This window comes from Vitis vinifera, chromosome 18 (genome assembly GCF_030704535.1).
Source record: "Vitis vinifera cultivar Pinot Noir 40024 chromosome 18, ASM3070453v1".
Taxonomy (NCBI): Eukaryota; Viridiplantae; Streptophyta; class Magnoliopsida; order Vitales; family Vitaceae; genus Vitis; species Vitis vinifera.
The window spans coordinates 4,605,342-4,676,959 of NC_081822.1; the positions used below are offsets into that span (position 1 = coordinate 4,605,342).

At 38.6% G+C, this 71,618-nt stretch overlaps 8 protein-coding genes and 1 pseudogene across 8 annotated transcripts in view; 4 read left to right on the plus strand and 5 right to left on the minus strand.

The window, feature by feature from the left end:
- LOC100265988 (7-deoxyloganetin glucosyltransferase) overlaps positions 1 to 107 on the minus strand; it is a 1,829-nt gene extending 1,722 nt beyond the window's left edge. The window contains exon 1 of the mRNA XM_002285734.5: positions 1 to 107. This exon is cut by the window's left edge and continues 551 nt beyond it. The gene's annotated coding sequence lies outside the window, so the exon portion shown is untranslated.
- A 3,234-nt stretch (positions 108 to 3,341) lies between these two features.
- On the minus strand, positions 3,342 to 5,046 carry LOC100265968 (7-deoxyloganetin glucosyltransferase-like; annotated as a pseudogene).
- A 1,452-nt stretch (positions 5,047 to 6,498) lies between these two features.
- LOC100243675 (7-deoxyloganetin glucosyltransferase) lies at positions 6,499 to 8,347 on the minus strand. Its single transcript, XM_002285735.5, has 2 exons — positions 7,738 to 8,347; positions 6,499 to 7,629 (listed from the first exon to the last, which is right to left on the minus strand). The coding sequence occupies exons 1-2, from the start codon at positions 8,240 to 8,242 to the stop codon at positions 6,704 to 6,706; spliced, it is 1,431 nt and encodes a 476-aa protein (XP_002285771.1). The 5' UTR covers positions 8,243 to 8,347; the 3' UTR covers positions 6,499 to 6,703.
- Positions 8,348 to 21,693: 13,346 nt separating this feature from the next.
- On the minus strand, positions 21,694 to 23,528 carry LOC100248812 (7-deoxyloganetin glucosyltransferase). Its single transcript, XM_002285731.5, has 2 exons — positions 22,934 to 23,528; positions 21,694 to 22,826 (listed from the first exon to the last, which is right to left on the minus strand). Exons 1-2 carry the CDS (start codon positions 23,436 to 23,438, stop codon positions 21,901 to 21,903), a joined length of 1,431 nt encoding a protein of 476 aa, XP_002285767.1. The 5' UTR covers positions 23,439 to 23,528; the 3' UTR covers positions 21,694 to 21,900.
- A 10,874-nt stretch (positions 23,529 to 34,402) lies between these two features.
- On the minus strand, positions 34,403 to 35,547 carry LOC100253906 (uncharacterized). Its single transcript, XM_002285728.5, has one exon. The coding sequence runs from the start codon at positions 35,439 to 35,441 to the stop codon at positions 34,491 to 34,493; it is 951 nt and encodes a 316-aa protein (XP_002285764.1). The 5' UTR covers positions 35,442 to 35,547; the 3' UTR covers positions 34,403 to 34,490.
- Positions 35,548 to 43,005: 7,458 nt separating this feature from the next.
- LOC100259041 (uncharacterized) lies at positions 43,006 to 44,705 on the plus strand. The gene has a single exon (XM_002285726.4). The coding sequence runs from the start codon at positions 43,598 to 43,600 to the stop codon at positions 44,555 to 44,557; it is 960 nt and encodes a 319-aa protein (XP_002285762.1). The 5' UTR covers positions 43,006 to 43,597; the 3' UTR covers positions 44,558 to 44,705.
- A 4,684-nt stretch (positions 44,706 to 49,389) lies between these two features.
- On the plus strand, positions 49,390 to 50,628 carry LOC100264214 (protein PHOSPHATE-INDUCED 1). The gene has a single exon (XM_002285725.5). It carries the CDS (start codon positions 49,424 to 49,426, stop codon positions 50,483 to 50,485), a length of 1,062 nt encoding a protein of 353 aa, XP_002285761.2. The 5' UTR covers positions 49,390 to 49,423; the 3' UTR covers positions 50,486 to 50,628.
- A 2,626-nt stretch (positions 50,629 to 53,254) lies between these two features.
- On the plus strand, positions 53,255 to 54,392 carry LOC100242154 (protein EXORDIUM-like 2). Its single transcript, XM_002285723.4, has one exon. It carries the CDS (start codon positions 53,323 to 53,325, stop codon positions 54,226 to 54,228), a length of 906 nt encoding a protein of 301 aa, XP_002285759.1. The 5' UTR covers positions 53,255 to 53,322; the 3' UTR covers positions 54,229 to 54,392.
- A 10,737-nt stretch (positions 54,393 to 65,129) lies between these two features.
- On the plus strand, positions 65,130 to 69,304 carry LOC100259247 (uncharacterized). The gene is made up of 2 exons (XM_002284050.5): positions 65,130 to 66,740; positions 69,045 to 69,304. The coding sequence occupies exons 1-2, from the start codon at positions 65,590 to 65,592 to the stop codon at positions 69,049 to 69,051; spliced, it is 1,158 nt and encodes a 385-aa protein (XP_002284086.2). The 5' UTR covers positions 65,130 to 65,589; the 3' UTR covers positions 69,052 to 69,304.
- Positions 69,305 to 71,618: the final 2,314 nt, after the last annotated feature.

Here is a 71,618-nt window from a genome sequence, read left to right on the forward strand (position 1 = left end):
AATATGGCATCTAAGCTGTTTTTTTTTTTTTTTTTTCAAAAAAAAAAAATCATTGATAATACTGATTTAATCTATGAAATAAAACCGTCTCTGTCTATATTGGTTTTTATTTGAAGTTGAATAAAGAACCTCCGTCATCGGTTTTGGTTCAAGTGTTTTTTAAAAATCAACTTAAAATCGCATGTGCCAAATCGATTTAACTTTTTTCGAAAAGTCAATTTCCGAGGCCACAGAAAGGCGGAAAGCAAGGGAGGTTGGTGGAACACCCTTTCCCTTTTTAAAACGGTACCGAACTCACTAATTTAATTGCACGATCGAAGCTGGAAATATTTTGTTATAATTAATCAATCCTGTGCTGCAGCAACGTCTTCCACCTACACTTTTTATCTTCAAATCACAGTCGACTGGAAGGATTAAGTCATGCGGGATCCCTTGTTATTCATGTAAAAGAAAAAGCCCGCGTTGGAGCCAGGGACTTCCTGTTTGTTTTTCCTGTCACGATTGAGTGACCGCTATCCATGAAAAGTACGAGAAAGAACGTGACAAACTAGGATCTTGTCATGAGCCTCTATCATCTTCCGTTGAGAATAATGAATTTACCACCTATATATGTTAAAGCTGATGCTCTGTTTAAAAATTTTGGACGGCCGCTGCCCTTCCTAGCATCAATATATTGCACTGCCACGAATCCAAAGCAAATCTTTCTCGTTTGCATCAGACTTTGTTTAAAAAATGGAACTCATAGAACTCCGCAGCTGCCCAACTAATTAAATCAGAGGACTAAGTTATCGTCCATGAATTTATTACTGATATGAACGTTATATAATATAAAGATAAGAGAAGTGAGAGGGTAAGTTGACCATGCACTCTCATCTAGATATTATAATCTTCAACCAGCTCATCCCTAATAGGCCTCCCCTGATATTGGCTTCTGACTTCTGTGACTGTCTTGCATAATGCATGATGTCAAGCGAAGAAAGTGTTGGTAATTTTTTTACTGGAATTCAAAGAATTGGAGATTCGAACAAAAGAAATGAATGATGAATGAAAACCATGTTCACGGTATAGGAACTGCAGCCAAGTATTGACTAGCAGGTGGAATGATACCATCAGCGCCGATTGCCTTGAATAGTTAGTATGCATCCTTACTCCTTACCCATCATTATCCATCAATTATCTAGTATTTATTATGAGTGACCATATATTCGCCCACTTGTGCAGGCCCTGCAGAAGAATAAATTGATGATATGAACTACTTTTTTAAAAATATCTTCCGAGTCTGGCTTGACATCGAAATTGAAACAGAGTAATAAATTGTACAATGCCCAATTCTCTTGGTCTGTGTGACAGAACGGACATCTTGCTGATCACTCCAAAGAAAAGAATACGCATTGCACCATAAAATAATACAGTCAAGTATTATTGCGTCCCTCTTACGTACATTAGATTGATACACTTTTGGATAGGTTTCTGAATTGAGATACTTTGGATAGTTTGGGCGGCTGGCTGACTCTCTCGTGCTTGGCCAAATCCTTAAAACCACCTAATAAAATACAAACTAAATTAATTCATGATAAAAAGAAAAATAATAAGAGAAATAGAAATAGAAGGAAGAGACATATTTTCTTACCTATGTCTTTAGATATGATAATTAATTCACTAATCTTCAAAATCTAAAATTGGCTAAAACTCCAACAACTTTGTATAAAGTCATTTTTATACCCTTTGACTAAAGGACTTATATATTCATAATATCCCGAACTTTACAAAATCAATTCATAATCCTTGTGGGACAAGGAATCGTAAAATATCATATCTTAATTGAGTTCAAAATTAACAAGCCAATGTTATTATATTGATATGTTTTGTAGCATTTTCTAGATGGTTAACGAGGGATATGAATTTATTTTAGGGGTTCAAAAATAAAACAAAATGGGCATGTAACATAATGGGAACTATGGATTTGATGCAAATGCCTTTCGAAATAGATCAAATCATCATTCTTGCTGTATAAGGAAATTTAGAGAAAAAAATATGGGTTAAACTTCTTTTAACTTGTCTTATTTCTCAATTAATTATCACTTATCATTAACTACGGATAAACATGAAAGGAATAAATACCCATGTTGTTAAATGAAGATTTAATCTCTAAATTTAGATAGCATATATTTTTAAATTTTGAAAAAAAAAATGTCCCAAAAAACATGAGGGCCAAGTCTAATTAGACTCAAAGATGTTGACAACTTAGAATAATATTTCGAATAAGAATTTAATGCATCAATTTGCTTTATTATTTATTTGTCAACATGTATGCAGTAAGTTATTATTATGACTTAATTATTTTCAATCAAATGTTCTACTATATGATTGGATTTAATATTTACATTTGAGTGGGTGTAATCCCCAGGATTCGAACTTGGGTCCAAGCCTTAAAGTTTAGGACGTTGCCCTCCTAGTACCATCTGGGCTACTAGCTCAGATGGTACCAAGAGGGCAACGTCCTAAGCCTTAAGGCTTGGACTCAAGTTCGAATCCTAGGGAGACCACTCTGTGATGCCCCTGACTGGCACATAGACTTTTTTTGCTCTGGTGCCCAACCATACCATCGAACTGTGCCAGACGAGGGCATCACAGGAATGGGCCGGACAGCGTAGAGTCTTATAGGGCCATTTGTTTATTTGGCCCTTGGGTGACGTCTCCAGGATTCGAACTCGGGGCCTTAACCCAGACAGTTGCCCTCCTGGTACCATCTAGGCTACTAATGTTGAGGTCTTGCGTCATGATCCACATAACTACCAAATGGACGCACACTTTCAACCAAGATAGAGTTCTGGTTCAGTTTTCCCTGCAAAAGATGTCCGGACAGGGTGTCCAGACACACCCTCCAATGGTTTTTTCAGTCATGGTTAGAGAGATTAAGCAGTTGGCCTTTTACTAGGTATAGCAAGCTTACCTTCCTCCTTATGTGAAGGTCCTTATATATAGTATCAGAAGTTCTGCTTCCCTCTTTAATGGTAGGGAGACTTTTTGACTCGTCATGATGCCTCTAGGTGGTGGCAGGGCTATCATCACCCTACAGGTGGCTGTCAGAGATCGTGGGAAGTGACTTGCCATCATTCATGTCCTTTCGCTCTACAGGTGGCGGAACGTGGGTTGTGGCAGGCTGTCGGAATGATGTAGTAAGACTTACTTACTTTAGTCAACGATCCGGACAACATATCCGGATAGGATATGCTATCGTCCGGATGTGATGTTTGCGAGTGCCGTGTGCTTCTCCCTGAGGAAGTCCGGATGGAGTCACTCCGGACAGCGAGGCGCCCACGTATCATAAGGGGGAGGGGTCCCTACAATGATGAGCAGTGCATAAATACATTTCCACTTTATTCACCTTACTAATACTACATTTAAATATGGTGCACAAAAGTTCATCATAAAACAAGGAAAGGAACGTGCGGATGCTAAGTTTTAACTTGTTGGAATGCTTGGGATTTGGAGAAACACTTGATTTATCATTTTGTCCAAGTTGGAGTAAGATGAGCCATTTGAATCAATGGTGGCCTTTTGTGCCATCTTCTTCCACTCCATGGCCTGCTTTTTCATCTCTTTGCCTTTGTCTCCCTCGATCAATTCTCTCACAAGCCTCTCAACTTCATCTCTCTTAACGTCACTGTCGATCTCCGTGCCTATGCCCCATTCTGTGCAACAGTAGCGGCAGTTGGTTTGCTGCTCTGCGAAAAATGGCCAGCAAATCATGGGCACTCCTGCACTCACACTTTCCATAGTGGAATTCCACCCGTTGTGAGTTAAGAACCCACCAACGGCAGGGTTGCTGAGAACTTCCTCCTGAGGACACCAACTTGCTAGCAGACCCCTGTTTTTGGTCTCTGCCAAGAATTGTGGCAGAAGAATGGCCGACTCACCAGACACAATATCCGGCCTTATTATCCATAAGAATGTTTGATTGCTATTTGCCAGTCCCCAAGCAAACTCATTGAGTTGATCTGTTGTCAGGCTTGTCACGCTTCCAAAATTCACGTAAACAACAGAGTTGTGTTTTTTGGAGTTGAGCCATTCGAAAAAACCCCATTCTTCTTTCCACAGATTTGATCCAATCAACTGCAAATCATTATCTTGGACCTGATTCACGAGTAGACTTAAAGGACCAATGGTGTAAATTGGAGGAAACATTGGTGAAAGTGCATCCAAAACATCCTTCTCGCATCAAACGTATTGAAAATGAGGGCAGAAGCTTTGTGGGCTCTTTCAGCCTCATGCAATGGAAAGTCCAGCATAATTTCATTTGGGTCTGTAGTTCGAATGAAGCTCGGGATGTCCTTCAGACGAATACCTCTCATACCAGGTATCCAATCAATAACGGTGTCCAGATACCCATTTGTTAAGTAACTGGGGTCTTCATGTCACAGAAAAAACAGATTCAAAAAAAAAAAAAAAAAAAAAAAATACAAGAATCGGTACTGCTAACTCGGATTTGAAAATGTATATGCAAATTGGGGTTTAGGTTGATACCTTTAAGGGGTATAAAACCCTTGTCGATGAGATTGCGATACTGCAAGTAGCCCATGAAGCCACAAGTACTAGTTGTCCAGAAAAGAACGTCAGGAATGGCCAGTTCTTGGGCAGCATCAAGAGTGAAGCTCATGGCACCATCAGAGACTATGCAAGTGACAGGAGGCCCGTCGTGGTTAAGTTGGGAAAGAAGGTCTCGAAAAGGATCTAAGCAGTTTTTTCTGGTGGAGGCGCAGAGGTAGCGGATATCTTGGGTGGCGTCTTCATCGGACGGAGGGAGACCATCGGAAATGGTTTTGAATTGGAAGGAAGGCAGATCATCAAGGGAGTTGGGGCCACGGGACTTGACCAGGCGCTTATGGTTAAACTCCGTGTTGACGAAAGTAATATGTAAGCCTTTGAAACAGAGGAGCTTTGCTAATTTTAGCATAGGGTTTATGTGGCCTTGAGCTGGGTATGGTATGCAAACTGCATGAGGCTTCTCCATGGAGACAACTCAGCTCTTTATCTTTGCTCTCTCTTCCAGTCTTGTATATCATCGTGCCGACCCAGCTCCGGTCTTATAGGGCGGGAGAGAGAGGGTCTCTACACAATATGTTTAACTCTCGAAAAATATTATTAAGGAAAAAAAATTATTTAAAAAAATATTTTTTTTATATTTAACTTTACTATAAAAAATTTCAAAAAAAAAAAATCAAATACAATTAAAATTAATTAAACTTCATTTATATTAAATTTATTTAACTTATTAATAAAAATAATTAAAAAATAATTTATTAATCTTAAATTTATTTTTTACTTTTTATTATTTTTTTCTCTTTCAAATTTTCAGAACCAAACACAGCGTTAAAGAACACGCATGCAGTCATTTTTCACATGCGAGGATGTTGATGGGTGTTGTCGACCACCTAACTCTCACAGTTTAAATAATATATATATATATTTTAAAATTTTAACTACTTTTTTTTTTTATGTAAAAGAACCCTACTTTTACTGTACCAGAGGTGATGTCTTTTTGTTGGAATTAGTATCAAATGGATGCTTCATTGTACCTAAGTTAAAGCATGCTTAAATTTTAATTCTTGTATATCTTGTTTTCTGCAGGATATTAGAGTAAAACAGGTTTCACGCATTATTGGACGATCACGCCATTTCTCTTCCAGAGTTGGAAAGTCCAACGGAGAGCAGAACTCGTTTTCAATGACTCAATTATTTTCCGTTGATTCCGTTGATTAGACGGGATAGCATCATGGTAGGCCAGACGGGATTTAGTCGGACTGAAAACTCAATAATTTAGACGTACACAACTTTAGAAAAGGAATTGGGTTATTGAGGACGAGGTTCGGAAAGGAAGTGGAATTAGGACAAAAATAGAAGACGAGTGAAAGACTCGGTTGAGGAACTGAGAACCATGTTGATGAGTAATGCTGCGCGCAAGGCAAAGAACAAAAAGTATGATACAAGCACCCCGAATCCTTGCGGTTTCTCCGTGTACCCGTCTTTTGTTTCCAAGGAAAGTGACGTTGGAGTAGTGATTATCCTGAGGCACATTGCGACTCCCGTAAAGATAACAAACTGCACCCTTTCTTGCTCTTGGTATACCATTTCTGATTTCCATGATTAGCAAAATCAGAAAAATTTCTCCTGTTATAGAATAGATAGCTAAATTAGAAAAGTCAATCTGTACATAGCGTGATGAGGTCCCTCAATTTCTCCCATCTCTTTTTACTCACTCTCAAAGCAGTAGGAAAAAGTAAACTGATCCCCATGCTGTCGTCGGCCTTACCCAGGATAAAAAACTGTTGATGTGGAATCGTGTACTGCAAATAAATGAAGCACATGTTCCATGTGGTTTCAGATGCGTTTTGCATGCGTATGGACACGACAAATTGGCTTTCATGCAAGTAGGATCAATTATAACTCAATCTTTAATGAAATATTCTTAATAGTTTTTTTTACCAAAAAATTATATACTAACTAAAAGTTTGAAGTACTTTTTATATGAAGAACACAGCATTACAAAATATCTTCAATATTCAGGTACAGCATGAGTATTTTTTTATTTCGTAAACAATACGTCAGACTATTGAAAACAACAAATGAAGCATCCAGAGCAAAATAATAGACGAGTCAGAATTCGCTGAGTTGGGACATTCGAGAAAGGAGTGTCTAGGGTCTAGAGAAGAGCTTGAGTGATCATTTTGTCCAAGTTCGAGAAAGACGACCCCTTGGGACCTCTAGTGGCCTCTTCTGCTAGAGTCTTCCACTCCAAGGCCTTCTTCTTCAACTCTTTGCCTTTCTCTCCCTCCATCAACTCCTTCACAAGCCTTTCAATTTCATCTCTCTTAACATCGCTGTCTATCTCCATGCCTATGCCCCACTCAGTGCAACAGTAGCGGCAGTTGGTTTGCTGCTCTGCAAAAAAGGGCCAACAAATCATAGGCACTCCAGCGCTCACACTTTCAATTGTGGAATTCCATCCGTTGTGAGTTAAGAAGCCGCCAACAGCCGGGTGACTGAGAACTTGCTCTTGAGGACACCAACCTGCTAACAGACCCCTCTCTTTCGTCTCTGCCACGAATTCTGGTGGAAGAATGGCCGCGTCACCGGACACAAGATCTGGCCTAATTATCCATAAGAACGTCTGATTGCTATTCACAAGTCCCCAAGCAAACTCATTGAGTTGCTGCGATGTCATCACTGTGATGCTCCCGAAATTCACGTAAACAACAGAGTTGGGCTCTTTGGAGTCCAGCCACTCCAGACATTCCGGCTCTTCTTTCCACAGATTCGATTCCATCAACTTCAAATCGTTATCTTGGATCTGACTCATGAGTTGGTGCAGGGGACCGATGGTGTAGATTGGGGGAAACATCTGAGAAAGTGCATCCAAAACTTCATGCTCTAGAGCATCAAATGTATTGAAAATGAGGGCAGAAGCCTTGCGAGCTCTTTCAGCCTCCCGCAATGGAAATTCCAGCATAATTTCATTTGGGTCCGTAGTTCGAATGAAGCTTGGGATATCCCTCAAACGGATACCTTTCATACCCGGTATCCAATCAATAACGGTATCCAGATACCCATTTGTTAGGTAACTCTCATCTGCATTTCATAGAAAGGAGGGGAAAAAAATATGAGAATCCGTATTGAGCTTAGCTTTGAAGTAATTAAATGCAAAGTTGGTCAGTATTTGATTCATTTGAATGATACCTTTGAGTGGAGCCAAACCCTTATCGATAAGATTGCGATATTGCACGTAGCCCATGAAGCCGCAAGCACTAGTTGTCCAGAAAAGAACTTCAGGAACGCCAAGCTCTTGAGCAGCATCAAGAGTGAAGCTCATGGCGCCATCAGAAACTATGCAAGTGACTGGAGGGCCATCGTGGTTGAGGTTGGAAAGAAGGTCTCTAAAGGGAGGCAGGCAGTGTTTTCTGGTGGAGACACAGAGGGCGGGAATGTCTTGGGTGGCATCAACATTGGAGGGAAGGAGACCATCGGGAATGGTCTTGAATTGGAAGGAGGGGATGCCCTTGAGGGAGTCTGGACCCCGAGATTTGAGCAGGCGGTTATGGTTGTACTCTGTGTTGACAAAGGTAATGTGGAACCCTCTGAAATGAAGGAACTTAGCTAGTTTTAGCATAGGGTTTATGTGGCCTTGTGCTGGGTACGGTATGCAAACTGCATGTGGCTTCTCAGCTGAGGCTAAGGAACCCATTCTCTCTCTCTCTATCTCTCACTTTCACTCTGTCCTCAATTGGTATATGCCCATGACATTGGAAGTAGCTTGGGTTTTATAGCCCCAGGAGAGAGGGTCAAACAAGTTACTTATATTTATATATATATTAAAGACAGAAGTCAGAAGTCAAATAAATGCTGCAATATTAATATATGTACAGCTGTATCAGAGAGTAACTAAAGGTCAAACTTGGCTCTCTCCTTTATCTAGGTTAACCCACCTGTCCTCCATACTTCACGGCAGGTGCCTAATGCTTTTCATAGGAGATGTACAACAGATTCAATATTTACACAATTATCAACTTTTAATTACCTACCCCTTTAATATATTACTCTTAAGCAATATAAACGATATACAAATACCTATTTTTGTAATGCAGTAGGATCTTGACAATCAATTATTTGGTCCTGATCCTGGAACCATGTATCAACAGCCGGTCACCCTTTAAAAATCATGAATTAGACAACCCATGCTTTTTTCGGACAAAAAACAACCGACAAGGGATTTCCACAACTTTTTCTAATGGATGAACATACCTTTTCTGTATCTCTTTATGTACATAAACCAATAATTTGGGCAGTCCAAAAGCTTTGCGGATTCTATGTGGGGCTAAATGGTATCATTCATCTTCTGTGTTGGCCCGCAGTCGACATGGCACAAGAACTTCACAATTTGTACTGGTATGGAGTTTATTTTCTTATTAAGAATGTTTGTCCAAACCGATATGATATATGGTTTGTATTTGTGAAAGAAATATCTTCAAATTCTGAAAAGGCATAAACCTAACCCCGCCGCAAGCTAAAAGTTGACCAAAGAAAGTCGATAAGCTTTTAAAACTCGTTCCAAGTTGTCGGATGTCCACACCTATATATTATTATTTATAGGTGTGCGAATGGATGAGAAATCTATTATATATGATGTTAATGGTTAAGTCGGACCCATACAAACAAAAGATGAAGTCGGTATATATAATGGAAACAAAGAGGTGGAAACAAAGAGGTGCTAATCGCTATGAATTGAAGACAGAATGCATCCACCCCATACAAAAATGTCGACCATAAGATGAAATAAAATATTTAGAGAAGATAAATGTGAGGGCGGTGACAAGATTGAGGAGCTTAAAACAATGATTAAAATATAGGGATATTTCAACGATGTGTCTGTGTCGATATGAGCTATTTACATGCTGTCCGGCGAGTTGAAGCTTCAACCATCCACATTACTGTTGAGGCAAGTTTTCCCCTTGTTAATAATCTTACACTATATATATATATATATTAAAAGTTTTCATATACACTAAATATTTAAACAATTAATTAATTATATTTATTTTATAATTAAATACAAAATTTTCATTTAATTGAGTAATAAAAAGTTTTTAATATCATTAATATATTAATTAAATATTAAAAAATTATACATTTATCATCATTTATTTTATATCATTTAATACAATTAAATTAAATATATTATAATTTTAATATTAAATATATTTTAAAATTAAATATATTATAATCAAATATCATAATATTATTATCGAATAATATTTGATGTAATTTAATAATTAATATACACTTTTATACATATGTATTAATTTATTCAATAAAACAAATTTAAAATATCTATTACATTTCTAATTTAATTTTTAAAAACTTTATTTTATATTTTTAAAAGTTTTGATCAATTTTAAGTCGATCAATTTTTTGTATCAAAATATCCATCAATATATTTTCGATATATCCGTAAAATCGAATTATCGATATATTAGTGATTACCGATAATTTTATCATTGGCTTAAAAGAGAAGTGATGCTATGGGACCAAAAAAAAAAAATCTGATCCTGTGAGAGATTCCTTGGGGGGTCTGAATGTTTTTGCTGGCTTCCTTTGCCATTCTTTCACGTACCTTATGTTCGCATTCCTGGAAAGACAACTCCCATTTTCATTCTTTCCTTTCATTCAATCATTACGAAGACCACAAACTTCAGTATTGTACGGCTTTATCTGGGTCTAAATTTTCTGGTCATTTTCTTGATCCTTCCGTGAACCATTGGAACGCCATGGAGCTTAACTTCTTGTTTATATATATATATATATATATGAACATCAAATGCAGGTAAGTTAGGACATTGTAGGGACCCCTCCCTCCGAGACACGTGGCACGCATCTTACAGTGACACGTGGCACGCATTGTCATCCAGGTCATTTTCATCCGGACCTTCTCATAAAGCACAATGGCACGCTTTTCCGGACTACCTCAAGGAAGATCAAACGACACTTATAAGCATATCATCCGGACGATTTACACAATGCATCCGGATGATCAACATAGGCCGTCCGGATACAATGGTCCGGACCACTAACTAAAGTATAGCGAGTCTTACACGCTATCACGACAACCAGCCATGGCCCACGTCCCATCACCTGCAGAGTGAAAGGACGGGTTGAGGTGACAACAAGTCACTTCCCACGATCATTCTACATGATCACTTCCCACGATCATTCTACATGATCACTTCCCACGATCTCTAAGCAGCAGCATCACCTACCACGGTTTCTGACAGCCGCCAGTAGGGTGGCGATGACCATGCTGCCTCCGAATGTCATCATGACAAACATAAAATATCTCCTCGCCATTAATGAGAGGAACAATACTCCTAGCACTATATATGAACCTTCGCACGAAGAAGAAGGTAATCTCCAGATACCGAGTAAAAGGCCAACTGATTTATATCTCCCTCTCTAGCCATGGCTAACAAAACCATTAGAGAGTGCGTCCGGACACTCTGTCCGGATGCCTTTTTGCAGGTATAACGACTGAATCAAGAACCTTTGTGTGTTGAGATCGCGTCTCCATCCATTTGGCAACTACGTGGAAGCCCAGGAGTGCGAGGTATTAACATTGGCGCCGTCTGTGGGAACATTTTTACTTTGATTCAGTCACCAAAAAAGATGGCTACACCTTCCCGAAGCCGATCATCTGGTAAAGGAGTGGATGGATGATAATTTTGAATGACGTCAAACCATCGAAAGAAGACAGTTGGCAAGCGAACGACAACTAAAAGCTCTCCTCCAAGAGACAGAAAGATTGAGAGAAGAAAACACTGTATTACGTATCCAGGTTTCAACATCAGGGCCTCCTCGACGTCGGCATTCAAGGGGCCAAGTAGCAAACTCGAGGCCTCAGTAAGAGCCGGAATCAATATATCCTGGGACAACAGGGGCTATCCCAGGGGCATGCAACGTAAGGCCTCACGAGCCACGCACGCCTATGCCTCGAGCTCCCCGTGATGAAAGCTCAGACTCTACTCACTTTTCAGCAAAAAGACAACGTGATAAAAAATCACAGTTGTCAAATTCGATGCGCGCAAGACTAGGCCCGCAAGAGCCTAGAAGATCAAGGCCACCAATGGCCACAACCTGGGCACCACGCCCTGACCCCATGGCCACCCCCATGGTGCAAAACGTTCACCCGCATCGTGACCCCGTAGTCACCCTCGTGATGCGGAACGTTCATTCGCACCCAGCGGAACGACCAGCTGGGAGAAACATCCCAAACGAGCCGATCATTGGCTCCATCAGCAAAAGGCTGGATGACATGCTCTCCACGCCTTTTTGCTCTCATATCATTAATTACGAGCCCCCAAGGGGATTCCTCGTACCAAAGTTTTCCACATACGATGGAACCAACGATCCCTTCGATCACATCATGCATTATCGACAGCTTATGACGCTCGATATTGGCAACGATGCACTGCTATGCAAAGTATTTCCCGCCAGCTTACAAGGACAGGCCCTCTCATGGTTTCATCGCCTACCTCCCAACTCTGTTGGCGATTTCAGGGACCTGTCCGAAGCTTTCGTGGGACAATACTTGTGCTCCGCACGACACAAGCAAAATATCAGCACCCTGCAGAACATAAAAATGCAAGATAACGAATCCTTGAGGGAATTCGTGAAGCGATTTGGCCAGGTCGTGCTTCAAGTAGAGGCTTGTAGTATGGATGCTGTCCTACAGATCTTCAAGCGAAGCATCTGTCCAGGCACTCCATTTTTCGAATCACTGGCTAAAAAGCCTCCTACAACGATGGATGACTTATTCAGACGAGCCAACAAATATTCAATGCTCGAAGATGACGTACGTGCAGCCACCCAGCAAGTTTTGGTTGCCGGACGGCCATCTAGAAGTGATGCGGAGAGAAATACTAAGCCTTCGGATCGACCAAAGCCGTCTGACCGAAGGCAGGAAGGGCCAAGTCGCTCGGAAAGGCCGCCTCTCACACCTCTTTCCATATCATATGAAAAACTTCTCCCCATGATCCAAGGCTTGTCTGACTTCAGGTGGCCAAGACCCCAAGGAACAGACCCCTCCACAAGGGATCATAGCAAGAGATGTGTCTTCCACAAAGATCATGGCCATACAACAGAGACATGCCGAGCTTTCCAGTTTCTGGTCGAGAGGCTTATAAAAGCAGGGCATTTGAAGCAATACCTCCGATCAGATAATGGAGAAAGGGACGCATCCCAACATCACAACCCCGGGGCCCCTAGGGCCCCAACTGCCCCCAAGGCCATTATAAACTATATTAACGGAAGTCCATCTGATGAGGAGTACGACTCTAGGCGAAAGAGACAAAAATTGTTGCGGGCCGCATCAATACGCGAACGCATCAATTCCATCCGACCTGGGCTAACTGGAGGGGGCCCTCGCCCCATAGATGGGACAATCATTTTCCCACCAGTAGATCCCACCAGGACACTGCAACCACATCGCGACGCCCTCATCCTGTCCCTGGAAATTGGGGGCTTTGATGTGCGGCGTATCTTAGTTAACCCAGGCAGCTCGGCCGATCTTATACAAGCATCAGTCGCTAGCCACATGGGACACAGTCTCACAGTCCTTGAAAACCCTGGACAAATCTTGTCCGGATTCAACGGATCGTCAACTATATCTTTGGGAGACATTGTACTGCCGGTCCAAGCTGGCCCAGTCACTCTCAACGTGCAATTCTCGGTAGTACAAGAGTTATCACCCTTCAATATCATCTTAGGGCGCACATGGCTACACTACATGAAAGCCATCCCCTCTACATATCATCAAATGGTGAGTTTCATCACCAGCGAGGGGCAGATTGACCTGTATGGCAGCCAGTTAGCCGCTCGCCAATGCTATCAAATAGCACGAGAGGCAGGGGCCAACCAGGAGGATGCATCTCCCCCTGAACCCAACATTGCACATGACCAATAGCAATTATTGGGTCGGGCGGACAAAGATCCCCCGGCAGCAGATCCTTTACAAACAATCCAAATTTCGAAGGAAAGCACTCACCTTACAAACATCAGCTTCCTCATGACAGCCGAAAAAACTCAGTGTATGCAAAACATTCTCAGACAGAATCATGACATCTTCGCATGGGCACATTCTGATATGAAGGGAATTCATCCCTCTATTGCATCTCACAGGCTTAACGTCTTTTCAACTGCCAGACCCGTCCGGCAGAAAATTAGGCGTTTTCACCCGGATAGACAAAAAGTCATCCGAAATGAGATGGACAAATTGCTCGAAGTCGGATTCATCAGAGAAGTTTCTTATCCGGAGTGGTTGGCAAATGTAGTGGTGGTACCCAAAAAAGAAGGAAAGTGGCGAGTTTGTGTAGACTATACCAATCTCAATAATGCATGTCCAAAAGACAGTTTTCCCTTGCCACGAATAGATCAGATTGTGGATTCCACGTCCAGGCAAGGGATGCTCTCTTTCTTGGATGACTTCTCCGGATATCATCAAATCCCCATGTCCCCGGACGATGAAGAAAAGACAGCATTCATAACGCCACACGACCTCTATTGCTACAAAGTCATGTCATTCGGACTCAAAAATGTTGGTGCCACTTATCAAAGATTGATGACTAAAATCTTCGAACCTCTAATAGGCCACACGGTAGAGGTATATATTGATGATATCGTGGTTAAAAGCAAAACCCGAGAGCAGCATGTCCTTCACTTACAAGAAGTTTTTCACCTCTTACGAAAGTATGGCATGAAGCTAAATCCTTCTAAATGCGCATTTGGCGTAAGTGCTTGCAAATTTCTGGGATTTATGGTCAGCCAAAGGGGCATAGAAGTCAGCCCGGATCAAGTCAAAGTAGTCATGGAAACACCCCCTCCCAGGAACAAGAAGGAGCTACAACGACTCATAGGCAAGCTCGTCGCACTAGGGCGTTTTATAGCCCGCTTCACTAATGAATTGCGACCCTTCTTCTTGGCAATACGAAAAGCTGGAGCACATGGATGGACGGACAGTTGCTAGAACGCTTTCGAAAAGATTAAGCATTGTCTTACGCAACCGCCCATCTTGAGCAGCCCCATTCCAAAAGAGAAATTGTATATGTATCTGGCGGTATCAGAATAGGCAATCAGCGTCGTTCTATTCCGCTGCCCCTCGCCCAAGGAGTGAAAACCTATCTACTACGTCAACAGGGCATTGGCTGACGTAGAAACCAGATATTCAAAAATGGAGCTAACAGCCTTAGCCCTTCGAAACGCTGCTCAGAAGCTCCGCCTTTATTTCCAAGCTCATCCAGTGATCGTACTAACTGACCAGCCCCTTCGCAATATTCTGCACAAGCCAGATTTAACCGGGAGAATGCTACAATGGGCCATTGAATTAAGCGAATTTGGAATCGAATTCCAACCTAGGTTGTCCATGAAAGGCCAGGTAATGGCTGACTTCGTGCTAGAATATTCCCGAAGACCCAGCCAACACCACGAATCAAGTAAACAAGAATGGTGGACTCTGCGAGTTGACGGAGCCTCACACTCATTCGGCTCTGGAATTGGGCTCCTACTACAATCCCCAACTGGGGAACATTTGGAGCAAGCCATCCGGCTGGGATTCTCTGCCTCTAACAATGAAGCAGAATATGAGGCTATCTTGTCCGGATTGGACCTCGCCCTTGCTCTATCCGTCTCCAAACTCCGAGTCTACAGCGACTCACAACTCGTGGTAAAGCATGTCCAGGAGGAATATGAGGCTAAGGACACACGCATGGCGCGATACTTAGCTAAAGTAAGAGAGACTTTGCAGCAATTCACCGAATGGACAATCGAAAAAATCAAGCGAGCTAACAATAGGCGCGCTGACGCCTTGGCTGGCGTAGCTGCCTCCCTCCCTATCAAAGAATCCATTCTATTGCCCATACATGTGCAACTCAACCCCTCTGTCGCAGAAAGTTCCACCTGCAATACCATTGAGGCACCCCAAGCGGACGGCCAAGAATGGATGAATGGCATCACATAATATATCCGGACTGGAACTTTACCAGGAGATCTCAAACAGGCACACAAAGTCCGGGTGCAAGCTGCCCGTTTCACCCTGATTGGGGGGCACCTATACAAGCGATCCTTCACAGGACCTTACCTTCGATGCCTAGGGCATTCAGAGGCCCAGTATGTGTTAGCTGAGTTACACGAAGGAATATGCGGGAATCATTCAGGAGGACGATCTCTGGCACATCGAGCCCATTCACAGGGATATTATTGGCCAACAATGAAGAAGGATGCGGCAACATACGTCAAAAATTGTGACAAATGTCAAAAGCATGCTCTCATTCCACATATGTCATCAGCAACATTGAAATCAATATCAAGCCCATGGCCCTTCGCACAATGGGGCATGGACATAGTAGGACCTCTCCCAGTTGCGCCTGCCCAAAAGAAATTTTTGCTCGTTGCCACAGATTATTTCAGTAAGTGGGAGGAAGCTGAAGCATATGCTAGCATCAAAGACAAGGATGTCACCAAGTTCGTATGGAAAAATATTATCTGTCGTTTTGGAATTCCCCAAGCCATCATAGCTGACAATGGTCCACAATTTGATAGCATTGCATTCAGGAACTTCTGTTCGGAGCTAAACATCCAGAATTCATACTCCACACCGCGATATCCTCAAAGTAATAGGCAAGCAGAAGCCACAAACAAGACCCTAATCACTGCCTTAAAGAATAGGCTTGAACAAGCCAAAGGAAAATGGGTCGAGGAGCTACCCGGCGTCCTATGAGCCTACCGAACTATACCCAGACGGCCAACAGGAAATACTCATTTCGCTCTCGCATATGGAATGGATGCAGTCATTCCTACTGAAATAGGTCTTCCTACTATCCGGATTGATGCAGCAAAACAGAGTGATGCAAACATGGAATTAGGAAGAAATTTGGATTGGACGGATGAAGTGAGGGAAAGCGCGGCCATCCGGATGGTAGATTATCAACAAAGGGCATCAGCACATTACAATCGCAAAGTGAGGCCAAGAAGCTTAAAAAATGGTACGCTAGTCCTTAGAAAAGTTTTTGAAAACACTGCTGAAGTCGGTGCAGAGAAATTCCAAGCTAACTGGGAAGGACCCTATATAGTGTCTAAGGCAAGTGAAAGTGGAGCCTATTATTTACAAAAGTTAGACGGGACTCCATTACTTAGACCATGGAATGTGTCCAATTTAAAACGGTACTATCAATGAAAAAGAGAGACAAAAACAAATAGAAGAAAAAGACATATTTTATTGATATGTATCAATGAATGTACAAAGAGGTCTTCGGACCACGAAAATACAAAAAAAAATTACAACAAAAAGTTGCAAAAAGACAAAAGCTATCAGGGAGCAGCCTTAAAGTTTCTTCTCTTCACCCGGAGGAATTGAAGGGACATCCCCCTTTATGCCATTCTTCTTCATACAGCAGCGATAACCGAAGATGAAGGTGTCATCCACTTGTTTTTGGTAGTCCGCTTCAAGTTCCTCCCTCTCTGCAGCAAACTCCCGTTCTAGCTCTTCTTTTTGCGCTGTTAAGCGTAGCTGCAAATCTTCTTTTTGCTTCTTTTCAATAGAAGCCTCTGTCCGGAGTTGCCTCACTTCCCCCCCCCCCCCCCCCCCCATCCGGGCTATCTCATCCTCTGCCTCATGCAGACGGGCAATCGATGATTCCTCCCGGTCCTTAGCCTCAGCCAATTTCGCCCGAAGGGCTTCATTGTCCTCTCGAACGGTGGATAAGCTGGCCTCAGCCTCCGCCAGTCTCAGGCGCAACTGATCTTCAGCATCTTTGCGCCGAGTGGCGAAGGTCTTCATATAATCAGTGGTCCGCAGCAGGTCAGTGAAAAGATCGTATTGATTGGCCATACCACGGAGACCACTCACCAGCTGCAGGCAAACAGACAAACAAGAAAAACAAAGTTATAAATCACACCACAAACACATATCAGAATGAGAAAGATTCAAGGAACACAGAAAAGTATACCGACTCCACCATCTCGAACATCTTGGCTGAAGGCATAATACTGGTCAAGCTGGGTGGAATCTGTTTCAGCTTATCTTCCAACTCCGCATAGCTAAAAGGGCTAGCGGAGGTGCAAGACGCATCATTAACAGGATCCCCGCCTGATGAGGCAACAGAAGGAGACTCTGGTTCCGGATTCGGTGCCTTAACATTTACGACCGAATGGGTCTCCCCGGGTGCAACCTCAGCCGGGACCATTACAAGGACGACTGGAGGCTCAGTTGTCATCTCCACTTCGCCCCCCTCCGGATGAGCGTCGTGAGCGGATGAGCAACTAACTTCGATCTCTTGTTAACGATCTTGAAGCCACCCGAGGAGTCCGGACCTCTGATTGCGCGCCGAGCGCGGCCTCTTCGAAGGTGGCCCCTTCACCAGAACAAGAGTCAGACGGTCCGGATCGTCCGAGGGCTGACTCTGGCTTTCGATCCCCGCTTCCTCCATCGGGTCCGCACAAACGGCTTCAACTGCATCGACATCCGGATTAGGGGAGTCCGGATGGTTGATGGATGCAGCTTCCTCAGCCAGATTAGCCAGACGGGCAACCGCTGCCAATGAGGTACTTGAGTGGTTCAGCCCCACGACGTGTCCGGAACCGCTTGAGATAGAATGAGGAGCAGGGTTCACTAGCTCCTCTATTATTACCTCCGCCTCGTGGATAATTGGCGGAGGAGCAAATTCTTTGGGAGGAGTGGGCTCCTTCACTCCCTTCCCATTCTTCACCAGCTTCTTCTTTTTCGCTGGAGCTTTATTTGGCGGAGAGTCTGCGTCGCATTTCTGTCTGGGAGCCTTCCGAAGGGTCCCTTCGTTTTTCTTCTTCTCCTGATTGTCCAAGAGCGCTCGGCGTTTTTCAGCGTCAGCCTCTTTTAACGCCTGGTAAATCGGGAGATCTTTCACAATGTAATGCTCCCCAGGCACTACCTCCTTTGGCATCTTCTTGGGGAGAATGTTGATGACATACTCTTGGGGCTCTTGGACGACCGCCATCAGGTTCCGTGCAGTCAGCAGCATCTTGCACTGCCTCTCCTTGGCGTCTATTTCAAAACACTTGCTGAGACAGGCAAAAGACGCATTTCCACCCAATCCACGAGGTAGCCCCTTTTTTCCGGACCTACATTAACAGCAGCAAAGGTTGACAATACCATCCGGAGATATCAACAAGAAAACAACAAGGTAAAAATCCGGACAAAAGTCGCAAAGCAAACTTACCCGGAATCGCTAAGGAATAGTTGGGAGAGAAGGGCCTCACCGGATGCCTCGACCCCGCCCACGCACCCCGGACCATCACGTGTCTCTTCGCCCCTCCATTCGTCGAGTCTGGCAGTTCCGTCACCAATTGAAGGGAGGGCAGGTGCGCGGACAGGCTGAAGATGTCAGTTTTCGCCTTCTTCAGCGAATACACGAAAAACACCTCCAGCAGCGTGAGGTCAAGGTTGTACAGCATGTTTATGATGTTGCATCCCATCAGCACCCGGACGATATTGGGGTGAATGAAGACTGGTGGAATCTTGGTGAAATGGAGGAATTCCTTGAACAACGCCGGCAGAGGCAACCGGAGCCCCGCATAGAATTGTTCCTTCGAGAAGATGACGGTATCTTGTTCAGCTTTCTCAGTAGATACGACATCTTTCCAATTCAAAAATTCCACAATCACGCCATTTGCAATGCAGAATCGATCCCGGAACTCCTTTACGCTCAGTTTGTCTGTAGGTTTCTCATGAGCGTCGCTGGAGTGGGCAGATGAAGTAGCTTTCTGCTTTGAAGACATTTTCTAGCCCGAGGTTGAACTGAAACCTACATGCAAGAAATGCAATAGTCAAACACAGCCAACCAACCCCACAAACCCTAAACGATAACAAACACTCGGAAAACCTCGCACCAACAGTATACCTATTCCAAAATCTTTGACTCTACCCCAACAAGAAACCCCCGACCTACAAAAACCACAGGGGGGCAACTGAAACCCTTAAAACACCCAGTCACAAACAACACTCGCCCAAACAAGCCAACAACGCCAAAGCGTACAAAAGGAAAGAACAAAGCATAAAGAATACGTACCGAATGTCAGAGAGAAGCAAAGGTTGCAGATCGCAAGGCAAGCACCGTCAAAGCGCAACAAATCACCGTAAAAAATTCTAGGGTTTTCACTCAAAAGAAGCAACAATACGCACAAGGTTGACGAAGAAAGCTATCTCAGAAAAACGCAGTAGAAAAAAGCAACAGTGAGCACAGTATGCTATTTATAGGGGGACATCCCCTCGGAAAGCCAAACGTCCAACAAACGTCATCATTGAAACGACATACTGCCTGGGAATACCCAGAGTCGGCGGCTCATCATAAATGCCTTTTTGGCTCTCGCACCCCCACTCGCCACGTGGCCCAACCAGACAAAAAGTCGATTTCGGTTTCAAAAAACCAATTATTTTTAACCCGCCCATTTTTGCTCGGGCAAAATAGGCAAGTTAAAAAGGGGGGCATTGTAGGGACCCCTCCCTCCGAGACACGTGGCACGCATTGTCATCCGGGTCATCTTCATCCGGACCTTCTCATAAAGCACACATGGCACGCTTTTCCGAACTACCTCAAGGAAGATCAAACTGCACTTATAAGCATATCATCCGGACGATTTACACAATGCATCTGAATACAATGGTCCGGACCACTAACTAAAGTATAGCGAGTCTTACACGCTATCACGACAACCAGCCATGGCCCACGTCTCAGCACCTGCAGAGTGAAAGGACGGGTTGAGGTGACAACAAGTCACTTCCCACGATCATTCTACATGATCACTTCCCACGATCTCTAAGCAGCAGCATCACCTACCACGGTTTCTGACAGCCGCCAGTAGGGTGGCGATGACCATGCTGCCTCCGAATGTCATCATGACAAACATAAAATATCTCCTCGCCATTAATGAGAGGAACAGTACTCCTAGCACTATATATGAACCTTTGCACGAAGAAGAAGGTAATCTCCAGATACCGAGTAAAATGCCAACTGATTTATATCTCCCTCTCTAGCCATGGCTAACAAAACCATCGGAGGGTGCGTCCGGACACTCTGTCCGGATGCCTTTTTGCAGGTATAACGACTGAATCAAGAACCTTTGTGTGTTGAGATCGCGTCTCCATCCATTTGGCAACTACGTGGAAGCCCAGGAGTGCGAGGTATTAACAGACATAGGACACGAAAGCTACAGGAAAATGACATTAGATGAGATTTTTCTCAATTTGGAAAGCGGATTATACAATCTTTTCCATAGTTTGAGGCTAAAGATATTTTGAGCTTTAACCCTCGCAATTGTTTTGATCATGTTTAAGAAAATTAATTAGATGTGTTGATCTAATTCAAATCTTCAATATTGTACCAACTTATATTGTAATTAAGTATTTTTGCTTTCTTTCTTTAGAATTTTCCCTAAACCAAACACAACCTTAGCTATTTGTAATTCTACAAACCTAAAAGAGTTGAGAATCTAAGCATGAGTTTTTTTTTTTTTCTCTTTATGGAAATAGAAAATCTAGTGGAATAAGTGGCGATTTTGTACCATACCAGGTGTACAAAATCTTTCCAAATATACAAATTTGAAAATAAATTTATTTTTATTAATTTAAAATTTTGAGAATACGACCCTTATTTTATCTTCTAATTTTTTTAATAATTAATATCTAACAATTAATTAAGCTTAGGCTTTGATTTGGGCATATGACACATGTCATGATCCTATTTAAACACACAGATGATATGTCATAATTAGTAACAGAAGGAATTTAAAGAACTTTAATATGTTAATAAATGAACAAAATTTTAAATTTCTTATCTTTTAAAAAAAAATTGCTTTATTTAGTTTCTTTTGAATGGACTCTATATGACAATTTTTTTAGTGGAATATTTATCTTGGATTTTATAGAACAAAATTTAAAATGTTTAATTGATAATATAGGATCATAGTTGAAACAATAAAATTTATTTATCACTTAAAAGAATTAATTAAATAAATTTAATAGAATAATAAAAAATTTGTTAGGAATATTTGAATTTGAAAAACCTTTAAAGATCCAAAGTTTGTTATGAAATATTCTTAATAGTTTTTTTTATCAAAAAAATATATACTAACTAAAAGTTTGAAGTACTTTTTATATGAAGAACACAGCATTACAAAATATCTTCAATATTCAGGTACAGCATGAATATTTTTTTATTTCGTAAACAATACGTCAGACTATAGAAAACAACAAATGAAGCATCCAGAGCAAAATAATAGACGAGTCAGAGTTCGCTGAGTTGGGACATTGAAGAAAGGAGTGTCTAGGGTCTAGAGAAGAGCTTGGGTGATCATTTTGTCCAAGTTCGAGAAAGACGACCCATTGGGACCTCTAGTGGCCTCTTCTGCTAGAGCCTTCCACTCCAAGGCCTTCTTCTTCAACTCTTTGCCTTTCTCTCCCTCCATCAACTCCTTCACAAGCCTTTCAATTTCATCTCTCTTAACGTCGCTGTCTATCTCCATGCCTATGCCCCACTCAGTGCAACAGTAGCGGCAGTTGGTTTGCTGCTCTGCAAAAAAGGGCCAACAAATCATAGGCACTCCAGCGCTCACACTTTCAATTGTGGAATTCCACCCGTTGTGAGTTAAGAAGCCGCCAACAGCCGGGTGACTGAGAACTTGCTCTTGAGGACACCAACCTGCTAACAGACCCCTCTCTTTCGTCTCTGCCACGAATTCTGGCGGAAGAATGGCCGCGTCACCGGACACAAGATCTGGCCTGATTATCCATAAGAACGTCTGATTGCTATTCACCAGTCCCCAAGCAAACTCATTGAGTTGCTGCGATGTCATGACCGTGACGCTCCCGAAATTCACGTAAACAACAGAGTTGGGCTCTTTGGAGTCCAGCCACTCCAGACATTCCGGCTCTTCTTTCCACAGATTCGATTCCATCAACTTCAAATCGTTATCTTGGATCTGACTCATGAGTTTGTGCAGGGGACCGATGGTGTAGATTGGGGGAAACATCTGAGAAAGTGCATCCAAAACTTCATGCTCTAGAGCATCAAATGTATTGAAAATGAGGGCAGATGCCTTGCGAGCTCTTTCAGCCTCCCGCAATGGAAATTCCAGCATAATGTCATTTGGGTCCGTCGTTCGAATGAAGCTTGGGATATCCCTCAAACGGATACCTTTCATACCCGGTATCCAATCAATAACGGTATCCAGATACCCATTTGTTAGGTAACTCTCATCTGCATTTCATAGAAAGGAGGGGAAAAAATATGAGAATCCGTATTGAGCTTAGCTTTGAAGTAATTAAATGCAAAGTTGGTCAGTATTTGATTCATTTGAATGATACCTTTGAGTGGAGCCAAACCCTTATCGATAAGATTGCGATATTGCACGTAGCCCATGAAGCCGCAAGCACTAGTTGTCCAGAAAAGAACTTCAGGAACGCCAAGCTCTTGAGCAGCATCAAGAGTGAAGCTCATGGCGCCATCAGAAACTATGCAAGTGACTGGAGGGCCATCGTGGTTGAGGTTGGAAAGAAGGTCTCTAAAGGGAGGCAGGCAGTGTTTTGTGGTGGAGACACAGAGAGCGGGAGTGTCTTGGGTGGCATCAACATTGGAGGGAGGGAGACCATCGGGAATGGTCTTGAATTGGAAGGAGGGGATGCCTTTGAGGGAGTCTGGACCCCGAGATTTGAGCAGGCGGTTATGGTTGTACTCTGTGTTGACAAAGGTAATGTGGAACCCTCTGAAATGAAGGAACTTTGCTAGTTTTAGCATAGGGTTTATGTGGCCCTGTGCTGGGTACGGTATGCAAACTGCATGTGGCTTCTCAGCTGAGGCTAAGGAACCCATTCTCTCTTTCTCTCTCTCTCACTTTCACTCTGCTCTCAATTGGTATATGCCCATGACATTGGAAGTAGCTTGGGTTTTATAGCCCCAGGAGAGAGGGTCAAACACTTTACTTATATATATATATATTAAAGTCAGAAGTCAAATAAATGCTGCAATATTAATATATGTACAGCTGTATCAGAGAGTAACTGAAGGTCAACTTGGCTCTCTCCTTTATCTAGGTTAACCCACCTGTCCTCCATACTTCACGGCAGGTGCCTAATGCTTTAAACACTTTACTTATATACAATATTAATATATGTACAGCTGTATCAGAGAGTAACTGAAGGTCAAACTTGGCTCTCTCCTTTATCTAGGTTAACCCACCTGTCCTCCATACTTCACGGCAGGTGCCTAATGCTTTTCATAGGAGATGTACAACAAATTCAATATTTACACAATTATCAACTTTTTACTTTTAAGCAATCCAAGATTCCCAACGATATATGAATACCTATTTTTGTAATGCAGTAGGATCTTGACAATCAATTACTCTAAAAACTCGTTTCAAGTTGTCGGATGTCCACACCTATATATTATTATTTATAGGTGTGCGAGTGGATGAGAAATCTATTATACATGATGTTAATGGTTAAGTCGGACCCATTCAAACAAAAGATGAAATCGGTATATATAATGGAAACAAAGAGGTGCTAATCGGGACTTTTCTCAATAGTATAGTAATTTTAAAAAGTTATGCTTAAATTATTATAGTAGAAGAAGTTATTATAAATATATGGTAGTTTTTGCCACATAGGAGAGAGGAGAGAGGGTGAGAGAGAGGAGATAGGAGAGAGGAGAGAGGGTGAACGGATAAATTTTTTAATTCCATGAAAAAAAAAATTATATTTTTTTAAAAAAATATATATTCTTTTTAAAAAATTCCTATTTATTCAAGGGAACTCGTCTCTTCAAGAGACGAGTTCCATGAAAAAAGACAAGGGAAAGACGAGTTACCAGGGAAAAAAATATATATATTTTTTTTAAATATATTTTTTATTTAAAAAAAATCCTAAATTAAATTTAAAAAAATTTCCTAAATGGAACTCGTCTCTTTGGGAAATTTTTTTTTTTTTTAAATATATATATTTTTAAAAAAAAAATATTTTTTTTTACATGGGAACTCGTCTCTTGAAGAGACGAGTTCCCTTTAGGAATTTTGAGGATTTGTTTTTTTTTTTTAATATATATATTTAAAAAATATTTTTTGTTTTTTTACATGGGAAGAGACGAGTTCCCTTTGAAATTGTTTTTTTTTTTTTTTTTTTTTTTTTTTTTTTTTTTTAATTTGGGATTTTTTTAAATAAAAAATATATTTTTACAAAAAAATATTTTTTTTCCCTAAAGGAACTCGTCTCTTTTTAATTTAGGATTTTTTTTAAATAAAAAATATATTTAAAAAATATATATATATTTTCCCATGGGAACTCGTCTCTTCAAGAGACGACTTCCCTTTACGAAATTTTTTTTTTTTAAAAAAAATATTTTTTTTACATGGGAACTCGTCTCTTGAGGAGACGAGTTCCCTTTAGGAATTTTGAGGAATTATTATTATTATTTTTTTTTAATATATATATATATATATTTTTACATGGGAACTCGTCTCTTGAAGAGACGAGTTCCTTTAGGATTTATTTATTTATTTTTTTTTAATTTGGGATTTTTTTAAAATAAAAAATATATTTAAAAAAAAATATTTTTTTCAAGAGACGAGTTCCCTTTAGGAATTTTTTTTTTTAAATATATATATTTTTTTAAAAAAAAAATTTTACATGGGAACTCGTCTCTTGAAGAGACGAGTTCCCTTGAGGAATTGTTGTTGTTTTTTTTTTTTTTTTGGGATTTTTTTAAATAAAAAAAATATTTTTTTTCCCAAAGGGAACTCGTCTCTTGAGTTCCTTTAGGAATTTTTTTTTTTTTTAATTTGGGATTTTTTTTAAATAAAAACTATATTTAAAAAAAAAATATTTTTTTTCCCATGGGAACTCGTCTCTTCAGACGAGTTCCTTTAGGAAATTTTTTTTTTTTTTAGATATATATATTTAAAAAAAAAATATTTTTTTTTACATGGGAACTCGTCTCTTCAAGAGACGAGTTCCCTTTAGGAATTTTGAGGAATTGTTTTTTTTTTTTTTTTTTTTTTTTAATATATATATTTAAAAAAAAAAAAATTTACATGGGAACTCGTCTCTTGAAGAGACGAGTTCCCTTTGGAATTGTTTTTTTTTTTTTTTATTCAGGATTTTTTTAAATAAAAAATATATTTAAAAAAAAAATATTTTTTTTCCTAAAGGGAATTTTTTTTTCTTTTTTTTAATTTGGGATTTTTTTTCCCATGGAACTCGTCTCTTCAGACGAGTTCCTTTAGGGAATTTTTTTTTTTTTTAAATATATATATATTTTTTTTAAATATATATATATTTTTTAAAAAAAATATTTTTTTTACATGGAAACTCGTCTTTTGAAGAGACGAGTTCCCTTTAGGAATTTTTTTTTTTTTTTTAAATTGGGATTGTTTTTAAATAAAAAATATATTTTTTTTTTTTAAAAAAAAAATTTTCCCATGGGAACTCATCTCTTGAAGAGACGAGTTCCCTTTAGGAAATTATTTATTTATTTATTTAATTTGGGATTTTTTTTAAATAAAATATATATTTAAAAAAAAAATATTTTTTTTCCCATGGGAACTCGTCTATTCAAGAGACGAGTTTCCTTTAGTTCCAAATTGTTTTTTTTTTTTAATTTGTGAATTTTTTTTTTAAAATATATATTTTTTGTAATGGGAACTCGTCTCTTGAAGAGACAAGTTTCCTTGAAGAATTGTCTTTTTTTTTTTTTTTTTTAATTTGAGAATTTTTTTAAAAATATATATATATTTTTTTTCATGGAACTCGTCTCTTGAAGAGACGAGTTCCCTAATGGGGAATTTTCTTTAAAAAATATATATTTTTTGTTTCATGGAACTCGTCTCTTGAAGAGACGAGTTCCCTTTTTAAAAAAAATTTATCCGTTCACCCTCTCTCCTCTCTCCTATCTCCTCTCTCCTTTCTCTCACCCTCTCTCCTCTCTCCTCTCTCCTATCTCCTTTCTCCTCTCTCCTATGTGGCAAAAACTACCATATATTTGTAATAACTTCTTCTACTACAATAATTTAAGCATAACTTTTTTAAATTACTGTACTATTGAGAAAAGTCCGTGCTAATCGCTATGAATTGAAGACAAAATGCATCCACCCCATTCAGAAATGTTGACCATAAGATGAAATAAAATATTTAGAGAAGATAGATTAAGGGCGGTGACAAGATTGAGGGGCTTAAAAGACATGTCACTGAGTGATGCTAAGGGCGACCGAAAAAAAGAAATCTTATCCCTGTGAGAGATTCCTTGGGCGGTCTGAATGTTTTTGCTGGCTTCCTTTGCCATTCTTTCACGTACCTTATGTTCGCATTCCTGGAAAGACAACTCCCATCTTCATTCTTTCTTTTCATGCAATCATTATGAAGACCACAAACTTCAGTATTGTACGGCTCTATTTGGGTCTATATTTTCTGGTCATTTTCTTGATCCTTCCGTGAACCATTGGAACGCCATGGAGCTTAACTTCTTGTTTTTTTAATATAATATAATAAGGAAAAGTGTGACAACCTCTAAAACATGAACATCAAATGCAGGTAAGTTAAGACATAGGACACGAAAGCCACAGGAAAATGACATTAGATGAAATATTTCTCAATTTGGAAAGCGGATTATACAATCTTTTCCATAGTTTGAGGCTAAAGATATTTTGAGCTTTAACCCTCGCAATTGTTTTGATCACATTTAAGAAAATTAATTCGATATGCTGATCTAATTCAAATCTTCAATATTGTACCAACTTATACTGTAATTAAGTATTTTTTTCTTTCTTTCTTTAGAATTTTCCCTAAACCAAACACAACCTTAGCTATTTGTAATTCTACAAACCTAAAAGAGTTGAGAATCTAAGCATGAGGTTTTTTTTTTTTTTTTCTCTTTAAGAAATAGAAAATCTAGTGGAATAAGTGGCGATTTTGTACCCTCATATGAAATGGACCTTGTTAGAGTTTGGGATGAAAACACGTCAATCCCATTCCAGGCCCACCTCATCGCATTGGCTAAAGAGGTTACAGGGAACCAAGTGGGGGTGACCTTAGATGGGCCAAGTTCAGCCCAAGGTTGATTTGCCCTAAAATCACAAGACCAGGGCCCGATCAACGCAGTTGTAGATTTCACAACAGCGATTATCTTTAAGTATTTGATATTATATAATGGAAAATTTTCTAATTTACAAAATGATCATGCGTGATTTTACTAAAAAATAGATTGGAATTTGGGCATGATCTTGGTTCAATGTATCAAGGAGATTTTCCCCTTTTTCAATGATCATGTAGATTGCTGTTTTCAGTCAACAAATACGGATTACTAAAAAACTTTAAAACTAAAAAATATAAAAATAAAATATTAGATTTCACTTTGCTAAATCACACTAATTAAAAATATAAATTCAAGAAATAATTGAAAATACGATGAGAGTAAATATTTAATTTTGTTATTTTTAAGTTTTTTGTTTTAATTGTATTTAATTTTTCAACTATTTTAGTTTTAATTGTTATATTTATTTTTAAAATTTCTTATTTTATTGTTTATGTCAACTAACAAATTTTTTATTTAATTTATTTTTTAAAAAATAAGAAGATGAATGGATTTATTTATTACAAGATATAAAATCAAGATATTTTTTTAAAATTAGGATTTATATAATACAAGATAATTTTTAGAATTTCAAACAGATTTGAAAATCTATTCATATTAAAGTTATTTGCCCATAAATACATCTCCATAACTTCAAAAGAGTTGGAGATCTAAATTTATTTAGAGTGAGTTCATTTAAAAGAAAGCTTAAATAGCCACAAGCATTCAGGGGTTATTGCGCCGCTTGCAAACATGGATCATGTTGTCAAAGGTTGTTGCATTGTATTATAGACATGGTATAGGAAGAGTATAAATAATTTTTTTTATATTATATTTTTGGGAAGAATCCTGTAAATTTATTTTATTTTATTTTATTAGTTTTATATTTTTGGGAAGAATCCTATTGAGATTGTGCTAATGGAGTCTCATTCCTTATATAAGTAAAATCCCCTTCCACTTTGAGTCTGTTCTGATTACAAGTAGAGTCTCATTGGGAGTGTACAGGTCACCCCTCACTCTCTAAATATGAATACCAATTTTTCAAGATAATTTTTTAGAGAGTCTTTTCATACATCTATTTGGAGGAATTTTTTTTCAAAACTCGAGCCGTACATCTCGTTTATGCAAGATCTAACTGTTGAATTACACCGAGTTCGTCTTTGAGGATGGTGAATCTATTTCAAGAATAGTATTTGTCACGCCTCAACCTAAGTTTTTCTTTTTATTAATTTTGTTCTTATTTGTGTCTTTTGCACTAATCATTTGTTTCCATACCTTTAAATCTAACACATGGATCAAGTTGTAAATTAATAAACATGCATCACGTTGTAAGAGGTTGTTGCATTGCATTACATATATTCATCAAATTATAGGTATTAAAAGTGTCATGTAGATGTGTATAAATTTAACTTTGATATATATACAAAATTTATTTCCAAAATACTTTCCAAAAAGTTTTTTTAAACACGTCTGATTTGAATATTAATATTCAAAGAATAGACTTTGAAGGAGGTTTGAGTTTCATGAAGGAAAAGAAAAACACTTTCCAAAAATTCTTTTATAAGCACGTGTCATTTGAATATTAATATTCAAAGAATAGACTTTGAAGGAGCTTTGGGTTTCATGAAGGAAAAAAATGATGTTGGAGAGAAGACCGCTTCTAATACCACCAGGTGTGCAAAATCTTTCCAAATATACAAATTTGAAAATAAATTTATTTTTATTAATTTAAAATTTTGAGAATACGATCCTTATTTTATCTTCTAATTTATTTAATAATTAATATCTAACAATTAATTAAGCTTAGGCTTTGATTTGGGCATATGACACATGTCATGATCCTATTTAAACACACAGATGATATGTCATAATTAGTAACAGAAGGAATTTAAAGAATTTCAATATGTTAATAAATGAACAAAATTTTAAATTTCTTATCTTTTAAAAAAAAATTGCTTTATTTAGTTTCTTTTGAATGGACTCTATATGACAATTATTTTTAGTGGAATATTTATCTTGGATTTTATAGAACAAAATTTAAAATGTTTAATTGATAATATAGGATCATAGTTGAAACAATAAAATTTATTTATCACTTAAAAGAATTAATTAAATAGATTTAATAGAATAATAAAAAAATTTGTTAGGAATATTTGAATTTGAAAAACCTTTAAAGATCCAAAATTTTGTATAACAAGAATTTAAAAGATTTAATTGGCAATTAAGAATCCTAATGGCAAAAGGATTTGAGCAAACAAAATTTATTGGCAATTTTTTTTATAAAAAAAAGCTGATATATTTAATTTAATATTTATAAATTCAAGTATTAATAATATTTGAATTAAAAAACATAAAAACAAAAAAAAAACAAAACAAAACAAAACAAAACTAAACTGGAAGACTTATATTTTGAAGGGTTTATGTTGATTGGCTTTCAAACACCACAAAAGTTTTAATTTGAATCTTGCAGATTTTTGTGTAGAGCAAATTAAAATTTTGATTGGTCGTTTAAATTTCAAGTGTCACAAAAAAGTTTTGCTTTAATTTATGTAAGTGGCGCCGAATTTATTTTATTTTATTATTTTTTGCTATTCAAAAATGAGTGATGTTAGAAATATGTTTATAAATAAAGTAAAGAATTAAATAGGAGACTTCAATCAATGAAACTACATCTTTTAAAGTTATTTCATAAATCTATTTCTTTATTTTCTTCTTTTTTTCATTATTTTCTTTTCTATTATCAACCGTATAAAAAGTATATGATAAACCTACACTTTTATCTTTTATTTTATTTATATGTAATAAAATTATACTTTAATTTTATGGTAACTTTGATTTTATATTTTATTTATATATGATAAAATTATACTTTGATTTTATATTTTATTTATTTTATTGAAGCGCATAAACATACGTGGATATCAATTAGAAAATATGTTTTTCTTTCTAGTAAAAAATTATTTAAAAAATATCATAATTAGATATTATGAAAAATAAGTGCAATCCTCATAACTGAAAGTTATGAGATAAATAACAAAATTACAAGTATACAGTATGCATATGACTTTTAATTACTTTTTAATTATATTGTATAATTGGAAGTCAACAATATTGTGTAGGTAGAAGCTATAGAATGAAATAGTTCATAACCTAAAACTATGTATAAATTTACACAATGAATTCATAACATGAAGTTATGTACAAATTTGCTCAATAAATAGTTCATAACCTGAAATTATATATAAATTTATATATTTTTTTTATTCTGACAAAATAATTTGAAGTTATAAAAAATATTAATTTTTAATTTCTATTTTGTATTCATACACTTTTATCATATTTGTAATTAACAACAAAACATAGCAAAATCTTATATCATTATATTTTTAGACATTATTTATTTGATAAAATATTGTTAAATAATTTTATTAATTTGTTTATATTTTATTTCAATAAATTGAAATATTTTCTCATTAAATTATTGCATATATAGTTTTCAAAAAATGTCAAGCTTGACAAAGCTTAGGTTTGTTGTCCTTGATATTTTAAGGCAAAAACTACTTATCATAAGTTCTAGATACTAAAATTCACCTAAATGTAATGAATCTTGGAAATATTACTAAAAAGGAAAATGACACATCCTTGCATAATTGTACCAAAGCTTTAATATTCCTTGTCATCACATTAACGAAGGATTAAAAGATGAATACCTTATGGTAAAAATTCCTTTCATCATTTGGAATAATCTAAGTGAACGATATGACCACCAAAAAATTACAATCCTTCCAAAAGCATGTTATGATGGGATGTACTTGAGATTATAAGATTTCATGTTTTTTAGTGGCTACAACTTAGTTTTATTCAAAATTAGCTCACAATTAAAATTATGTGGAGAGAAAGTCATTGAAGAAGATATGCTTAAAAAGACATTTACGACTTTTCATGTTGTGAATGTACTCCTATAGTAGCAATAATGAGAGCGTCGTTTCATTAAATATTCAAAATTGATTTAATGTTTTCTTATGGTTGAACAAAATAATGAGCTTTTACTGAAAAACCATCAATCTCGTCCTATTGGATCTGTGTCATTACCTAAAGCTAATGTCCCATATGTCCAAACTTCTGAACATGGACAAGAACGTGGATATGGATAAGGTTGAGGTAGAGGATGTGGTCGCGATTGAGGTCCTAGTAAATACAATCCATCACATTGAGTTATAGGTTTTTTTTTTTTTTTAGAATCAATCATTTTAATTGATGTATTAGTGGACCTTTAGGTTATAGTTTGGACAAATGTGTCATTGGCTTCAAGCAATGACACGGTCCCAACATGATGAAATTAATGGTTTTTCGGTAAAAGTTCCCTATTTTGTTCAATCATAAGAAGACATGAAATTAATTCTAAATATTTGGTGAAACAACGCTCTTAATATTGTTGCTGCATGAGCACATTTGAGGCATGAAAAGTCGTAAATGTCTTTTCAAGTATATCTTTTTTAGTGAGTTTTTCTTCACATAATTTTAATTGTGAGCTAATTTTGAATAAAGTCAAGTTGTAATCATTAACAAACTTGAAATCTTATAATTTCAAGTGCATTCGATCATAGCATACTTTTTAAAGGATTACAGTCTTTTGGTGATCATATTGTTCCTCCAAATTATTCCAAATGATGAAAGGATCCTTGATCACAAGGTATTCACCTTTTAATCCTTTATCAATGGGATGACAAAGAAATATTAAAGTTTTTACGCAATCCTACAAGGATGCGTCATTTCCTTTTTTTTAATAGTGTTTCTAAGATTCATTACATCTAGATGAATTTTAGCATTCATAACCTTTTAATCCTTTATCAATGGGATGGTGAAGGAATATTAAAGTTTTGACATGATCGTGTAAGAATGCGTCATTTCCTTTTTTAATAGTATTTCCAAGATTCATTACATCTTGATGAATTTTAGTATTCATAACCCAAGATAAATAGTTTTTGCCAGAAATATTGAGGGTAACAAATTCAAGCTTTGCCAATTTTGACATTTTCTAAAAACTATATATGCAATAATTTAATTAGAAAATATTTCAATTTATCAAAATAAAATGTAAAAAAATTAATAAAATTATTTAACAATATTTCATTAAGTAAATAGTGTCTAAAAATATAATGATCTAAAATCCTGCTATATTTTGTTGTCAATTATAAATATGGTCAAAATACGTGAATACGAAATAGAATTTAAAAACTAATTTTTTTTTATAACTGCAAGCTATGTTTATTTTGTTAGAATAAAAAAATGTACAATTTATAAATAGCTTCAAATTATGAACTATTCATTATGCAAATTTGCACATACCTTAAGGTTATAATCTATTCATTCTATAGCTTTTAACCATATAATGTTGTTTTATATAACTTTCAATTATAAAGTATAATTAAAAAGAAATTAGGAATCATATGTATAACTTCTTACTATATATTTGTAATGATGTAATTTACCCCATAACTTCTACTTATGAGGATTATATATATTTTTTATATATAACTTCAAGTTATGATCTTTTTTCATAATTTTTTACTAAAAAAAAAACATATTTTCAAAATAATATCTGCATATGTTTATGTATTTATATACGATAAGCAAAATAGAAAATCAAAGTATAATTTTATCACATATAAATAAAATAGAAAATAAAAGTATAGGTTCATCACATACCTTTCATGTGAGAAAAAAGTTTTTCTGGCAGCAAATTCATCACTCTTTGTTATCAAAAAGTTTTTCTAAGGGGAATATAAGTTGCTCGAGTTGATCTTCAATAAGTAGTTTAGTATGCATAAAGTACTTTTTCACGTCAATCTCTCCTTAACTAATCAACCATTGTTTAAGATAGATTGTAGAGAGTTTTATTGAAGTCTCAATAAGACCATTAACCAGTGCATTACATATGGAAGAGTTGTATTATTGTTTGAATTCAAAGTTTTCATATAATTTGTGCATCAAATTGTTATAGACATTATTTTCATTATTGGTAAGAATTTAGTGAGGAACACTACATAGATGCTAGTCCAAAGGAAGTTAATAGTTGTTTCATTATTAACTTCCTTTAGAGTCAGTTTTGCCCATTTGAAAAAACAATCTATAGCCACCAATACACAAATGCCTGATCATATGAAGATTTTAGTCTAATTGATCATATGAAATTAATTAAGTCCTCATGCATCAAAGGACCCAATGCCACCCTTGGATGTAATGGCTCTAAGGTAGTATCTCATTCTCTTTATTTATTTAAAAACGGATTATACCATGTCTAGGCCAAGTATAAGAGCTATTATTGGAGTAGTTTCTTGTAAGGTAAAACAATACGGGACGATGTTTCATTTAGGAGTAACAAATCCAACCTTGATACTACTCACTCACAACATAATTATTTTATTTATTTAATTATTAAAATTTATTTATTTATTTTGAATCTCATATAGATGATATGCGAAAATTAGTGATCGAATAACTACAATCAAATAATTTGTCATACTTGTGCAATAAATTACTTTGTAATATTTTATTAATAATTTAATAAAGCTTTTTAACATTTTTTTTAATATAAGATCAGCATAAATGCCAACTGTTGTGACTTTCTGAAACGGGCCGATTATTCGGCCTGTCATAGAGTTACTTTCTCTTTTCAGGTCTTTTGGGTTTGATGATTTGGAGTGGGTATGATATGTAGAACACTTGAGAAAAAAAAAAAAATTACGATTAAGAAGAAATTAGAATATCCACACATGTACAATCCACTAAAAGTCAACCTTGTCAAACAACAGTTGAGCACTGCGAAGTAGAAGGGTCAAGCACTGCAGGTAGGAGGTATTTCCTGCTGTTTACACCCAGCGCATTATAGCTCGCACCGGTGCTGGAATCCACCAACAGCTCTCCGGCGTATCCCGGATAAGCTCCTTTCCCATAAATTCCTGGGCAAGCTGAAGCCACCTCCAGAGGCGCCTCAGCTGAGCCCTGGAAATAGCCGTTTCCAAAAGGGTTGGTTACAGTTCCGGCCAGAAGAGTCGCTATATTTTCGACCATGCCATCCAACCCCACGTCCCCGTTGGGTGCAATCAGTGGTGTTGTCTGTGGTCCGTAGATGGGTTGGTGGAAGGGCCACGCGCATTGGCCAGGGCACTGAGTCTCCGAGTTCCCAACCCAGATGAAGGCTGACCTCTTTCTAGCGTCCGACCCATGAAACCCGCAGTTGCTCATACAGAAGCCTTCAACTGCAACGTCTTTTGCTGTGAGAACCAGAGTTAACCCACTGGATTTGGAGCTTACAGCACGAGCCAACTCGGAAATCTGGGATTTCTTGAGGGTTTTGCCCATGGAACAGGACTCATCTGAGATTTGATTGGACAGTTCAATTTGGATCTCCCTTTTGCCAGCCTTTTTCAAGTAGGTTTGGATAGTTTTCCACCACTGCGAGGTTGAAGGTTTTTTAGAGGAGAGATTCTCTGGTTGATCATGTGGGTCGAGGGAGAGAAGAAAGTCTGCAACAATAGATTTCTGAGCCGGTGAGAATTGTCCGTACCAAAGAATTGATACTGGGAGATGTCCTTCAAGCAAAGCGCCATTATGGTATGTGAGAGCCATGGGTGGTGGCTGGTACAATGAAGTTAGCTTTCTTGCGCAGAAACACGGGCTAATGAAGAACAAGTGAAAAATAACAACGACAACAACAAGAGAGTGTGTTTTGAGGGAGAGAGAGAAAGCCATTTCAGAGATAAACTAAAGAGTGTTGATGTTCGAATAAAGGACAGATAGTTTAAAATTTTAGAGAGAAAGGTTTTGGCTTGAGTGGTGTGAGAGAGAGTCAGGGAGTGGTGAGAGTATATGTAGGCGGGAAGGTGCATGCACCGTGCCGATAAACTGCCCTTGTACCTTTCATCACCAGCTTAGCAGATAAAAAAATTAGAGAGATCACGAGAATTTGGAAAGATGAGGTGAACGGGGAACATCTGGCAAGAATCTCTCTCTGTGCGTAAAGTATTTTTTGTATAGAGATTAGGAGACTCTGCTGACGCTTACATCGATTTCATAGATGGTAATGTGGCATGCAAGGAGGGAAGTACAACCGCGACTCTTAATGGACAAATGGGTGGAGCTATGGGCTGCATGTGTTTGGAGCTGTTTCCTAGGCAGTTTCACATTTCTTCTTCATTAATTATAATCTTTTTTAAAAGAGGATAACTCAGATTAATTCAATTGATTTAAGGGCACCCCAACAATTAAGAGCATGTCTTAGCCAAGAGAGAAATGTCCCATTTGTTCAGACTAAAGTTGTCCACATCAACTTGGCTTTGTCTTCTAACATCTGCCTGAGGGCTCAGGACCTCGTTGTTGTTGCATAATAATAAGTGTTTTGCAGTACTGCTGTTGGGGATTATGATTTTGGTGTTTTCAAAACTCATGTGTCCAAATGGAGGTAGCCCAGGTTCATATGTACTGTAGTAATGATCAGAAGTCTATCCTCATCTAACATGCAATGCACTTGCCCATACATCATGGGCATTCCGAAAGTTTAGGTTCATATTGCAGAAAAAATGATGGCAGGCACTAAGCTTGCCATGCTCTTGTGGGTCCTAATGTTATGTCACATGCCTCTCTTCATTGGGAGTGGGTGGGGTAGCTATAAGTTGGGTATTCTGCAATCAACCTGGGATATATAAACCTATAGCCCATTTCCTATATGCATGTAGTATAGTTGATTACACAGCCTATCCTTTTGGAATAGGCTTTAAACTCACCTAACCAACACGGATTAAATTTCATCAGCAGTACAGTCCCCTTGGCCGGTCCGTCAAAGGGTTCCCCATCAGAGCAGTTGAATTAAAGCATCTCATTAAACATTGTTATGGTCATCATTTGATTTGACCTTTGACCTAAAAGGTTCCTTCCCAAACTTTAGTTGGAGAATAATGATGGAAATCAGATTAAGATTAGGATCAATCGAATTGGGAGTCATAGGAAAAATCTCATGAAAACAAACTGACTTGTTTTAATTATCCACATTTGCATATCACTAATCTGTTCGATCTACTCAAAAGAAAATTCATTTAATTCTAAATGCATCCCAGCGAATTGAGACAATGACCACACAATGATCACATGTATTTTTACTTTTATAGCAGTCACAAACACGCTCACATGACCCTTTTTCTAGTGTGAAAGCCTGGTACTTGGTCGGCAAGCAGACTCTGGCAAGAAAAGTGGAATCATCCATTTCTTAGAGGGCGTCCGAAATCCAAATAGACCGTGAAGCTTACATTTCCCAAGCACCACTCGTGCAGCTTCAATATTAAACTATTCAAACTTTCATTAATTGGTGAAACCATCCTCGCAAGTATAGAAAATATATGTTGAACACATCAACTATCAGCAGACAGGCTGGTTGCTCGGATCGAGTTTATTGGAAGCTGGTGGCTTAGGAGATTAGAGGGTGTCTTCTGATGATGCTACGAATTTGATATTGAAAATGTCACGATGATAGCTTTACTTATTCAATGGACGCCAAATTCATTAAGAAAATGATAGTCAATTTGTCGCCCGTCTTCTACACATGATTTATGATCAAACGGCTTAAATTTCATGATCATGAGTCATCATCATTAATTACCCTTGAACCTAGATTTTGAGCACTTTGAAAATGCAGAAATAATGGGAAGATTGACTGTGTGAGTGTATTATTGATCTTCCAGGAAGGTGGGGCATTGACTGTTTTACAAGCATATCCCACAAGGCTTGCTGCCATCTTCTCATACAGGAATGATTTTTTGGAAATGGCTTTGAAGTGAAGGCATCTATGTTGAATGGGGGACAGGATATACAGACCATCCATATTCCTCCGGTCTCCTGCTTACCTGCATCAATGACTTGTAACTTCAATAATTGTTTTTTAAATTTCTTTCTTCTACAAACAACTTTTTCCCTTTCTTATATTTGAGAATTTGAAGAATGTTCAAAACTATTACCAAAAATTACAAACTATTATGTTATTTATTCAATAATGTTGCATGCAGGGATGCCACCGGGTATGTTTTTTTGGATGCTTGTCCTTAAAATTTAAATAATAAGTTGGGGACGGATTTATGATTATTTTTTAAAATTGGGATGGATTCGGACAGGTTTAGATATTGTTTGTCCCACCTGCCTGATTATTTTTCAAAATTAATTTTAAATTTTAATTTAATTTTGATTTTCCCATTTTAAAAATATAATAATAATAATAATAATAATAATAATAATAAATTACTTTGTGATAAAATAAGGTATAAAAATTATAATATTTTAATTATTTATAAAATATATTTATTTTAATGTAATTTAAAATTTTAAATAAAATAAAATAAAATAATTTTACAAAAAAAAGTTAAATAGACCTAGTGGGGCAGAAGAGAGAAATGCATACCTATTTTGTCCATCCCTTCTATTTAATTTTTTTAATTGGACTGAAATAGGAATAATTTTGAATAAGGGGAATGGAGTCGGGATGGGATGGCCGCCCGTTACCATCCCTGGTTGCATACTTGCATGTAAATGAATATAAGGCAATAGCAGCAATTCCCACACTCACCGAATATTTTTCAAATATTGGTTCATCCTCTGCATGTTGGTCAAGTCAGAATCCTTTTCTTCTGTGTATGCCCTGGCGCAGACACTTTAAAATTTTTTAAATCATTCAAGGTCTGTTTGGTAGTTTCCATTTTGGAAAACAAACAGTATTTTTTTTATATCTAAACATATATGGCCATAGAAATGAAAACAAACACAATTTTTTCTTTAATTATTTTTTCCTTTTGAAAAAACTATATAGTCTATATTTTATAGTTGATACTTTCTTGAATCTCATCTCTCAAGAAAATATTTCTTTTGGAAAAATATGAGGATATCGTTAAAAATTTGAATTGTAAGACATTCAAAAATTTTCATTTGAATTATTAAGAATTTCTTATATGGAGAAGAAGACCACCATTTATAATAATACATGAATTATTGGTTAATTTAGATGCTTATCCAATTAGCACCTCAATTTTTCTTTGAGTTTGCAATAAATTATAACTTTTAGTTGACCAATGTATTAATATGATATTAAATTATCAATTAATTTAAAATTTTAATTTATTAGGTAATTGATTAATAATATATTGTAAAATAATGGAGAATTTATAGAAGCCAACCCATCAATTTTCACCAGACAAGCTGTTTTGCTTAGGATTATGCAATATCTTCCCATAATAAATTAGAAACTATTTGGATGTTCAGCACTTAATTAGGTTACAAAAAATAGCTTAATTTTCATTGGCCGTGGATGAATCGCTTATCAATAATTAGTCTCTGGAGCCTGATTTTCAGTACTTTCAATCAGAGAAATAGCAAGATTGACTCAGTCGAGATATTAGTTGTGTTATTGTCCTTGAATGAAGGGAGGGCATGAACCCTCAACATATCCACAAGGCCTGCTTCCATCTTCTCATACAAAAATTGATCTGTAAATTGCTTTAAAATGAAGCAGTTAGGTTGAATGGGGGACACGATGTGCAGGCCATTCATATTCTTCTGGTCTCCTCTTCGCCCGCATGCATGACTGGTAACTTCAATTATTGATTTCCATTAATTCTTCTTGCGATATATATTTTTTTCCCATCTCTTCTATTTGAGGCTTTTAAGAGTACCCATAGCTTTAGGAATCAAAATAATTCAAAAACAAACAAACAAACAAACCCATCCTTCCATGTGAATGAACAGCTTCCATATTCTTCCAGCTTCAAATTGAATTTTAGATTCAATTAATTGAAAAACTATGGCATACTTTCATGCCCATCAGACATCCAAGCAAGAATGTAATCTTGCTCTGATCCAAAGGGATGAGAAGATGAGTGCAAATGGACAAGTACAGCTACAAGCTCTCCACATTACAGACAAAAAGAATCCCTTATGAGGTGAAAGTCAAGAAAATGAGCAAGCAATCTAGGCTTAGATTCACGAGACACACCACCCGTGCCCCTACAAAGCCATATTAAACTGAGGATAAAGCCTGCACCACCACCAGACACGGCGTCGAATTTAAGAAGAGTAATGCAAATGGATGCATTATCAAAACATTTCAACGTTATTAATATATAGAGTTGAGATAAGGTAGTTTTATAATCACATGGATTAATTAGGAGTGAATGCCTCGTGGCCCGTGGGTGCTAGCTTTTGGATAATGTTTTAAGATATCGTTGCCTGGCTCGTGAATTCTAGGTTTTAGTCTTTTAGATAGGGTGACGACTGGCCTCCGCCCTCCGCCCTCCGCCCTCAGCTCACCTTTCTCTTTACTTTGATTTCCACCTAATTTGTTTTTATCAGGCACAAATCCAAAGTCCAACTAAGAAGCTTCCATTCACTATGTCAAGCTATCCAATATCATCATCATAGATTCATAGCTTCCCTTGTCTATTTCTTGGAAAAATCTTTCAGGATTTCATTTATTTTATAAGAAATTTAATGTTAAAAAGTTGTAAAACAGTTTAATAAACCATACTTAATTGCCACAAAACACCATTCATACGTCATTCATATTCTAATTAAAAAAAAAATAATTTCTTCACTGAGAATTGAGATTGCAAACATTGTTTTGATGAAAGAATGTAAAATTATATCGAAAACGATGGGATAAATTTTTTTATGCTATTCTGAAAATCATTACCATATCAAATTAAAAATATAAATTTAAATAGGATTAAAATTTTAACTATGAGTAACTTTAAATTTTCAAATGTAATTTGAGAAGTAAAATTTAATTTAATATATTCATTTGTATATCAAAATTAGAAAAAAATAATCTTTCACAACATGTTTAAAATTTATGTCTAAATTAAAAAAATTATCAGGTACTTATAAATTATTTTTCAAATCAATACTCCATTTAAATGAATATAATGAATTTGCTATTTATTAAACTTTCATTTGGGTACATTTTTATATTTTTACTTAATTTCTATCTATAAAATGTAGAAACTTTAATAGAAAAAAAATTACAAATTTATTTTTTGTTTTAAAAAATTATTTTTTAAAATTCTAAATTTTTAGATGGTAATTTTTTTTAATACCTCACAATTTCCAATCAATTTTTAGAAACCTTTTAAGATTTTTTTTAATATTTTATATGTAAGTTACTATTGTTTTTTGTTTTTTGTTTTTAAATTACATCTAATACACTAACGCTCATTTAGACGCATTTCCTTCTTTTTTTTTTTTTTTTTTAATGATAATAACTTTTACAACATATTATAATAGCTCCTATGTAAAAGATATACACATTTCTTGTGATTTTTTAAAATTTTGAGATAATAATTTTTTTAGTGGCTCTAATTTCATAAACAAATTTTTAAGTAAATTTCTTGTTACAGAAGTTATTATTTTATGTTTCTAAAATAAAAAATTGACAAATGTATCCAAAGTACTCATTTACAAACTCCATCTATATCAACATTTGGAATAACAAAAAATAAATTAATCTGGGTCTTTTGGTCACATTTTTATTCTTTTAACTTAAAAACAAATTTAAGAAAACATGGTTAAATGACCCATGTTTTCCTTTTGATTTTAAAAATTGATAAAAAAATTTCTACTTATTTTTAAAAATTATTTTTAATTTCATTTTTTTTAAAAAAAAATTGTTTATAAAGAAGAACAACCAAATATTTTTTTTTTTAAATAAAGCTCTTTTTAAATCACCATGAAACATGCTTTTATTTACCACAAAATAAAAAAACTTTTAATTTCTTAAACAGTTTTTCATTTAAAAAATTTATCCGTGTATAAATTTTGAAATTGTTAGGAGCAATGGCTTTTAATCATTTTGATGACATGCCCCAAAATCTAAAATTTTTATTAAGCAATTAAAATATCTCTGAGAGATATTTTTGTTCAATGAATCAATGGAATGGAGTGCATGAGAAGATATTCAAATGGTGTACATGAGAAGACATATCATGTTTGGTTCAATGTTGGGGATTAGAAATGACAATGAAACGAATTGTCTCGTCCCGTCTCCATCATTCAAGCATAGTAGTTTCATTCCCACCCAAAACGCCATCCTTACCCTGGACTACACATCTTACTTACCCTCCACGCCTTTTACAGCTCAGCTCTCTCATAGACAATGATTGGCATCATTATTTGGAAAAGAAAAAGGCAGACAATAATCATCGAGACAAAAATTAATAAAACATATGTTAAAAATCCAACCTGTAAGGCTGTAACCCACCAAAAGTCCCTGAGAAGGTGCAGGGGAAATGCTAGTATGATTTTGTGCACACAGTTGATTGAGGATTGCCATGAAACTTAATGTGTAAGTCAAAATTCTAACCACTACGGAAATAAATCTTAAATGGAAAATGAAAAATGAAAAATATTTGAATAAAAGATATGTTTGGAGAAACAAGTCTATCATAATTCTGCATTGGTAGCATTATTTGGAAAAAAATATAAACCATGGCTTATCTTTTATTAACCTGCATTGCTCAAAGCAGTAGTAACCAATTTTTTTTTCTTTATTTAGATTGGTCAATTTTAAATCTTGAAACACGTAGCCCCACACGTGACCAGCAAAATGGCTTGGTACTAGGAAAAGCAATTTGTGCCCAAAACGTGGGAGTAACAAAATGGGTATGAGACTTTTAGTTTTAGTCACTGGGGAGAGAATTTTGGCAGCAACAAGTTTCTTCTTTCTTAACATTACAGTCTTACAGAGTAAACTTAGGGCCATGCTACCAGGGAGAGGCAAGGGATTTGGCCCCAAAATGTACGATTTTTCTTTGTTAAATCAATGCAAACAACTATCACCCATTAATTTTAATGAGTGAAATCATTTTACTCCAGAAATCAGAAGTTGCAATAGAGTAGTAATAGAAGGCGTTCATAATTTTGGGTTTAAAGTGGGAAGTTAATTAAAATTTGGGCAAAACGTGCTTACTGGGGGTAGTGGGCAATAAAGAAGTGAATAGAGGTGGTAGGGGAGCTGTCATCCAGCTGGACTCTCAAATGCAAAAATGGGTATTCGTTTATCCCAACTCACAAGTCACAAGTCACGAGTAGTATGTGAATTGGCAATGGCAGCTAATGACTCATGAGAAATGGCAGAGCGCGTCATCTCTCCTTCTCGCCTCGGATGCTCACTGTCACACTGTTTCCCCACTCTTTTATCAACCTCAAGGTCCCAATGCTGACTGCCAGTTGGATCGTCCGCGCTTCCCGATATTATTTCTATATTGAGCCCCAAGCCCCTTCCAGCCTGTCACCTTTCCTACCTTCTCCAACGTCTCTCTCTGCCTTTTTTGCTTTTCCCATTCAATGCCCTTCACTCTCTCCACCGCTACGGCTCCACAGTACTCATTCTGAGGCCTACTTTGGTCAAATCAAAAGTCCTCTCAAACTGTATCCAAGCTGTATTTAGGTTTTGTCCTGTAGCTATAAAAATTGAAAAGGAAAGGAGAAACTGACTTTAACAGGGGCACTCCTCTGGAAACTTTTAAAAAAGTGCCGGCTGGCATTGCCCTTTGTGTTCTTAATGCATACAAAAGTGCAAATGGCTTTGTGATTTTTCTGACTGGAGCGTGTTATTTGGGGCCTCAGGTTTTTTATAGAACCGCGTTGGAGAGTACCGTTGCCTCTCTCAAACTTCAACTGCCCCTTGCATCTTTCTGAGCAGGTTCGAACGAGGCCCCACCGCACAGCCCACTCCTTCGATTTAAAATTGTGACACCAGACGGTCTATATATAGAGACTCACACCCCTCTTGTCTCTACACAGACTCAAAACCACATCAGCAGCCTCTCCTCCTGCTTCATTTTCCTTGTCCACAACATTTCTCTATCTGCGTTCTAAATATGGTTTCTTTTATCTCTATACGCCATTTTCTGCCATTCCTCTTTGTGATCTCTCTGTTCCATGTGAGCTATGCTGCGAGGAAGCTCAATGAGCTGGTACAACAGCAGCCTCTGCTCTTGGAATACCATAATGGCCCTCTCCTCTCTGGAAAAATCTCTATAAACCTAATCTGGTACGGCAAATTCAAGCCTTCCCAGCGGGCTATCGTTTCAGATTTCATTACCTCCCTTTCTTCTTCTTCCCTGTCTCAGGACCAGCCTTCCGTTGCCACCTGGTGGAAAACCACAGAGAAGTACTACCACCTCACCTCCAAGAACCCATCTTCACTCAAGCTCTCCTTGGGCGAACAAATACTCGATGAGACCTACTCGCTCGGGAAGTCACTCACAGGGAAGCAAATCGTTCAGTTGGCTTCCAAGGGTGAACAAATGAACGCCATTAACGTGGTTTTGACCTCCTCTGATGTGGCCGTGGAAGGGTTCTGCTCCAGCCGCTGCGGGACTCATGGATCTTCTTCGAGTTCCAAGAATGTTCAAGTCAAGGGCAAGAACTACAAGTTTGCATACGTCTGGGTTGGGAACTCTGAGACTCAGTGCCCTGGCCAATGCGCCTGGCCCTTCCACCAGCCCATCTACGGACCCCAGAGCCCACCGCTAGTCGCACCGAACAACGATGTGGGTCTGGATGGCATAGTCATAAACTTGGCTAGCCTCTTGGCTGGAACTGCGACCAACCCTTTTGGAAATGGCTACTTCCAGGGTCCGGCGGAGGCGCCCCTAGAAGCTGCATCGGCTTGCCCTGGGGTTTACGGGAAGGGGGCATACCCTGGGTATGCTGGGGATTTGTTGGTGGATTCAGTGACTGGTGCTAGCTATAATGCCCATGGTGCCAACGGGAGGAAGTACTTGCTTCCTGCCTTGTATGATCCTTCTACATCCTCGTGTTCTACTCTGGTCTGAAGCAGATTAGTGTCTTGACGACAGAAACTTCGTAGAATTTACAGGCCTTAGAAAAATCCAGAGAGATACTGTTATTCATTCATTTATTTGTTCTTCCCGTGGTAGTTTCAATAATATCAAAGCAAATTGGTTTGGTTTGCTTTTTTCACTTGAATGCATCTTTCCAAATTACAATGCCTCAACATGAATGAATGAGGTGATTTGTTGCAGTGTTGAGGATATTCCCAGTGAAATGGGTTCTACTCATTGAGAATTACTTTAATTACTCTTATGTCCTTCCTTCTCAGTGGTTGTACCTGTGCCAGCGCTTAAAGCCGTGTGCAGTATGTATAAAGGCGTGGCATATGGAATTTTATCTCTTAACAGGGTATTGGATCACAAGCACCCCCAACACAATCACGGGATTGAGGCGAAATAGACATAATAGCATCCTCCCACGTAGAAATTGTTGACTTTGATCCTCAAACAAGAAATTGTTAATACCTAAATATAAGATTCTAACAATTTTAAACGGATTTACATAATTAAGAAAAATTTATACATAATTAAAAAACGTTTAGTCACGTCTAAAATTTCCCGTTGGATAGAATTATTATTTTATCAAGAGCTTTCATACAATACCAATGCCATTTAATGTGCCGATAATAATAACATTATCTTAGCAATGTATAATAACATTTGGCACTTTCATCTTTACGTTTGCCTTAATGAGTAAATTACCAATTAAAAATATTGCTAAGAAGCTCTAAACGGCATTTTGCATTGGAGATGCTCTAAAACATGTGTTAATCACACATTTCTAAGTCTCTTAACTCTGGATCTACTTCATTAAATCAGGAATTGTGAGGTTACCATTAATAGTGAAAAATGAGACACACACTTCCCAATTATCTTACTATTATAACCTCGGATTCTCCGCCGGCTTGGCTGAATCTAAGTACTGGGTGTGAGGGTTTATAAGTGGATATACTCAAGGCAACTAAGCCTTTTTTTTTTTTTTTTTTATGAAGTGAGATCTTATACTTTGAAAAGCATTGGAAGATCAACTAAATCTATTTTTCTACGGAAGAAGTGAGATCTTATATATATATATATATATATATATATATTCTTGTTTTGTATAAGTGGATAATTTATTTTCCTAAGATAATTTATTCCTAAGAAAATCTTACTTCAAGTATTTTATGGAATCTAAAAATTTAAAATTTTTATTTTTATTTATAATCTAAATGTTAAATAAAATTTTAATATTAATTTTATAATTTTATACAAATTTATGATTTCTCATTTTAGTAAGGGAAATTTTTTTTAAAATTATATAAATATGAATTTTTCTTCATTATTTAGAAGCCGTTAATGTTCTTTTGACTCACACGCATATAATATCTATCCGATTAAAATTGCACCATTAATATGTTTGTAATATCTCATGTTAATGTTCTTTTGACTCAAACGCATATAATATCTATCCGATTGAAATAGCACCATGAATATGTTTGTAATATCTCATATTGATCGGGGAAAATAGAAGATATTTTTTTATGCAAACCTCCACAACCCGCTTAAAGAACGAAGAATCGAAACCATTTAATGTACGCGTCCGGACAGATAGTAATGGAGCAGAGCCATTTCCATTTCTCTTTCTTCAGGTATGCACTAACCAGGAAGCACCCAACTTTCTCCCTTCCCATTTTCCTTGTTGGAGTCAGCTGTCTTCAGTGTCCGTATCTAGTTTTTGTTCCGCTATCACACTCCTTTTTGTTCCGCTATCACACTCCATCTAGTTATGTGCCATAATTCCCTTTGTCATATTCTGACGGAAAAACCAATTAAATCCTTAATCATCAAGCTAAAACATTTGTTCTTTGAAACTACAAATTTAGGCTCTATGTGGACCCCGCATTTCGGCTTAATGCGTTTCCCACTCGATGACGAAACTCGATTTTTATTTGAAAAAAATTGATTTTTATTGATTAAGAAAAATGACTTGGAGTCGTCACTTATTTTTGTTTTATTTTTAAAGGGTAAACAAAATAAGAAAGAAAAACCCTAAGTGTAACTCCTTATTTTGGAAAAGGTGGTCTGTGAAAAACCGGATCGGGTTCGGGGGTTAGGTTACTTATCGGGAAGGTACGGTAAAGACCATAGCACCCCTCTAAGTCCCTAAAAACGGGTCTCTACTAATAAAATGAAGCTAACATGGCAACCAATGAGAAAGTCAATGAATACTCAAATCGATCATGCACGTATGAGTATCAGAATATGCAATAGAGGATAACCGAAGTGAAAGTGGATGCGTACCTGATCAGCAAACGGCAACGCGCTGAAAGAACCCTTTTCCAGTAAGGCTCTGTTTAGCTGTCAATGCCTTCAATCCTCCTCCAATGTCGACAAAGCCAACCAGCTTACCCTTCTGAACAGCACCCCCTCCTCCTGCAGCTCCAATGAACCCCTCCGAAGCTCCCTTCTCCTCTCCAGCTCAAGAGATCACTCTCTCAGCCAAAAGATTTCTCCTCTGCCCCAAAAACTGCAAAACCCCCACAACCTTCCAAAAGCAACCTCACTTTCTCAGAATCCTTCCTCCCTTCCTGCCTCAAAATGACTAAACAAAAGCTCTCCCCTCAAAAGATCTCTGCAGCCTCCAACTTCTCTCTCCCCTCGTTTTTCCCCTCAACCCTCCGTGTCAAGATATCTTCACCTCTTTTACTAAAAGCCCATCTCTGAAAAGCATCTCCCTCTCTGAAAAAAAATCCCCAACGGCAGCCCAGACCCCTTCTCCTGCAGCTGGCCTGCTGCTCCTCAACAGAAACGTACCTCCTCTCTAACGGCCAGAATATCTCCATGCCACGTGTCAAACTCTCACTCGCTCCTCAATTCCACCATCTGTTTCTATGACCACCAACCACGAGGCGACACGTGGCTCCTTGAGAGCCCTCCACCTGCAAAGAATTATAACCTGTAGAGATGCAAAGGAATGAGCCCCAAATGGGGGTCTACACTCTAATATTAAAATTTATTTTTAAAATAAAAAAATAGATACTATATCTATTAATGTTTATTACTTATTTTTAAGAGTTTTGGGTCAAAATGGTCATTTTAAAAAAAAAAAATTGTAACATCTAACCACTCTTTGAAACTTATGTTCAAATTAGGCTCTTTGGTACCACGTAGACGCCGTCTTCATTAAAAAATATTTTTTTCATCATTTTAGTTAAAGTCGCAGTTGATAATCGCGATTTCATTTTTGAACTAAAGTCGCAGTTGGCAATTGTGGCTTCATTTTTAAACTAAAGTCGCAGTTGACAATTGCAGTTTTATTTTTGAAAAAACTGTAGTTGTCAACTGAGACTTTAGTTAATTTTTTTTTAAAATTTAAAATTTAATTAAAAATTATTAAATTACAAATTTATGATTGAAAAATTAAAATATACTTAAATAATAAATTATTTATATTTAAATTTAAAAATCTAGTATTACTTCAGCAAACATAAATTGATAAATAGAATATATTATAAATGAATATTTTATTTATTAATAAATTAATAATCTTAAAATAATAAACTTGTATAACATATAAATAATATATAAAATTGTATAATTTATTAATTTAAGATATTTAATTTGTTGTTTTTTAAAATATTAATTTATTTGTATTATGATAAATTTATCTTTATCGAAATAATTGTATACTTTTAAGCTGCAATTGATAACTAAGATTTCAATTATAATTTTTTTTACTTTCAAATTTAATTAAAAACTATTAAATTACAATTTATGATTGAAATTTAAAAAATATACTTAAATAATAAATTATTTATATTTAAACTTAAATTATTTATAAGAACATGTTCATATTTAAATATAAATAATTTATTATTTAAGTATATTTTTTAAATTTCAATTAATTTTTAATTAAATTTGAAAGTAAAAAAAAAAAATTATAATTGAAATCTCAATTATCAATTGCGGGTTAAAAGTATATTATTATTTTGATAAAGATAAATTTATCATAATACAAATAAATTAATATCTTAAAAAACAAAAAATTAAATATCTTAAATTAATAAATTATATAATTTTATATATTATTTATATGTTATATAAGTTTATTATTTTAAGATTATTAATTTATTAATAAATAAAAATATTTATTTGTAATATATTTTATTTATCAATTTATATTTATTAAAGTAATACTAGATTTTTAAATTTAAATATAAATAATTTATTATTTAAGTATATTTTTAAATTTTAATCATAAATTATAATTTAATAATTTTTAATTAAATTTTAAATTTTTTTAAAAAATTAACTAACAGTTAACAATTACGACTTCAATTAAAATGACGAAATTTTTTTTTAATAATATAATATTTAGGTGTTACCAAAAAAAATCAATTTGAACATCATAAGTCTCAAAGTGGCGGATGTTACCATTTTTTTTTTTTAAGGTTCATTTTGACCCAAAACTCTATTTTTAAAATCTGGTTTTCAAAACAATCATGGAGGATGATGAGTTGTTCTCCAAAGACGTTCAAATAAATGTATTTATAATTTAGAAAATGGTAAAAAAAAATAACAAAATGGAAGAAAAATAATAAAGAAAAGAAAAGTTTGACGATGATAAAAAGTCACCCCTAGGCTCTTAATGTCCTTAGCTGTAAACGTAGGGTTTTTGATTTTTCACAGCGAAAGACAGATCCGCACTCAACCAGATTAATTTCGAACGCGCTATTGAGTATTGAGCTGGCATTTGCTTCGCTTTTCGCCTTTTCCCTTCCTTCTCGGCACTTTCATTCATACCCTCCCCCTCGCTCCTCTCACGCTGTTGGTCACACTCTCCCCACTGCCTATTTTACTATATATATGAAACCCCCAATTCATCTTCTCCTCACTCCAAAGTTCCAAACCCCCACCAAAGCCATCTATCTCTACAGCTTAGCTTCACTGCACTCTAAAGTCCTAACTACCATGGCATCTTTCGTTCCTACTCAATGCCTTTTACAACTCCTCTTTGTGGCTTCTCTGTTTCCATTCATCTCAGCAGCCAGGAGACTTGCTCAAGACCAGCAACCTCTGCTTCTTCAATACCACAATGGCCCTCTTCTTTCCGGAAAAATCTCCATTAATCTCATCTGGTACGGAAAGTTCAAGCCTTCCCAACGCGCCATTGTTTCTGATTTCATTACCTCCCTCTCTTCCTCCAAAACCACCCCCCACCAACCCTCTGTTGCGGCGTGGTGGAATACCATCGACAAATACTACCTCCTCATTAAGTCCAAGAAATCCACCTCCCTCGGTCTCTCCCTAGGCACCCAAATCCTCGACGAGAACTACTCTTTGGGTAAATCACTGACCAGTCGAAATCTCAAACAGTTGGCAGCAAAGGGGCAGCAGAGCAACGCCATTAACGTAGTCTTGACATCTTCTGATGTAGCCGTTGAAGGGTTCTGCTCCAGCAGGTGCGGAACACATGGGTCTTCTCCCAGCTCCAAGACTGCTAAGGTTAATGGCAAGATCTCCAAGTTCGCATACATCTGGGTGGGTAACTCCGAGACTCAGTGCCCAGGTCAATGCGCATGGCCATTCCACCAGCCCATTTACGGACCCCAGAGTCCACCCCTGTCCGCACCCAACAACGATGTGGGTATGGAAGGTATAGTTATGAACCTGGCTAGCCTCTTGGCTGGAACTGTTACGAACCCCTTTGGAAATGGATACTACCAAGGTTCCGCAGAGGCTCCCCTGGAGGCTGCATCGGCTTGCCCTGGGATTTATGGGAAGGGCGCGTACCCTGGCTATGCCGGAAAGCTGTTGGAGGATCCCACCACAGGTGCTAGCTATAATGCCAATGGTGTGAATGGGAGGAAGTACCTGCTTCCTGCATTGCTTGATCCTTCAACTTCCACCTGTTCTACTCTGGTCTGATAGACTGATACTACTATGCTTCTCTAAATTCATTTAGTTGTATAGCACGGAGAGGATAAGCGATTCTTTGTTTGTATTTGATTAATTACCATTATGTATTCTTTTTCCCGTCTGAATAAATGAAATTCCAATGTTTTCTTTCATATCCAAACCAGCTCAGCCTTCCTCTGATATTTTTTCTTCACATCCCAATCCCAATCCCAACAAAAGCCGCACTGCGCCCTCCTCTGCTATTCAAACTCGTCTGTGGTCAAAATCATTAATGAGATCCACCATTGGAGAAAGCTTTATAATAAGGAAAGTTTTAAGCAAAACCTTTAGGACATGGAATGATCTGCTGCTTTTCTCGTCCTATATTTTTAATTTTTAATTTAAGACTTGATTTTCCAACCTCCTCTACATGCCATCATTATTTATTCTGAAGTTGCAATTGAAAGAAACGTTTATAGCACGTTTTGCAGGAATATTATTAATAATTTAACTATGTAACATTCTCAAAAGGCAGTCTAAGAAGATGTATACTTCCAACCTTGGATTTTGTCACAATTATTCATGGCCCGGCCTCCACATGAAATTCTAATAGATGTTCAATAATTCAAACGGAAATGTGCAATAGAATATGTCAACCCTTCAATGTGAGGATGGTTTGGCTAAAATTTTAGCTTAAATTAAGATTTTAGAGAATATAACATCATAATTTTTTTTCATGTTTGTCGTAAGGAAGATATAAAAAGGGCCTTATCACGTTTGTGATATAAATTTTCTAATTTAATTTGATAATTTCTTTTTTCTCATGAAAAAAAATTTCCTCAGAATGAATGCAAGTTGGTTTTTGAGATAACAATACGTTGGCTAGATGTGTAATATATGAAAAATTAGAAAATAAAATATTTAACAAATTTTCTCCTGTTAATTCAACATTTCTCAATATTTTTATAAAATTAAAATTATTATTTTTAAAATATTATTTATAAATCAATTTAAAATATTTAATATTATTATTCTATAACAAAATAACCTATTAATTTTTCTTTTTAACTTTTTAATACCTAATAAAAATAAAATATTAAATCAACAAACTACTTAATACTATTTAATTATAAAGTCTATTTAAAATTAAATTCGAAAAAAAAAAAGAAAATACCATCTTAATCATTTCGAATCAATTCTCCAAATTAGATTTTGAGGGCTTAATTTTTTAACATAGCATCATTTGAAATTTTGAATCGATACAACTTTTATAATAAATAAGTTTTTGGCTAAAAAGAGTATATATAAAAATAATTTAATTTCACACCGTCTATGTATCTTTGTAAAAAGTTACTTTATAAAAGTATTTGATTCTTAACTTAATTTTTAGAAAAAGCTCCTTAATCACGAATCTCTCATTTTTTATATATTTAATAAATTTGTTTTATAAAATTTCTTGAATTGTTTGAAACATATGCTATATGATTTCAATGATATTTAAAGTAAAACCTTGATCAACTAACTTTCTAGAAGACATAAATTTTTTAGAAATCTAGAACTTTAGGTGTAGCAATAACAAAGATATTTAAGTGGCATACAAGTCAGATTGTTTTTGAGGAGTTTCAAACTTCAAATCATAACCGGTCCAAATGTTATACATTTGAGCAGGAAACAGAAAGACTGTCACTAATTTGGGGTGTTAGTTTAGCCAAATTAAGCTAGGGCCATAAGATGTTTGGGACCACCTCGATTTTAAGTCATTTTGCCAACAACTATGGAGGCATTAACAACTAACTAGGCAGGCCGGACCCTTATCCATTTCTATAAAAGACATCATCTGTATGGCTACCGACCTAAATTTATTGCATGCCAAATGAACAAATTTCATACCCAATAATCACATGTAACTTCTAATTAGCTGGGTGTAATTGTTTTGTCATTAAAATTGCTGTCCCGGTCCCATCACATGGTGCGAATACATCGTGATTTGTTAACTTAATTGGAAATATTACAATCCAAACAACTAAGATTGTGGGTATTAATGGAAAATCCAATATTGCAATGTTGATGGTTGCAACTTGCAGCTTGGATCTTATACTTATAGTCTCACACTTGTTTCACACGTAGTCGATATGATCATGAATAACGGGGTCCATCCCCTAGGGCCCCGTGATAACAACAGAGCACCTAAAAATTAAAATGGTGTGCATGTAGCCGCCGCCAGGAAAACCATGCCAGTGTTCGGAATAATTTTGGCTTTTGTGTCTTTCAAGCTAGCCGCTTCTCCAGAGAGATGGAAGCACGGTATCGATCGAATCAAGTGGATCAGGGCCCGGAGTTTTAAATGGCGCACACCGATGTTTTGAGCCATCTAAAACCATGAGCATTATTGATTCCTTGAGTTATTTAGAAAATGGGGATGTGCTTTCAGCATATACAAACTCACCTGTGACTATCTTACTCTTAAAGCAAATAATCACGGACGAGTGCTAACCCTAGGATCGTTATCTTCACATGCAAGGATTACCTACTTGTTATTCCCCCTGTCCCTTGACTTTGGGTTTTATATTTTTGGACGATCAGAAAGAAGGAGACACCTACCCTTGATAACCACGTCATCAGACACAACCTGGCGAAAACTGCCACGCGTTTGACACTAAAAGTGGTCAATTAATCAACGCGGCACGATTTCAATGTTTCTTCCATCACCCCCTTTTGGCCAGCGCCACACGCGCACGCCATGACGACACTACCTTTCTATGACTATAAGTATCGCAACAATCGAACTCTTCCTTCACACTCATTCCTCACCAATCCAGCTTTTCACACTCTCTGCATCACCTTCACCCCACTACTTTACCTTCTCAATGACTTCTACTTACCATTTCTCCATCTTTGTTTCACTTCTCCTACTCTCCTTCCTTCTCAACCCCACCTCCGCCACACCTCGAAAACTCTTCTCTCTTGTTCAAGAGCAACCTCTCATTCTCAAGTACCACAACGGGCCACTCCTTAAGGGCAACATCACCCTCAATCTCGTTTGGTACGGAAACTTCTCCCCCATCCAACGCTCCATACTCGTCGACTTCCTCCAGTCTCTCAATTCCCACACCACCACGCCCCACTCCGTCTCATCGTGGTGGCAGACCATCCAGAAGTACAAAGGAGTCTCCTGCACCCTCGCCGTTGGGAATCAGATCCTCGATGAAGACTACTCTCTAGGGAAGTCATTGCGAAGTTCAGACATCATTTCCTTGGCTTCTAGATCAAACCAAAGGAGCGAAATAACCGTGGTGTTCACGTCGGCAGACGTGGCGGTAGAAGGGTTCTGCATGAGCCGGTGCGGGACTCACGGGTCAACTCAGAGTAAGTGGGCCTACGCGTGGGTGGGTAACTCGGAGACTCAGTGTCCGGGTCAGTGCGCATGGCCATTTCACCAGCCCATGTATGGACCACAGACTCCGCCGCTGGTGTCTCCAAACGGGGACGTGGGAATTGACGGAATGCTGATCAATTTAGCGACTGTTTTGGCGGGAACGGTGACTAATCCGTTTGATAACGGCTACTTTCAAGGGTCGGCTAGCGCGCCGTTAGAGGCGGTGACGGCTTGTACAGGTATATTCGGGACAGGAGCTTATCCAGGATATCCCGGCGAAGTTCTGGCGGATGGAACGACTGGGGCTAGCTATAATGCTGTTGGGGTGGATGGGCGTAAATACTTATTGCCGGCGATGTGGGACCCTCAAACCTCCACCTGCAAGACATTAGTCTGAAGCCTGAACCTAATGGATGATTTGTGTTCTGTGTGGTACCAGCAATTGTTTGTTTGGAGGAGCTTTGTACTCCCAGCTTTGAAGTTTGTTCTTTTTTTTCATCAACCTTATCATATGTAAATGTTTATGTATCATTAATTAAATTTGTTTCATTAGTCAACCAATCCTCTGTCTCCTTTGCCTTCTAAAAAGTTTCAAATTTTTTCTAACAATTTTGGGTCATTAGGTTTAGGTGGAAGTTTCAAGTTGACTAACCAGTTAGCTTCTGGATTTAACTTAACCCCATATTAAGCTGAGGAACCAATCTGGTTTTAGCACATGTGCATTGATTGGTATTCTTTATAATGGAATGTAACTGCTTTCTTTTTTACCCCATGAGAAGATTTCACCATATTGTCCTCCATTCTTGCACACAACCGTATCATCTGACTGAATTTTCTATGAAATAATAATTATTTTGGTTTTTTTTTTTCATTTTTCTTTTTTCTAACACATATAAAGTAAAAAAAGAAAAAATTATTATTAAAATAAATTACAAAATTTATTTATAAATTATATTTATTTTCAATAGAATTAAATTAAAAAAATTAAAGAGATAGGACGAAACCGGAAATTCTCATATTTGTTTCATTCGAATCTTTTTAGGGATAGAGTAACAATTCTGTTGTCGCCTCGCGTATCCGGTGGTCCACGTTGCTGCTATATGGATGGACACGTGATTCTCAACACACAAGGGGTTCTTGATTTAGTGGTTGCACCTGCAAAAGGCATCCGGACAGGGTGTCCGGACGCACCCTCCGATGGTATTGTTAGCCATGGTTATTTTAATTGACCATCCAGACGATTTATATCCGGATGGCTCATGCTGATCATCCAGATGTGTTGTGGAGACCATCCGGATGTCTACGCTCTGCCTGCGTCGTTTGCTCTTCCTTGGATAGGGCTTGGCTTTCCTTGAGGTGGTCCGGATAGGATAACTGCACCATGCATACCTTTAGGGGAATCCGGATGATGATGGTCCGGATGATAATATGTGCCACGCGTCACCATGAACTACGTGCCACGTGTTTCTCAAGGGGAGGGGTCCCTACATTGCCCCCCTTTTTAACTTGCCTATTTTGCCCGAAAAAATGGGCGGGTTAAAAATAACTGGCTTTTGAAATTTGAAGAGGTCCCTTCGTTTGACTAGGCCACGTGGCGAGTGGCGGTGCGGAAGCCAAAAAAGGCATTTATGACGAGCCGCCGACCCTGTGTATCCCCAGACAATATGTCGTTTCAATGATATCATGGCTGTTGGTTTGCCTTTCCGAGGGGCTGTCCTGCTATAAATAGGGCACTGTACCTCTTTTTGCAATTTTTCCTACTGCATTCTCTTGAGAGCCTTTCTTCTTACTGCTTTTTCTGCGCCCTTTGCTTCTCTGAGACAAACTTCGAAAGCTCTTTTGCACCGGTGTTTTTGTATCGCGACTTTGTCTGTTTGCTGCTGGTGATTTTGTATCGAGGTAGTAACCGTTCTTCTTCTTCGGAGCTTTATTTGGTACGTACGTCTTTGCTACTGTCACTCCTTTGGTTGCGTTTGCTGGTTCTTTAATCTTGGTTTTTGGCTTGCTTGGGCATTGTTTTGGACAGGTCGCTTGCAATTGTTGTTGAATGTTGGTATTTTGCTGATGTTCGGGGGTGTTTTGAGGGGTTTTTCTGACTGCTTTGGGTTAGGGTTTGTGTATTTTCTAACTGCTTGGTTTGAACCGTTGCATTGCTTTTGTATGTAGGTTGTGGTTTAGCTTTGTGGTACGAAATGGCTCCAAAAAAGACTGTTTCATCTGTCCGGGTTAGCGAAGCTAGCGAAAAGGCGATAGACAAATTAAATGCGAAGGAGTTCCGGGAGCGATTCCGCATCCCCCATGACGTATTGATAGACTTGGTGAACGAGGAGGCGGCTATGCCTACTGAGAAAGGTGGAAAAAACGTTATCCTCTTCACAAAGGAACAATTCAACGCGGGGCTCCGGTTCCCTCTGCCGGCGTTGTTCAAGGAATTCCTCCACTTCTCTCAGATTCCCCCCATCTTTATTCATCCCAACCTTGTCCGGGTGCTGATGGGATGCAGCATCATCAACATGCTGTACAGCCTCGACCTGACGCTACTGGAAGTGTTCTTTGTCTATTCCCTGAAGAAAGCAAAGACTGATATCTTCAGTGTGTCCGCGCACCTGCCCTCCCTTCAAATGGTAACAGAGCTGTCAGATTCAACAAAGGGAGGGGCGAGGGGGCTGGTGGCAGTCCGGGGTGGATGGGCGGGGCTATCGCAGCATCCGTCGAGGCCTTTTTCTCCAAATTATACCTTAAAAATTCCGGGTAATCTTGTTTTGCGATTTTTTTGTCCGGATTTTGCTTTGCTGACTTTTTGATTTTTCCGGACGGAATTCTCACCTTTTGTTGCTGTTAATGCAGGTCTGGAATTGAGGGGCCACCTTGTGGATTGGGTGGAAAAGGCGTCCTTTGCCTGCGTCTGCAAATTATTCGAAATAGATCCCAAGGAGAGGGCCTACAAAACATTGCTCTCCGCGCAGAATTTGATAGAGGTCGTCCGGGAGCCCCAGGAATATGTTATCAATATTCTTCCTAGGAAACTGGCAAAGGATGAGATAGTGCATGGGGAGCATTATACAGTGAAGGAGCTCCCCCTCTATCAGGAAGCTAAAGAGGCTGACGCTGAAAGGCGGCGAAAGCTCCTGGAGGATAGAGATCAGAAAAAATCTGAAGGCACTATCCGGAAGGCTCCCGGACAGAAGGGGGGGCCGGACCCTCCTTCAAAGAAAATTCCAGGCAAGAGGGGGAAGCTTGTGAAGAAGCATGGGAAGGATGTGAAGGAACCCACTCCTCCCAAGGAGTTTCCTTCTCCACAAACTACCTATGAGGGGGAAGTAATGATAGAGGAGCCAGTAAATGCTGCTCCGCACTCTATCTCAAGCGGCCCCGGACGCATGTCGGGGTTAAATCATTCGGGTCCTTCCTTAGTCGCGGCTGCGCGTCTGGCTAACGTGGCTGAGGAAGCTGCATCTATCAACCATCCGGGCAACCTTAATCCGGATGCTGATGCAGCTGAAACGACCCCGTTGGAGGAAGCGGGGGCAGAAAGCCAAAGTCAGCCTTCCGACGACCCGGATCGCCTGGCCATAGTCCTGGTGAAAGGGCCTCCTCTCAAGAAGCCGCGTTTGACGCGCGATCTACAGTCCGGACTGTTTGAGCGGCTTCAAGAGCGGCAGCAAGAGATTGAAATTAGCTGCGCTTCTGCCCATGACGCTCATCCGGATGGAGGCGAGGTGGAGATGGCTACTGAGACCTCAGCCGCCCCGGCAATAATTCCGGATGAGGATGCATCCGGACCTATGCGTCCGAACGAAGATATGGGGGTTCCGATTCCGGGACAAGAGTTACCTTCTGCTTCCTCCTCTGAGGAGGAATCTGCTGACGATGCCGCTCCTACTAGCCCTTTCAGCTACGCGGAGTTGGAAGTTAAGTTAAAGCAGATTACTCCTGACTGGAAAGCCATCAAGCCCTCTGCTAAGATGTTTGATATGATAGAAACGGTACACCGTTGTCTTGTGTTTTTGCTTTTTGACTTTTTGTTGCACTGGTGTGTTTGTTGTAGTATAATTTATGTTTCTGCTTTTCTTGTTTGCGTGTCAGCTGGTGAGGGGCCTCCGCAGCATGTCTCAACAACACGATCTTTTTACTCAGTTGCTGCAGACTGCAGACTATATGAGGACCTTCTCCTCTCGGCGCCAAGAGATTGAAAATCAGCTGCGTCTGAGAATGGAGGAGGCTGAGGCCAATTTATCCACCATGCGAGAGGAAAATGAAGCCCTCCGAGCGGAGCTGGCTGAGGCGAAGAGTCGCGAAGAATCAACTGCGGGTCGCCTATATGAGGTGGAGGGTGAGGCAGCCCGGCTGAGGGATGAAGTGAGTCAACTCCGGACCGAGGTATCGAATGAAAAGAAACAGAAGGAAGACTTGCAGCTGCGCCTGGATGTGCAAAAAGAGGAACTTGAACGGGAGTTTGCTGTGGAAAGGGAGGAACTTGCAGCGGACTACCAGCAGCAAGTGGATGATACGTTTATCTTTGGGTATCGCTGCTGCATGAAGAAGAACGGCATTAAGCGAGATACCCCTTCAATTCCTCCGGGTGAAGAAAAGAAGCTATATGAGAAGCCCGCTCCCTGATAGTTATCTCTTTTTGCAATTTTTCTGCTGTAATTTTTCCTTCTGTCTTTTTGTGGTCCGGAGATCTCTTTGTAATTACATTTATTTATATCAATAAAAATATATTTCTTTCTCATTTGCACTTGTGTATACTTTTTACTGATAGTACTGCTTTAAATTGGACACATTCCATGGTCTGAGTAACGGAGTGCCATCTAGCTTTTGTAAATGATAGGCTCCATTTTCGTTTGCCTTAGACACTATGTAGGGTCCTTCCCAATTGGCTTGGAACTTTCCCGCGCCTACTTCAGCAGTATTTTCAAAAACTTTTCTAAGTACTAGCGTACCATTTTTGAAGTTTCGGGGCTTGACTTTTCGATTGTAATGCGCTGATGCCCTTTGTTGATAATCTGCCATCCGGATGGACGCGCTTTCTCTGACTTCGTCAGCCCAGTCCAAATTTCTTCCTAGTTCCGTGTTGGCGTCTTTTTGCTTTGCTGCATCAGTCCGGATAGTAGGAAGACCTATTTCAGTGGGAATGACTGCATCCATTCCATATGTGAGGGCAAAAGGAGTATTTCCTGTTGGTCGTCCGGATGTGGTTCGATAGGCCCACAGGACGCCGGGTAGTTCCTCCACCCACTTCCCTTTGGCTTGCTCCAGCCTTTTCTTTAAGGCATTGATTAGAGTTTTGTTTGTGGCTTCCGCCTGGCCATTGCTTTGAGGATAACGTGGCGTGGAGTATGAATTCCGGATATTCAATTCCGAACAGAAATTCCTGAATGCAATGCTGTCAAATTGTGGACCATTGTCAGCTATGATGATTTGGGGAATTCCAAAGCGGCAAACAATGTTCTTCCATACGAATTTGGTGACATCTTTATCTTTGATGCTTGCATATGCTTCAACTTCTACCCATTTACTGAAGTAATCAGTGGCGACAAGGAGGAATTTCTTCTGGGCAGGTGCTGCTGGGAGGGGTCCCACAATGTCCATGCCCCATTGCGCGAAAGGCCATGGGCCTGAGACCGATTTTAATGCGGCTGATGGCATGCGTGGAATGGGAGCGTATCTTTGACATTTATCGCACTTTTGGACATATGCTGCCGCGTTTTTCTTCATTGTTGGCTAATAGTACCCTTGTGAATGAGCTCTATGTGCTAGGGATCGTCCTCCCGTATGATTTCCGCATATTCCTTCATGTAATTCAGCTAGTACATACTGGGCCTCTGAATGCCCAAGACAGCGAAGATAAGGTCCTGTGAAGGATCGCTTGTACAGGTGCCCCCCGATCAGGGTGAAACGGGCAGCTTGCACCCGGATTTTGTGCGCTTGTTTAGGATCTTCAGGTAAAGTGCCTGTCCGGAGATATTCTACAATATCATGCGTCCATTCTTGATGATCCGTTTGGTTTGCCTCAATGGTGTTGCAAGTAGAATCTTCTGTGACAGAGGGATTGGCTTGCACATGTATGGGCAGTAGAATGGCTTCTTTGATAGGGAGGGAGGCAGCTATGCCGGCCAAAGCGTCAGCGCGCCTATTGTCAGCTCGCCTAATTTTTTCGATTGTCCACTCGGTGAATTGCTGTAAGGTGCTTCTTACTTTGGCCAAGTATCGCGCCATGCGTGAGTCCTTAGCCTCATATTCTTTCTGGACATGCCTTACCACTAGCTGCGAGTCGCTGTAGATCCGAAGTTTGGAGACGGATAGCGCAAGGGCGAGGTCCAATCCGGACAGGATGGCCTCGTATTCTGCTTCATTGTTAGACGCGGAGAATCCCAGCCGGATGGCTTGCTCCAGGTGTTCCCCAGTTGGGGACTGTAGTAAGAGCCCAACTCCAGAGCCCGATGAGCGTGAGGCTCCGTCAACTCGTAGTGTCCACCACTCCTGTTCACTTGACTCGTGGTGCTGATTGGGTCTTCGTGAATATTCGAGCACGAAGTCGGCCATTACTTGGCCTTTTTTGGATAATCTGGGTTGGAATTCGATTCCAAATTCGCTCAATTCGATGGCCCATTGTAGCATTCGCCCCGTTAAATCTGGTTTGTGCAGAATGCTACGAAGGGGTTGGTCGGTTAGTACAATCACTGGGTGGGCTTGAAAATAGGGGCAGAGCTTTTGGGCAGCACTTCGAAGAGCTAAGGCTGTTAGCTCCATTTTTGAATACCTGGTTTCTACATCTGCCAATGCCCTGCTGACATAGTAGACAGGTCTCTGCTCCTTTGGTGAAGGGCAGCGGAATAGGACGGCGCTGATTGCCCATTCTGAGACAGCCAGATACATGTATAGCTTTTCCTTTGGGATGAGGCTGCTTAAGATGGGTGGATGCACAAGATAATGTTTAATTTTTTCCAACGCGTTTTGGCAATTGTCCGTCCACCCATGCGTTCCAGCTTTTCGTATTGCCAAGAAGAAGGGTCGCAACTCATCAGTGAAGCGGGCTATGAAACGCCCTAACTCAACGAGCTTGCCTGTGAGGCGTTGTAACTCCTTTTTGTTCCTGGGAGGGGGTGTCTCCATGACTGCTTTGACTTGATCCGGGCTGACTTCTATGCCTCTTTGGCTGACCATAAATCCCAGAAATTTGCCAGCACTCACGCCAAAGGCACATTTGGAAGGATTTAACTTCATGCCATACGTCCGTAAGAGGTGAAAAACTTCTTGCAAATGAAGGATATGCTGTTCTCGAGTTTTGCTTTTAACCACGATATCGTCAATATATACCTCTACTGAGTGGCCTATCAGAGGTTTGAAGATTTTAGTCATCAATCTTTGATAAGTGGCGCCAGCATTTTTGAGTCCAAATGGCATGACTTTGTAGCAATAGAGGTCGTGTGGTGTTATGAATGCTGTCTTTTCTTCGTCATCGGGAGTCATGGGAATCTGGTGATATCCGGAGAAGGCATCCAAGAAAGAGAGCATCCCTTGCCCTGAAGTGGAATCCACAATTTGATCTATTCGTGGTAATGGAAAACTGTCTTTTGGACATGCGTTATTGAGATTGGTGTAATCAACACAGACTCGCCATTTGCCCTCTTTTTTTGGTACCACTACTACATTTGCCAACCAATCCGGATAAGATACCTCTCTGATGAATCCGGCTTCCAACAATTTGTTAATTTCATCTTGGATAACTCTTTGTCTATCCGGATGAAAGCGTCTAATCTTCTGTCGAATGGGTCTGGCTGCTGGAAAGACGTTAAGCTTGTGAGAGGCAATAGAGGGATGAATTCCTTTCATATCCGAATGTGTCCATGCGAAGATGTCATGGTTGCTTCGAAGGATATTTTGTATGCTCTGAGTTTCTTCTTGCGTCATGAGGGAACTGATATTCGTGAGGTGATCATTCTCTTCTGAGATTTGGATTGTTTGTAAGGGATCCGCTGCCGGGGGATCTTTGTCCGCCGGACCCAATAATTGCTATTGGTCGTGTGCAATGCTAGGCTCAGGGGGAGATGCATCCTCCTGGTTAGCGACTGCCTCACGTGCTATTTGATAGCACTGACGAGCGGCTAACTGGCTGCCATACAAGTCAGTTTGCCCTTCGTCGGTGAGGAAACTCACCATTTGATGATATGTGGACGGGATGGCTTTCATGTAGTGAAGCCATGTGCGTCCCAAGATGACATTGAAGGGTGATAACTCTTGTACCACTGAGAATTGCACGTTGAGAGTGACTGTGCCAACTTTGACCGGCAGTATAATGTCTCCTAAGGACGTGGTTGATGATCCGTTGAATCCGAATAAGATTCGTCCGGGGTTTTCGAGACCCGCGAGACTATGTCCCATATGGCCAATGACTGATGCTTGTACCAGATCGGCTGAACTGCCTGGGTCAACCAAGATACGCCTTACATCGAAATCTCCTATTTCTAGGGAGAGGATGAGGGCGTCGCGATGTGGCTGTAGCGTCCGGGTGGGATCTACTGGTGGGAAAATGATTGTCCCATCTATGGGGCGAGGGCCCTCTCCAGTAAGACCCGGCCGGATGGAATTAATGCGTTCGTGTATTGACGCGGCCCGCAGCAATTTCTGCCTTTTACGCCTGGAATCGTATTCTTCGTCAGACGGGCCCCCATTGATATAGTTTATGACAGCCTTGGGGGCGACTGGGGCCCTCGGGGCCCCAGAGTTATGACGCTGAGATACGTCCCTTCCTCCAGTATCTGAGCGGAGGTACTGTTTTAAATGTCCTGCTTTGATGAGCCTTTCAACTAGATACTGGAGGGATCGACATGTCTCTGTTGTATGACCATGGTCTTTGTGGAAGGCGCATTTCTTGCTGCGGTCTCTTATGGATGGGTCCGTTTCGAGGGGTCTAGGCCACCTGAAGTCGGACAACCCTTGGATCATTGGGAGAAGTTTTTCGTATGATATGGATAGGGGTGTGACGGGCGGCCTATCCGGACGACTCGGCCCGTCCTGTCTCCGGTCAACTGGTTTTGGACGGTCCGGAGGTTTGGCATGTCTGTCCGCGTTATCTCTAGAAGCCCGTCCGGCAACCAAAACTTGCTGAGTGGCTGCACGCACGTCATCTTCGAGCATTGAATATTTGTTAGCACGTCTGAACAAATCGTCCATCGTTGTAGGAGGCTTTTTTGCCAGTGATTCAAAAAATGGAGTGCCTGGACAAATGCTTCTCTTGAAGATTTGTAGGACAGCATCCATGCTGCAAACCTCTATTTGGAGTACGGCTTGGCCAAATCGTTTCACAAATTCCCTTAAAGATTCGTTGTCTTTCATTTTTATATTCTGGAGGGTGCTGATATTCTGCTTGTGTCGAGCAGAGCACAGATACTGTCCCACGAATGCTTCAGAGAGATCCCTGAAATTGTCAATAGAGTTAGGAGGTAGGCGATGAAACCATGAGAGGGCCTGCCCTTGAAGGCTGGCGGGGAATACTTTGCATAGCAATGCATCGTTGCCAATATCGAGCGTCATGAGCTGTCGATAGTGCATGATGTGATCGAAGGGATCATTGGTCCCATCGTATGTGGAAAACTTTGGTACGAGGAATCCCCTTGGGGGCTCGTAATGGGTGATATGAGAGCAAAAGGGCGTGGAGAGCATGTCATCCAGCCTTTTGCTGATGGAGCCAATAGGTGGTTCGTTTGGGAGGTTTCTCCCAGCTGGTCGTTCCGCTAGGTGTGAGTGAACGTTCCGCATCGCCGGGATGACCAAGGGGTCACGATGCGGAGGTACGTTCTGCACCATGGGAGCGACCATAGGATCGGGGCGTGGTGCCCGGGTTGTGGCTACTAGTGGCTTTGATCTCCCAAGCTCTTGTGGGCCTAGTCTTGCGCGCATAGAACTTGACAACTGTGATTTTCTATCGCGTTGTCTTTTTGCTGAAAAATGAGTGGAATCTGAGCTTTCCTCACGGGGAGCTCGAGGCATGGGTGTGCGTGGCTCATGGGGCCTTGCGTTGTATGCTCCTGGGACAGCTCCTGTTGACCCAGGATATATTGATTCTGGTTCTGGCCTAGAGTTTGCCACCTGGCCCCTTGAACGCTGACGACGAGGAGGGCCTGACGTTGAGGCTTGAATGCGTAACACCGCGTTTTCTTCCCTTAACCTCTCCGTCTCCTGGAGGAGAGCTCTTAGTTGTTTTTCGCTCGCCAACTGTCTTTTTTCGATGGCCTGACGCCATTCGTGATTATCTTCCTCCTTTCTTCCAGATGATCGACTTTGGGAAGGTGTGGCCATCTTTGCTAGTGACTGAATCAGAATGAAAAGTAAAAGTCTTCCCACAGACGGCGCCAATGTTGTCGCCTCGCGTATCCGGTGGTCCACGTTGCTGCTATATGGATGGACACGTGATTCTCAACACACAAGGGGTTCTTGATTCAGTGGTTGCACCTGCAAAAGGCATCCGGACAGGGTGTCCGGACGCACCCTCCGATGGTATTGTTAGCCATGGTGAGAGAGATATATATAAATCAGTTGGCCTTTTACTAGGTATCAAGAGGTTACAAGGGGATCCCCCTCTTCTTCGTGCGAAGGTATATATATATAGCTTCAGGGGTACTGTTCCTCTCATTAATGGTGAGGAGATATTTTATGTTGTGATGATGACAATAGGTGTTAGTAGGAGCATTATCGCCCTACGAACGACCGTCAGAAATCATGGTAGGTGATGCGGCTGTCAGAGATCGTGGGCAGTGATTATGTAGAATGATCGTGGGAAGTGACTTGCTGTCACTTCCCCTTGTCTTCTCACTCTGCAGGTGATGGGATGTGGGTCATGGCTGCTTGTTGTGATTGCGTGTAAGACTCGCTTTATTTTAATTGACCATCCAGACGATTTATATCCGGATGGCTCATGCTAATCATCCGGATGTGTTGTGGAGACCATCCGGATGTCTACGCTCTGCCTGCGTCGTTTGCTCTTCCTTGGATAGGGCTTGGCTTTCCTTGAGGTGGTCCGGATAGGATAACTGCACCATGCATACCTTTAGGGGAATCCGGATGATGATGGTCCGGATGATAATATGTGCCACGCGTCACCATGAACTGCGTGCCACGTGTTTCTCAAGGGGAGGGGTCCCTACAAATTCGAATCCACCTCGCTATCATTCCTGGATGTTTGAGCAATGGGTCTGGTCGAGCAGCCCGACCTGTGGACACTGGGATCCTGGAGCACAGCGCTGTCCTTCTAGTTAATAAGTTGGAATCATGGTTCGACTTGGTTTCTGTTCACGTCGTAGCCATTTGCGATTTGCTCAGTAACAATGGTGACTTAATCATGGGCCGTGGGCTGCTTTCAAGACTTGGGCTTTTCAATTGGATTCGGCCCAATTGGGTTTGGACTCAGGTGATGAATGAGCCGGCCCAATCCGGAGAATGTTGAATTTAAAGTTTGGACCATATTATCTGTTGGAAGTTCTGATTTCTTAAAATTTTTATGTTTTTGAAGGTTTAAGGAGTGAGGACTTGAGTGTGAATTCATCGCAGAGCATAGTTTGGTGGAATGGCTGTGTACATTCGCCTGATTCTTTGTAATATTATGTAAAAGAAAAAAAAAAAATTTGAGATTAAAGAAAAACACATGACCAAGCTGAGTCGCAGAAAAGAAAAAAGAATCAAGGCTTTTTAAGGCAGAAGACGGTGATCTCCTCAGTTTCCAGTTTCCAGTTTCCGCCATCCACAGCCAAATCTCATGGATCCCCATCAACACCAACCCATTGGACAAGCAGACGAAACCTCGCCCCCTCCCTCCAACACCGCTGCCACTTCATGCCGCTGCTGCGGCGGCCCCACCACATGCCCACCTCCACCGGCATGGTCCGACATCTCTCCGCCACCCTCCTACCGCCCCATCCGCGCCCCCGCCATCAACCTTCCTCCTTCCAACTCTCAACAAGCTATCATCCTAGCCCCCGTTCCTCAAGCCCAGAAGACCCCCGTTGTCTCTCCGCCCTATCTTTTCCAAATCCCCGTCAAGCGAATCCAGACCCCAGACGACATTCGCCATTTCCATGACTCCGATTCCGGCAAGAACTTCTTAGGTTTCGTCGTTTCCCTTAGCGAATCCATTCGCTCCCACAAAATTTCCGACCCTTGCCACCAATCACCAATCCTCAATTCTATTCTCTCCATCCTTCAATCTCTAATCGACTGGGTCGACGAAATACCTCCCGTTCAACAATCTTCCCGTTACGGTAATCTCTCTTTTAGGGTTTGGCAAAGTCGGTTGTTCGATAATAGCGAGCAACTGATGCTCCAATTCCTCCCCGATGATCTGCGGTCAGCTACCGTCGAACTCGTCCCTTACTTTGCCGATAGTTTTGGGAATTCGAGTCGAATCGATTATGGAACCGGTCATGAGACCAATTTTGCTGCGTGGCTTTATTGTTTGGCTAGATTAGGGTTGCTCAAGGAAGAGGATTACCAGGCTCTTGTTTCTAGGGTTTTTGTGAAGTACCTTGAATTGATGAGGAAATTGCAATTCGTCTATTGCCTTGAACCTGCGGGATCCCATGGAGTTTGGGGTCTGGACGACTATCATTTTCTGCCATTTATATTTGGGTCGTCGCAGCTGATCGATCACAAGTATATGAAACCCAAGTCAATTCATAATCAGGATATTCTGGACAACTTCTCCAAGGAGTATATGTATATTTCTTGCATTGCATTTGTGAAGCAGGTGAAGAAAGGCCTATTTGCAGAGCATTCCCCATTGTTAGATGATATCAGTGGTGTACCTAATTGGAACAAAGTGAATAGTGGGATGCTCAAAATGTATAAAGCTGAGGTGTTGGAGAAGGTTCCAATTATGCAGCATTTCCTATTTGGGTGGCTCATCAAATGGTATGATCACTGTTAATGAGTAATTAGCCCTGTATGTGATTCATGCATTTTTAGTTCATTATAAGTCATCCACACTTTGCATCATGTTTAATTGGGAATCTTAAAATTATTACGAGTTTTTATGGTGTTTTATGAGCATAATGGTTATATTTATATCGTCTATATCAGTAGCCTATATGGATATTTGGTGCTAAACCTGATATTTTTGGTCCCTGTATATTCATCTATTATTTCAATGACAATGTTGGTTGAGGAACAACTCTAGTGTTGATACCTTGATCCATGGGTTTTGTCAGGCTGAGACTTTCATTAGCTATTTGATCCTCACCACCACTGATTGCTATACTGATTTTTTTTTTACCTATGATTTCTGTCATCATTTTATTTAATGCATAGAACCCTACTTGTTAGCTATATGATGTAGAAGTGATGCACTGAGTCAATGTTCATGATGAAATAGAACCAAAGAGATTGGCATTATGTTGGGTTGGTCCATTTTTTTGGATTCATTAACCAAGTTACTACATATGTTCCTTTGATATTTATTATTTGAGTAATGGCCATAAACACACACATATGTGTGTGTGTGTGTGCATGTGTATATATGTATGTACAAACTACAATAAATATCAGCCTTTTCATAAAAATTTTGCTTGAGTTTTCCTTCTCTCTGCACTTTTAACATGTGTTAATGTTTCAACAGTCTGCTTTAGTCCTCATTCTAAGCTTGTTAATGTGCCTTTACTTCAAACATCTTTTCCCACCTTCTGAGTCATTTCTTTTAAGTCATGTATCTCATCTTATAGAAATTCAAGTGTAATCTAATGTCTTGAGCCATTTTAATTATTTTAGTTTGATTTGATTTAAAAAAAAATTTTAATGATCAAAACTTTCAAATTATAATGCATTTGGCTAGTGAATATTACTTATAAGCCCAATGTCTCTAGACAAATATATCTGGGTTTTTAATACATCTCATGAGTTCCATTTGGTATTCTAACCCTTTTAGCTAAGTGGTTGCATTTCTACATGGGAGGTCTGAGAATCTCTGAAAGCTAAAACTAAAATAAAGTGATTTAGTTAGTTAGTGCTTATATTCTGACTACTGGTTGTGTAATAAGGGATTTTTTTTGTGGCCATTTCGGATAATGGCATAATTTCCTATGTTTCTGAGCTTTTCAAAATCTCACCTATCAACAACTTTCATATGAAACTCTGAATGAAGTTTTTTTTTTATAATCATTAATGGTATATTTTGGTAATTGAATAGCTGATACTACTTATGGGACAGGCAGCACAGTGGAATCCTGGTCAAACCCCCTCCAAAAACCCCAGAAAGGGATGTCTTTAGAACTGTAATAGAAAAGAGAAGACATTTTGAAGCTATTATAACCATATTATTGCATGTTACTTCAATCCATTGGGAGATTTGAAGAACAGGTGTTCCAATACTGAAACTGGTGCTTGATGAGCATGACGGAATCAGTTCTAGGATGGATAAAACTGCAGGCTCACACACAGAAACACACCTGTGCACACAGTGAACATGTGCACATGTGCAAACACACATTTGGTTGGTCTCCCCCAGTGGGTGTACTTCTGTATGATGAGATCAATGAGGACATATTGTGTCTTTGTTCCGGATCCTGACCATCTTAGTCCCATACAATTTGGTCCAAGTTGGCTTACAATTACCCAAAGCCACATAAGAACCACTTTGTGGCTTGCATGATATTTGTGACAATGATTAGTAAAGGCATCTTCTTTATGGGGTCTTTGGGTTCATCTTGGAGTCCTCCATTTTGACTTGATGTGTCATCTATAGCTACTTCAAGTAGGGAATTGCCTACATAGAGATATACATTACTAATTCGATTAAAGTCTACATTGCTCTCAACATAGTGAATCTATTTCATTCAGGATATGGCTTTGTCAGAACTGATCATCTTGCAATTATGCGTATTGTTCAAACTTTTATTTTTGGATCTTTAGAACCTTGTTCATGTAACTTTTGATTTGTCTTCTAATTTTTTCATTTCTTGGATTATGACTTGCAAAGTGTCTGATTGTTGTTTAATTTTTAAGCCATGCATCTGGCATATTTTTTTCAATGTCATGAATGTTTGAAAATCCTGGCTTACATATGCATATAGGTTTTAGCACATCAAGTGCTACCCTGATTGGTCATGGGTAAATACAGGTAATTGTGATTCATAGAAAAGGATGATATGATTCTTAAAACATTGTCCATTTTCTGTTGTTCAAGAAGATTGATAAATTCTTTGTTATTTATATTTTCCCCAGGGACTAATTTGGTGTATCTGCTCTGTTGAAACATTTTCTGTGGAACAAAGAGAGTTCATTTCCCACTATGCTTTACAGAGATGTAAGAATGAAAAATTATTAAACCGGAATCATCTGTACTTCTTGGATAGTATATAGAGTTTGAGTTCTCTGTTTCTTTATGATGTATTTGCTTTCGGCTAACACAGATCTATTTCTGCATTTTTTTTGTTTATGATATTTGACATCTTAATGGAAATCAGGCAGTTTTCTTTTTTTAATAGCCAAGTATTGAAACTGCAGAATTTTTACATTTGATATTGATGTAATATAAAATCCTATGGAAAGACAGTAAATTTTTCAAGTTTCCCCTGAAGCTTTGGTTTGGTTTTAAGACAAATGTATTTATAAGCTTAGAAAGCAATAATTAAAATGTGATGCAGCTGCACATTCTCATCTGTTGATATGCAAATAATGTGAAAGCAAGTAATTGCAAGTTTATGTTGTACACCATGTTTTGATTTTGAGACTGATGTATTGGGCACAAAACATTACTTAATACTAGCTAAACTGCCTGTGGTAATGAAGGAGAATTGCCGAACAAGTTTCAAGTGTGACAAGCAGTGTCATAACCTCAACTTGCAATCTTGTCTGATGTTTCTTACCTTAGTTGATTTTCTTGTTTTATTGGCCATCTACCAGTTGGAGTCTATGGTTTCCAAACTCCTCTTCATTCATTTAATTCTTTGAGACTAATGGATTCACCTTCTCTATTCTTATTTTCAATGGCAAAGATACTCTTCTTTGTTTACTATTCTACAAAAAATTAGACATTGTATTTCATCTTGTATCAGTACCTAATTTGAAATGACTGACTTCCTTTACTCTGCAAATTTTAGATTATTATGCCAAGTGAATTTCAGGCTCAAAACTTCCACAAGGTTGGTTTTAGGATTTTGAGTTTGACTTCCAACTAGATTCTTGCTAGTTTTGGCCTTTGGAATTCCATTTGTTAGTAGTTTGTGTCAATATAAACTATATGACTCCTCTTGGTTACTTAAAACCTCCAATTCAGTTAGCCAACATGCATTATTATAGAACCCAGCTTTTGTTGTGGTACCCAGTTTTAGTGCAGAGGATGGCTTGAACTTGAATTTTTGTACTGGAATGGAGGTTTTCTGTGAATATAAACAAGTTGTGCTCCATTGGATTGCTGTGTTCTCTGAATGAATTTGGATCTCTGCCAGCTCCAATGAAATCTTGTCTCCTAGTCAACACTGGTAATAGACCTTGTAGTTGTTCTGATGATTTATTATTTTGTTTGCAGAATGTGATAAATGAAGAGACCTAAGGGTTCCTAGTTAGGTTATAGGATGAAGCATTTAGTTTGTAGTTTAACAATTGAAAATTCTTGAAGCTTTGGATCCATGTCATAACTCATGTCAATTAAAACACCCATAGATATGTCAAGAAGATAATGAAAACAAAGGCAAGTAGGAAATTGTTCACATACCTGAAAAGCCACCTATAATACACATTCATTGCCCTGCTGCATAGTTAGTTTCTCTATCAAAACCCCACCCAGTCCTATTTATGGTGTCTTTTGTTTTTGTTTAAGCAGTTACTAAAAATGCTGGTTCTTTTCTATGTTTTTTCGCATAATGTTTTTACTTCATCTGTTAACCCCTAGCTTGCCAACAAGGGTCGTTCTTTATCACTACAACTACTAGTCCTAGATGAGTCTGTTGCTGCTGTTGGTTTTTTCATTTTAAAAGCTGCTGGCATTTTCGGGTTTCATTATAGGGTATCTTTGCATATAGTTATTGAATATAGGAAGCTATTTTAGGTACATTATAGTTTTAATGCTTCATATTGGATTGGTTTATGCGTTGGTGTCATTTCACCTTAACCTCTCTTACTTGGTTGCAAAGAAAACTGGAGGAAAATAATAGCAAATGAAACATTGATTTTTATGCTTTTTATTTTTACAATTTTTTAATGTTCTTTTAGTTTCCATGTGATGGAAAAATTCACCACACATGAATTAGATTGTTATGTTAGGATACCAAATGGAGGTTTATGGTCTCTTTTGTCCCAATTAATGCAGAATGTAGGATTTGAAGTTTCATATCTTATCTTTTGTTTTGTTTTCTTTGCAATCAAATGGATCATGTAGCGTGATTGCCTTTTTTTTTTTTTTGCAAGATTTAAAAATGAAAACATATTAGCTAACAGATTATGGTAACTGAGCTACTAGAATCTTTTGTATTTGTTGCTCACTTGTTTCAAGCTGGATTCAATTTTGGGAAATAACTGATTGTGTTTACTTCTTACTGATAAAATTTAGGCAAATGATTGTATTTAGGTTCTGATGTTGTAAATGGATTGTAAGGTTCAAATAAGAAAGATTATAAGATCAAATTGAGCCGTCTCAAAATTAAAAAATAGTCAAACAAGTGGAATTTAATTGTATAAATATATTCTTAGCATGTGCAAGCTAACAAGGGTAATTCCTTTGATTCTCAAGGGACTGACTTTGGCCTCAGGACTTCTTATAAAGACACAATTGCTAAGTGGTTTCTTATAACTCCTAAA

Coding starts and splice junctions, on each gene's coding strand:
- LOC100248812 (XM_002285731.5), bottom strand. CDS start 23,438: ATGGGTTCCTTAGCCTCAGCTGAGAAGCCACATGCAGTTTGCATACCG. Junction 22,827..22,933: donor GGGTTTGGCTCCACTCAAAG/GTATCATTCAAA, acceptor TATGAAATGCAG/ATGAGAGTTACCTAACAAAT.
- LOC100259247 (XM_002284050.5), top strand. CDS start 65,590: ATGGATCCCCATCAACACCAACCCATTGGACAAGCAGACGAAACCTCG.
- LOC100243675 (XM_002285735.5), bottom strand. CDS start 8,242: ATGGGTTCCTTAGCCTCAGCTGAGAAGCCACATGCAGTTTGCATACCG. Junction 7,630..7,737: donor GGGTTTGGCTCCACTCAAAG/GTATCATTCAAA, acceptor TATGAAATGCAG/ATGAGAGTTACCTAACAAAT.
- LOC100259041 (XM_002285726.4), top strand. CDS start 43,598: ATGGTTTCTTTTATCTCTATACGCCATTTTCTGCCATTCCTCTTTGTG.
- LOC100264214 (XM_002285725.5), top strand. CDS start 49,424: ATGAAACCCCCAATTCATCTTCTCCTCACTCCAAAGTTCCAAACCCCC.
- LOC100253906 (XM_002285728.5), bottom strand. CDS start 35,441: ATGGCTTTCTCTCTCTCCCTCAAAACACACTCTCTTGTTGTTGTCGTT.
- LOC100242154 (XM_002285723.4), top strand. CDS start 53,323: ATGACTTCTACTTACCATTTCTCCATCTTTGTTTCACTTCTCCTACTC.